Below are 69,118 nucleotides of genomic sequence, written 5' to 3' on the forward strand. Positions count from 1 at the left end.
TGGTGATGAGTGCCGAGCCCACAGGACCCATGTAGATGAGGTCGGTGTAGCTGGCCTGCAAGTACAACGACGCATTTCACGAACGGATCAAAACGCGGCGAGGTCTTCGTTGATTTCCCACGGATGTGCAAGGAAAATGGCGACTTAAGTTGACGTGGACCCGACTCACGGCGTGGCTACATACAGAAAATCATTATTAAACTGTCAAGTTACTTGTAGGTGCCACGTGCGTGGGGATGATTTCAGGATCTTCGTATCCAGGTGTCACACCAGTGCAGTACAAATTCGCTGCCAATCGGTGCAAAATTAAACGCACTCTCGATGTGCACTTAGGCTCAACAAACAGCAACGGGATTACTTTCAATGATTTACGTCAGATAAGCTTGCTGGCGAAACAAATGTAACATGCCAGCGTTTCATCCGTTCGTTATTCACCGAAAGTATGGGAGACACCAAGTCAATGACGGCTTTGTCTCCGCCCAAGGTGACCATGGTGCCCGTCTGCAGGGCGGACAGCCCTCCGGTGATCGGGGCCTCCACCATGTCCACCTCTTTCTCCTTCACCTGAGGAAAAGAGGTCACACATTGGGGGTCTTCAGGGAAGGCAGCAAAGCAGGTTGATATTTAGACGTGATAGAAATATCAGCCGACCAACAAAAAACATTAGTCAAGTCTATTACGTACTCGCTAGTGGTTGCAGCTTCGCAGGAAATCAAGCCGAAATTGCTTTTGGATTTTTAATCAATATATTTTTACAATAATAGCAATGTAGCTATTTCAGGACCAAGGTTATCCATGCCCATCACTTCACATACTGCTGTCGGCCTGTCAGGACCACCTCCGGAGCAAACCTTCCCGTCGCGGTGACAAATACTCAGTTCACTGCAGCTAACCCCAAGTGCTGAACGTCTCGGGGTTGGGGTAACACGGAGCGGCCCTCGCTGGCGGCCTGTCAGGACCACCTCCGGAGCAAACCTTCCCGTCGCGGTGACAAATACTCAGTTCACTGCAGCTAACCCCAAGTGCTGAACGTACCTCGGGGCTGGGGGTAACACTGATCGGCCCCCGCTGGCGGCCTGTTGACCGTCCTCTGCCGGGGCGGCCACCGTTCGGCTTACCTGCTGGTGGTACCTGGATGGTCTGCTGATAGTCTGTGGTCTAGTGGTCGATCCAAACGGCGACCGTGTTGCAGCCCCGCCAGCAGGCCGTCGGCGCCCGAGTACGACGCCTCCACGTGGGCCGGCTTCGGCAGACCTGAGGTCGGCACGCGCAGACGAAACGGGTCCGTCACTACACGCACAAACGGGCCCGGCTCTTCGTAGTACCGCTGCAACAGAACATAACGAGAAGGGTCGCCTACTGGTCCTGACAGTGATCAAGTAGTTTTATTGTATCCCATGTGACGAAACGGCACAACAGTCTTGCACTTGACATTGGTTATCAATGACCTTATTTATCAATGGCCGTTGTCATTGGCCTGGCCCTTGGCAACGCTGGCCGCTTTGCGACCACCGCAGCATAGTCCGCGCGGACGATGCAACGCCGACATTATGGCATTGTGCCCCTGAGCCCGTAACCACCTCCGCTGCGTGCTGTCAGAATATCGAGACGTTTGCGATGTGCCCAATTGTCAACATTCATGATGACATATGGTGGCAACACACTTACATTGCAAATATCTTTCAAGGAGTGGCGCAGCTGTTTGACAAATCGGCTAATCGAATAAGCTGTTATTGGTCTGTCACTTCCACATGTTGTAGGGAGCCAGAGTGCACACACAATGATATCGCCCCGAAGCAGGCATGGTGCTGCGTCCAGAAATGCCGAAGTGAAAAATAACGGATCGGGTGCTTACCAAACACTTCAAGTTCGGTTGCGCTGGTGATGCTGAGATCTTACCACCCTTCTATCGATGTTCACACCGAAGCCGGCATGACACCCTCTCGCTGGCGCTGGCTCATAGTTGCTTTTCCAACCACAAATCACGCGACTCACTCACAATTACACTCACTTACCGACTCATTTTTACGCCCACCCACAAATTACGCGACTCATTTTTGGCCATTTTTAACCCCCACTCCCATGCTTACGAGCTGTTTGCGTTGGGTGAAGGGGCTCTCTTCCGATCGCGCTGTGTTAAAGGCAACATCTCATAAAGGTAACGTGTATTTGACAGCTAAATAAGGAAAAGGTGGGAAAGATAAACACAAAAACTGTTTGCCATGGGAGCAGATCAACGATATGCTGCTTGAAAGCTTTATTTATTCAAGATTTCAACATGATTTGCGGTCGCGCTTGAACTCCACGTTACCCTCCCCCCAAAAATCACGGTCTTCTTATGCTCGGATTACGCTCCCTCAAACCCACCCTTACCCCTCCATACATAACGTAATTCGTGGACGTCCTCCCAGACACCTTCTGCGGCATCTTATGACGATTACATTATGTTTCTTGGCTGTCTTTACTGGTTATGCTCTGTTCGGCTGCGTTGTCTGGCTCTGGCGTCAGCGGTCTCGCCAGCGGCGTGGGTGACATGGTAACAGACCCAATCACTTCGGCATAACGAAGGGCTAGCCAATGGAAACCATCGCCCTTGGAAACCCACACAGTTAAGACTTACTGATGTATTGGAACATCTTCTTCCCATGAGCGTGTCAGGCGGGCCGTGTAGACACGCTGATGTTAAGCGTCTGCGCACAATCTACAGGCGGCATGGCTGAAATACTGCCGGCTTAAGGCTCGGGAAGGCCGGACAATCTTGACTGAGTAGGAGATATTGGATGAGTTTTGATTGATATGAGTTGGATTAACTTTTGACAAATGGCGCTGTCTGGTGAACGTGATGAAAAAGTCCTTTGTCGCACAAAGCGCTCCGAATTGCTTACTCGTTTGGTTATGCTTGATTTTTTTTGTCAAGTAGAATTCACATTTCTTGGCTGGGTATGCCGCAGTATTCAACGCTTCGGTTCCTATTGCCGGTATTAACGTGAAGTTTTGTGTGCCGCCGTGGACAGGGGTCCGCCGTTCTGTGTGCCACCCTGGACAGGGGTCCGCCGTTCTGTGTGCCGCCGTGGACAGGGGTCCGCCATTCTGTGTGCCGCCGTGGACAGCGCTCTTGGTCTCCTGGCAATTAGGTGATGGGCAGGCAGGGGTAACTGTCGGCCCTTTTGAAACGATCTGTTCATCACAGTCTTGTCACAGCATGTCTTCCTTACATGTCAACAGTTCACCGTTCAAGATTAACTGTTGGCTACGCATGGTTTTCCGCGCGGAGAGACATCCATGTGCGCCAGACCAATCATGTCGGCTCTGTTTCGGCTCTGTCACTGCAGCCATTGGTGTGACGTAGAGTCCCTTCTACTCAACGCCCAAGCGCATTATGAAGCAGCTGGGGCGTAACGGTGCCATGCCTCACGGCTGACATCGCAGAGCAAAGCTCCCCGCGTCCCGCTACTCACACGTGATGACGACATCGGACTGTTCCGCCACCTGGCGGGAACAGGTGGCCCGCGGGATACGGTCGTCCAGGTCCGCGCCGCGCCGGGGGTCAATGTCGTACATTGCCGCCACCTTGTAGCCGCTGCGCAGGAGGTTCTTGCAGACGGCATCGCCTGTGTGCAGAGCAGCGGTAAACATCGATAGTAGCGGCTGGGTTGGACGTAATTGTATGCAACAGTTCAGCAGCGGGTTTTCCGCAGCTAGCTACATGCGACCAATGGACATAGAAACGACGCCATACAAACAGTGATATGCTTTGATGTCGGTATTCGTGAAAATCCATTCATAATCAGACCATCACGTAAAGCATATTCACAACCAATGGACAAATCATAATATGGCGGCAATACCCGTGCAGGCGAGCGGTAATTCCACTTCAAGTCGATTACCAAACCATGCTAGCTGGTACCCCTAGGCCATTATTGCTCTACCACACATAATTGGAAAATTCCATGTTACTTCCTCCGAAGCTTTTCCTCGAAATGTGCAAACGACTGATGTTTACCTGAACCTAGTTTCAAGCTTCGTTAACCGCGGAACAACGGTTAAGCCCAGTTTGGAGTAGATTCGCTCCAGTTATTTTCATGAAAATATAATTATATGAGTCGATGAAATCCAGACTACCAAGATTTTCTACACCATTAGAACTAGCTTAACAATGCAGCAAAGGTTCGTTTCATGAACGCAGCATTGCAACAAATAATTTGGACGGCAACAAAAAGGTAGTATCAAAACAACGATGCACATTGCTTCGTTAGCAAGACCCTATCCATAATTACGTCTCAACGGGAGACGAAGCGGATGCAAATTCACCGGTTCGGGCTGAATGCTAATAAAGAAGGTTTGGTGAACTATGCTTTGCAACTCTACAACTTCATGACAGGACCCTATATTTAAACAAAATGGAGGCTATACGATCCGCTGGCCATCCCGATGTCAGGCAAGTACATAGCGCGCAGTGATAACACCTGCTGTCAGGAGTGTAACTTCGCGATGTCAGTTGGCTGTAGGACAGATAAAGATCGTTGGTTATCCACAGATACTCGTAATTCTATCGTTTCTTCGGATTTCCCCAACTGTTTCCTACATAGTTGGGGAGATGGCGGAGTGGGTTGGAGAATAGGACATTAGGTCCACTCCTGCATGCTGTGACGCGTGGGCTAATGCCAGACACAGTGTGCAGCTAGATGTGGGTAGTGTTACGCTGGTGACCGTGCTAATGCAAACCTTTTTGATCTGAGCAGATAGGGTTTTAGTTGACTTCAAAGGTAAAATTATCAGCACTTCATACAAAATTGTTTTGATGTCGTGTATGTAAGGTTTGGCCTGATTTTAAAGCTGACAGCCACATCCAATCTTTTCAGGCATCCAGCTTTGCAGAGAATCCCTTCAGCCTCATGAGCTGAATGAAGGAAACTGAATCACTACGCATGGGGCGATGTAGAAGTCCAAAGACATAGGGTGCGGACAATCCGAGGTGCCATTATTCTCCAAATCTACCGTTGGCTCGATTAGCAAGGAAGATACAGGGAGTATCAAAACTACGTCATTATGAAATCTTGTTTTACTTGCAAATGCAAAGCGTTCAGCTTTATTTGTCAACACGAGCTCATCGTACAAAAAAGAGTTTCCTTTATTAAGTACCTTACTGCTCCACCATTTTCCTCCTTTGTAGTGAAAGCTTTGGCTGTGATCCGGCTGGTAACGCCTTTGCAAGCTCGACCGGTATGATAGGCTCATACAGCACCGTGGAATGTTAGAATCTAACCATCAAGCCATCTCACGAGTGCTCTCGAACGAAGTTGAATTCCTCTCGAAGGTGTTGATCCGCTTTGATGGGCATCGTGTTGACCCTTGTTAATCAGTAACGCGTTGACCCACATTAACCAGCGAAGTGTTGATCCACGCAGATTGGCAGCATGTTAACAATTCGTTAACCCTCTCTAGCATGAGTACCCATTCTATTTCTTAGAAAATACTTTTCACCGGGTTCCGGGAAAGAATTGAAAATTCGCAGGGTTGTTAAGGCTACGTGGGCTGTTAGTCTCGGGCGCACAAAACGAAAAAAGGTCAATCCGGATTGGAATCATTTCTAACAGCATACATTTCCATTGTCATTGGCTATTGTCGTGTATTGTAGGTAGGAATGCTTTGCCTGCAGACGATATGTTGCATGGGAGTGGGCAGCTTAAGAAATTTAGGTATAAATGCTTGAGTCAAAGACTTTGGAACTGGTTCATGTGTCTACGTTTCGTGCATGCACGACCTTGATTTGGTCTCTTGGGATCGCTGAAAATTTAATTGGCATATCAGAACCTATGTAAAGTGATCCAAGACACATCATGAGTGATAGGCAGAGCTCATGATTTTACGATTTATTTGCTGACCTTTTGGTGCCATGATGACGACGAAATAGTGCAAAAGGTTACGGAAAGAAGAATGAAAGCCGGCCAGAAAGCTAACAACGTGGCACACGTTAGCAAAATCATAATATCGGCGACGAAGTTGCATAGGAGTTAACACAGCCTGTGCTTGAACGAAATGTTCTACATAGAGGCCAGATTACAAATAGTCAATCAATATTGCACATGACTGCAAATGCAGTCACATGTAGTTCCGCCCTGCCCGTAACATGAGAAGGCGGAGGACATACTTAAGTTTAAACAGTGCTCAATATGTTTCCTATCGTATGTTGGTACCTAAAGACCGATGAAGTCATCATGTGCACGAGAAATGTCCATGTTTTCAAACTCGCACGAAGGGCAAAAACACCGCAGGTCGAGCGGGACCACTCCGCGTGCACGTGAGGTGCAGTTAGCCGACATCCGGCTGCCTGTCCAACATATACCATTTCTTTCCGGCGATGAGCCAGAGAAGGCTGAGAGACGGTTCAGCATGTCACACCGTTGGAAACCTTGGGGAAAGGGCATTGGGGAATCTGATGACGATCGCATGTCAGGGGTGGCAGGTGTCTCCGAGCACACCGCTGATCAGATAGCCCGAAAAAACTGCCGTCAAAACGGTGACAGACGCAAGTTGTCCTCCAGGCATTGCGCCCAACTCAGAGACACATAAAAACGTGGCAAGCCTTCGGTGATGCGTGGAGGTATTCCTTGATGTGCAAAGATACGTGACTCTTAGCGTCATGAATGGCTCCCGCATTTAATTGCGAACACCGAGCACAGCAAGTATAGCTGCTAAAGGAGTTACTACCTCCACATGTACTATTGATTGGCCCTGTCATTGATAAGCTGGAGCGAAATCTTTGTGATATGTGTCAGTATCTATGTGCAGACATTCTGTTTGTCACCGCTGAGTGCGGATTGGCATCGTGTAAACATGGATCAACAAGCCCCAACCCCACCTGCGAGCGATTGTGTCATTTGCGCCCGCGCTCCGCGCGAGCCGTGCGATTGGCTCCATTTGTGCCTGCGCTCCGCGTGAGCCGTGCGATTGGCTTCATTTGCGCCCGCGCTCCGCGCGAGCCGTGCGCGCGGGTGCGTGTACCGGAGACTTTGGGACGTTCGACTGCCGTTGCCATGAATATTATTGGTAGCAAACCTCAGTGGTATGTCTGGAGGAGGACCGCACACGCTGATATGACCACTATCGCGATTATTGTTCCATTTAACTGCATAGACTGCTCGCAGATGAGGCGCTTTCACTGTGGTAAAAGAACGCCAGAATGGATTGCTGGTATGGTACTTTCGTTCTTCGCAAACCACTTTATGTCCACGAGGACGCCATTTGAAACACATCTGTATCGATAAATGAGATGCTGCGTAGGAGTGGGTGTGCTTGAGTGCGTGCGTGTGTGCTTCGTTGTGAAAGCCTGAGTGGCGGGGGCCCGCAGAACACTGCCGTTTGGAGCACCGCAGAGTTCTCTCAGGTGAGTCTGAGCACCCGAGAGTCCTCTCAGACTGTCGTCGTCACTGCACGTGCCATCGTGTTCCTGCAGTGTGTGGACGGGTAAATCCATATCACTTTAGTTCCTCCGTCTGTGCTGGTTTGCGACGAAGTCTGAATAGGTGGCACGGTCAAAGTCGTATACGTGAAAGGGTGCCGTACAAGTCAATTACCGATACTCAGCGTGCATTTCGGAGTGGGTCAAATAATGTCCTCTCGGCGCGAATGCAACCGTAGTCTGAGTGTAACGCCTGACCTAGTATTTCACATGAACATCAGGCTGAGTGTCTACATCCTGAAGCGTTTGTTTTCCGAACATAGAAGTAATACGCGCTGAGCGTACAGCCGTGCCATTCTACGCCAGCTAAAGCATGAGGCAAACCCCGCCATAAAGGATGTTCCCTACTCAAAAGAATTGTATGCCAGGGCAGCGGGAAGCATAGTTTATCATCTAATATTGGCATGTAGACACATCATAGCTGTGAACTTAATGGTTGATGGACGATAGAGCCGTACAATGGCTATTGACTGGGAGTGCCTCCGGACCCGCCCGCCCTGCTGCGCGTGAGTGCCACGGCGGGCTACCTGTCGAACACTGAGAATGACAGCGGGTCAGGGCTGCCTGCAGAAGATCGCTCACCAAATTGCTTAAATGTGGTTAATAGCAAAGCACACATCCATCGCGAATTTGAGCTAGCAACTCTGTGCGACATGTAAATCGCTGCCAATGTCATCAGAAAGCAGTGTTTCGGGAACGACAGTGCCGTAGGAGTCCGGTTTCCGGGAACACCAACCCGTGGGCAACGACGCACCCCCACCCTCCACTCCCTTCCAGAACCCTTTTGGTATCATATAAAGGAGCGGTTAGAGAGCAGGAACCGCAAGGCCAGCTGCCTGGGGTCGAGGCCGAGCTGCGCCGAAACGCGTGATCAGCTGTATTCAAACTGAACTCATGACAGCACACGAGATGGTCCCAAGATTGTCTGTTTATTTTACAGACATGGCGAGTTCACACGGAGCGTGGCTATTCTCAGTCCAGCGTCAAATAGTGGAGCAGCGTGGCAGAGGCTGAAAGAACACACGAGAATGCAATTTACGCTGCCAACACTCGGGATAAAAGGGGAAAACGGAACATGCCACGCTATTAGTGAATATGTAGGTGGCACAGCATATAATGTATAAAATCATAAAATAGATATATCAAAGATATCAGTCAATTAACGCTCTACCTCGCACCGTTCTGTTTTAAAAACGATATCCAGTTCCCTGTTAACGAGTTCAGCTCCCAGCACGTCAAGGCTGGTGGCAGTCCGTTACAGAGCTGGGGAACCCAACACACAGCCAACCATCTACCAGCCGCGGTGCGAACGCGCGGATACAGTAGCTCTGGGCTATAAAAAATGTGCAGTAGCTCTACGCTTTAGGTGCAGTAGCTCCGTGGGTTAGGTGCAGCGGCTGGTAGCTAGCTCTACGCTAAAGATGCAGTAGCTTTGTGCTACAGGTGCAATAGGTTGCGATGTGTCGATTGCAGTTACATAATTGTTAACCGTGGGATAACAGTAGAATAATTGTGGTTTTAAAGGAATAAAATAGCTTCCAGGTTGGGGTATGAGACCTGTAAATCTTTTCAGCTCGTTAGCAAAACACAGCAGATGTTCATGGCAACAACGTCTTATGAACGGCATCGTCAGCATATGAACGAAGGTGCGCACGCATGTCTACATGACAGGAACTAGTAGCTGTCAGTTGCTAAGTGTATTTGCGAAGAACATTACGCATATACATAAGACGGCACTAGAAGCTTAATGCCTCGTAGAAACCAGAGAAGTGGAGACATAGATGCATTTCTACATATATGCATGACACCTTTACATCTAAAATGTAGTTCAAGATCTGTCATTCCATTCTCCTGGTTATCATACGAGGAATTAGGCTATTAGTGCTATCTTATATATAAACTAGCAACCGCTGAAATATCAAGCACACCTTGCTTTCCTAAACCTATCCGTCCCGCACCCTTGCAGTCAGCGGGTGAACACTGTGTACTTGGGCAGAAGATGCTGTGATGTATCACAGATAAGTACAGGTGCTATGATGCGCGAGGCCGTCCAGCTCTGAAACGCATCTTGCTGCGATGTCTGCACCGAGACGGGACGCAGGGGACGTCATGGCGGAGTGGTGAGAGCCTTCGGCTGCCACGTGGGAACCCAAGCTCAAACCCCGGTGATCGCCTCTGAACGCTTATGTGACCTCCGCCCTGGCACTCCATGAAAAGAGAGCGTGACGAAGAGTGGCGTGCTCTCTTAGAAAAAGAGTCCAAAAGCACTTTTTCAGGGAAGCGATCGATGGTCATGCCAGAGGCGACTGCCAGAGGCAGTGGAACCAACACGGCCAGCAACCATCCGATTGGCAGTGTTACAGGAGTGCTAAACACCAGCAGTGCTCCTGCCCGAGCACTGGCAACGATTTGGCAAGTTTAATGATGCCAGTACTTCGCAAATCCCGGATCGCATGGTTGATGACTTCTAGTCGCTGTTGATCCAACATCCCAACAAAAGTTGACGATCCCTTTCCAACACATACGCAGTTGTTTTCCCCGGCTGATGCTAATTCTTTTATCAAGTGCACGTTACAGTGCAAAGTCAGCAGCACGAACTCATAGGTGGCAAACCCAAAACCACGTATCGGGAAAAAATTCAGCGTCACGCATTTTTTCAACCCTCTACATCGGAGTAAAATTGCAGCAGTAGCTCTAATTCGCTCTTGAGTGCCGCGGGGGAGGGGCGTATCTTGCGATGCGCCGGCGCCGCCCAGACCTTCTGCCGATTGCTTTGTTTGGCACGCACCCGAGACCAAAGACACTCGGCTGAGAAAACAGCTGTGCTGGACGCCACAGCCAAAGGTGTTCGGATCAACACAGCAAGCAGATTTCTAATGGACAGCGACTTGAAGTCCGTTGGAGAGCTACACTTATCCTGACCAAATATCAGCCGATACTGTTTCAAGCGAGAAACGATGCCAACCTCTTGCATCTTTTGCACGGGATGCTTGATGGCTTTTCGCAGTCGGTTTCTGTCCTTTCCTATTGCCATGCAGATTTCCTTCCTCCGCAGTGACGTCTGTGACGTGTGACGTCTCTTGCAGCGGTATCAGGTCACATGCGTCTCTTGTGACCTGACGCAGTGACGTCTCTTGCAGCGGTATCAGGTCACATGCGTTGGCGCCGAATGTGCAGAAGGGCCTGTTGATGTCGATGTAACTCATGACTCGAGGATCGAGGACCCGCCGACCGCTCTCTCCCGCCAAGCGCAGCTCGATGAAACGTTCTCGGGATGCGATGCGATAGAATAGCCCACGCTCGTACTTGTTACTGCTCGTCTCCCAGTCATTGGTAATGCCCAACGCTGACTCTGTGGCTGGGATCCAGCCCGGATGTCCGGAGAACTCCCGCAGGCTGCTGATGGGTCGGTCCACGGTGATGGCGGTCAAATGCGAGATCAGGTTGGCAGTGTAGTTGACGTAGGTGAGGATGCCCAGCAGCCAGCTGGAAATCACGGCGGTGCGGGCGGCCAGAGAGCGGGGAGTGCTCGCCCAGCCCTGCCCCACCGACGTCATGAAGCTGCAGAGCAGGCACCAGCCCCAGGTCATGTCCTTCATCATGCCGCGACTCTACACCCGTCCTTGGTTGAAGCACAGCGAGACGTGGAGCACCACGGACACCACCAGCAGCGAGACCAGCAGCACCCACCAGACGTCAGCGTGCAGCAGCTTCAGCAGAGAGTCGAGCATGTTCGGTCCAATCTGCGGGAAACCTCGGGAGCCCCGGCGCGCGTGGTACGTGTACTCGTCGTGATCCACCGGCGCGGCGTCTAGGTGGTCGAACACGATCGCGCGATCCCTTCTGATTCTGATCCACGTTAAGGCTACATCAGCACGACGATAGGCTAGTTCGCCGCCATCCCCAGCCACGTGCCATTTGTGTCCCTGCTGTCGTAGCCACCAGTCAGAAGAGTCGCCATCTTGTAGCGGAGATGTAGACTGTGCGCCATGATCTGCCACAGGTCGTAGAGGTAGCCGTCGCACTTGTACGAGCCATCGGGATGCGGGTAAACGCCGATGTACGGCGGGCCGTGGATGGCCGTGACGCGGAGCTCCTCATCCACCACCTGACCACTGAGGGGCGTCACGGACCAGCTGGCGCCCACAGAGACCAGGCCGCCGAAGTGCTCCATGTCCGTGTGACGGCGGCAGGCCTTCGGTTCGCCGGCAGAGGACCGCCGCACACACAGCCTCTTTGGAAGACGACGGCACACTGGCGCCGTCTTCAGGATCGTCCTGCTGCCGTGTGCGGACGCGTGTGGGCGAGGAACGAAAGAAGCACGTCGGACAGGGCCGATGCGTCTAATCGATGGGCGGCACGATCCTCGACACCTGATGGACGCATCAAAGGACACGCCAGGCATTCAGGGCTAGGCCAGGTCTGGACTTCAATGCACCCAGTCAGGATTTGTCGCTATCGTGGGGAAAGACCGCTTGACAGTGCATGGAATGCACCGGTACGAGCCTGTCAGTGAATGCATGTGACATCACGAAACGGAAACGCTGTCCTGCTGGTAAAATCAAACTGGCTGCAACACGGGTAAAGACCACAGCGCGGTAGCCGTTTGGCGTTACTAACACAAGGGCAGCTATTGTTTTGCAAACGAAAAGAGAGAGAGAGAGAGAGAGAGAGAGAGAGAGAGAGAGAGAGAGGGAGAGAGAGAGAGAGAGAGAGAGAGAGAGAGAGAGAGAGAGAGAGAGAGAGAGAGGAGAGAGAGAGAGAGAGAGAGAGAGAGAGAGAGAGAGAGAGAGAGAGAGAGAGAGATCATGATGCATCACTGGTCTGCCGTCCACCTCCTTCACTTGTAGATACACTCTCTGTCCTGTCAGCTATGAAGGAGGTCCACAACTTGTGGCGTCCTTGGCGTGACTTCCCCTTCCACAGCGGAGCACATTGCACAGCAGACGTTCTGTGCATTAGTGGTTAAAGGCATTAAAATAAAGACCGTCCGTAGATAAGCGGATGAGAGTTGCGAAACACTGAAGGCGAGGACCGAATGTTCTGCCCAAATATCAGTGCACTGATGCACCTTCCGCGTGATTTGGTCGGCAAATGACCTCAGCACGCCTGAGAGTCTACCGAAGCCCAGAAGCTGCTTTGGCCCTGAGGTGATTATTTTTGAAGGGCACGAGTCAGTGCACATGTCAGCTGTTTACATGACCAGTCGGTGAGTTAATACCCATGTCTGTCAGCACTCGCGACTCGGAGATCCGGCCAAAGCTCTCGACAGTAAGTTTCAACGAAGCGAAGGAGCCTCTGTGTATAGCACGCCTGACCAGTCGCCTAGGTGTCTGTGGTCCCTCGCCATTCAGTCGCCCAGGTGTCTACCGCCGCTTACCGCTCAGTCGATAAATCGCGCTGGTGGCTGCCAGGTCGCAGGTGTTGCAACAACACTGGCGACCGGCCGTAGAGCTCTCCAACTGTATCAGCTCTCCGGCCGTAGAGCGATGGAATTATGGGACCTACGATGCACATTTTGCGATAAGAAATTCGTGTTACTCATAGTTAAAAACGATGTTCCGAAATTCCCGGCGTCCAGTAGTACCCGTTGTCGACACATCCCAATCTCTGCGGAGGAGTTTATTAAGTTCTCAAAACAGAGGAGATAGTCAAGGCGGAGGAGTTCATCAAGTTCTCAAGCAGTGATGATGGCGAAAAACATTAAGATAGAGACCGTCCGTGGATAAGCGGATGAGAGTTTGCAAAACCCTGAAGCAATAGAAAGCTCTCCGGTGGTGGAGCGATGGAATTCAGGGACCCACAAACATTGTGCATTTTACGGTTAGAAATTGGTACTACTCATAGCTAACAAGTTACGCTAAATTTCAGGCATCCAGTATTACCTCTTGCCTGATGCATCCTAATCTCTGCGAAGCGGCTCAATTCATTAACGCAGAAAAGGTGGTAAATGCAAGTCAGGCTACTACCGCACCCTTCATTGTGTCGACTGATTTAACCAATGTTTTATCACGTTATTTGTCATGGGTGGGCGTCATCTCATAAGCTGGCCCCTGAAGAATGTTATCAGATTATCTACAAGCAATAACGCTTACAAACATAATTAGTTTGGAATCTTTCCTTTATTAAGTTTTCGCTCATCCCTTCACTCGCCCCTTGTTCACATCAATGAAACGACCTTAGCTGGCTCACAGAGCACCAGCCTCGCACGTAATGCCGATCGTCTTCCAGTCGTTTCATTCGCCAGTGCCCAACTCCGTGACAGGCGTCAAGTATGACCGTCCGGACGCTTCCCGCAGACTATGACGGGTTTGACGACGGGACAACAAGAAAACGCCCGATCTCCCTGTGGTGAAGCACACGATTCGCCACGCTTTGACCATCAGCGAACAGAAATCCATAAAATCCCCTGAATATGCCGTTCTCAAAACAACTTAACGACGATGGTGCTTTGTGCATCGCTTAAGTCTACAGAGACGGGGCGTAAAAGTGGAAGCGTTCTAGTTTTCTGTTGTTCGTGTTTGGAGGGCGGGACGTGGGGAGAGCTTATTTTTAGAATAAAAATGTTTTGTTTGCTTGGATGAATGTCATTACAAATTTGTTGTGTATATCTACTCCTTTAAACGTATAGCGGTTTCCGAATCACTATCCTTTTGGGTTTTACTGTGGAAAGTTGCAGGCACATCTCATTTTTCTTCTTCTTTTTTGCCGATTTTTCCCCTTACGCTCCAATAATCCTGCAAAGATGAAGCTTTATTATAAGCTCATGAGGGCAAGTATGACACAGGGATACTTACATTGTAATGTCATTTCTGTTCATAGCATTACGGCATCAAATTTAGGGTGCATATTTGGGGGGGGGGCATATTAGGGTGCAATGCATATTGATTGCCACTAAAAATGTGTCGGAAGATGTAGCATACAGTAGCCATTTTCACGATGAAATGGTGTATTGAAAAGCTGTAAAATGTTTTTTTTTTCAAAGTCTTATTATTTACTATACACTCTCACAAGTAAAATGTGGTTTTCATGCGATTCCATTAGCATGCATTAGGTAGACCACACGTATCCAACCAAGCACAAGTCTGTTTTATCAAATGAAACCCTTTACAGGCATTTCTTCAGCCCATGCATTTAGTTCACCAAATTCTACGAAAATACTAGGCCTGGCAATCAGCGATATGCATCGGGCGAGGGTGTTGGATGCCGGTTGCCCCAATCTTGTGGAAGGGACTAAGCGGCCGACCAAAATCCGTTGAACCCCATGCCCCGAGCTTATAGCACCGATCGACACCAAACCTCCACCATTCGATGCCGCTTGGTCGATAACCCTGTCCAGAGTATGGTAAACTTGAGTCACGTCAAATGCCGCCAAAAATACTCCAAACTGGAAAAATTAAGTCGCAGACAACCCCATGCTCCAAGCCTATGGCACCCATCAACATCGAAAGCCTTCACCAATCGATGCAGCATAGTCGGTATCCTATCCTTGGCAGAATATGGCGACTGGTTTAGGTCAAAAGTCACTGAAAACGCTCAAAATCACCCAAATTGGCTGCAGACAACCAATGCGCCGAGCCCATGGGACCAATCAGCATAACACCTCCACCAATCGGAGCGCAATAGTCAATATCCTATGCTTTTTAGAACAGTGCTGTTGTTTACATCGATGGCGTGTGAAGCAAGGCGGGGTTTAAGGATCATTGTGCTCAAGGATCATTCATCTTGAATCATGTTAAGTTCAGCAAGAACTGTTAGCTCAGTAAGAACTGTAAGCAGCATCTGTGTGTGCTGAAGTAAGTTCTACATAGTAATGAACAAGGCCGTGTCGTCATTATCGCTATTGGAACTTTACGACGCACTCTGCTGCTGAGGCTATATAGCGTCGCCTGCCTCTCAAGCGGGCAAGAGGGGCGGGCACCGTGGGGAATTGAATCCTGAACCCCTTGTTTCCCAGACGTGCGGTGGATACTGCAGATGCGTTAACCACACCACTGTCGGCACCCTGAGGCCAGGGACGCTACGATGATACAGGAGTTTGTTTTGTCAGGTCTGTGTAAGAGATGCCACCAAATGTTTTTAATAAGTTTTGAAAGGTTTCGGCGGATAAGAATCTGGCGCTGTACTGTCCATAAAAGCATGATCTGGCTTGCAGCCAGCTAACCGCAATTTTATTTAATTAAAGGTCTGTACAAATATGTCTTAATCTCTGCGAAGCATCTTAAGCTGATAACCGTTGATTTAAGATGGTTGGCTAGAAAATTAAGGGTGAAAAGCTTTTAAAAGCTTTCAAAAACCTTACACCGTGCCTATTCATGAAAACGGCTAATACTTAATTCCTTTTTTTGTATTATGCATCTTTGTTCTGTCTCGCCCTTTAATGTTGTTATATCCAGGCAAAGTTTCGGACCAGCAGCCTAAATTTAGTTTTATCTTAAACGAGGCCGACAATGCAACCCTTCTCATAGCGGGGCCAAGGTTTTGCGCGGAGGACTGACTGGGCCCGTATTACCGCGCTAGATGTTCTAAAAAGACGCGCGGTGCAGCTTGCCGCGCGGGACCTCACCAGACGGCAACTCCGCCCTGAGGCGTTCTCAGCTGCTGTCCCTGTTGGGCAGCAGCGCCGCCCCATCGGTCCGCAGGCACGCTACGCGCAGCCTTTCCGGAGAACGAGGGCACAAACATCTCAGTTGCTCAGGGTTTATCGAGATCGAAAAGATGTTGGTTGAAATGATAAATTTTCTGTTCCTTCTGGGAAATCGATGATGTGATATCTCAGGCAGACTACGCGTGGGGTTGATTCAATAACCAAAACATACTTCTCATGATGTTTTCGTTGGAGGCCAGGTGATTCAGTCTGTCCGTGTTTAGTAATATGATTTTCATATTCTGAATAAGTACGAAGTAACTGTCTTTGTTACCTCATACTGATTCATACCTTTCATGTTTCACTTAACAGTTGGATGAACTGTTCTGTTACGTAATTCTGCAACGACCAAAGGCCACGTGTGGGAACACAATACCACTGGGTCCAGGAACAATGACAGACGCATCAACCCATTTGTCAGCACGCATTTCTCTGTATAGCGTGATTAGTGGATGATTGGACCTGGAGATAATCGAGCCGGATTCTTAACGAAATAAGGCATTAAGCTATCCAGAAACTCACGCTGATTTCATTCATGCTTGCACTGATGGATGCGCGCACACATTGAGTAAACCACGGTGCCGGCGGCTCACTGCTTTGTCGGTCACAGGATTGCCAACGTCACGACCAAACGATTATAGAGGCGGACATCCTCACCGACATTTCCGACACCGACGACGCCAATGGGCGTCTCGGCGGAGACGGAGGTGAGCTGCCGGCGGGGCGCCACCGTCAGCGCGCGGCGCGCCAGCGTCGGCACCGACAGAGCACGGCACGCGCGCACCAGAGCCATGACTTGGGCGGCGAGAGGGACTGCGGACGACCCGGCCTGCGCAGCGTGCTTGAACTCTGGTAACGCTCTGCTGTCACCGGGTGGGGGCCCTCTGTGCCTGCTTCCCCGCGGTTCGTCCGCCCAGGGCCAAACACGCGCCGAAAGCCAGTGCCCCGACACGTGGGTGCGATAAACACATGCCTGGCTGGGTTGGCCGCCGCACGGACCAAACGCTGTCAATCGATAAAGATATCACCAAAAGGTTCACGCAAGTACATGCGGGCTTGCTCCGTTAAGCGACGGAGCTTCTATGGACGATTCGTGTTTGTATTGTTCTGCGATAATTCAACGCCATTCATGGCATTCCCTGGCCGACCCCTGGCCCCTGGCTCCTGGGATGCCTGCCGAGGACAGGGTGTGTTGTACTGGCTACCAGGGACGAAGGCGGGTCGTGGGAAACAAACTTAGCCCATGTGTTTGTTTTTCGTGCAGCATCATGGGATTATCGCTTGCAACTTTCAAAGATATCGGTGGGCGATAGCCCACACCACTCTCGCCCTCTTTATACGCATTTGCATGCTTGGAGGTGGCTATTACAAATGCCCGAAGAACCCCATTTCGTTTGTGTCAAGAAGCGATCGTAAGCCAATGAAGATAGCATTAAATCGTACCTGAGGTAGTCGTTGCCACAGCACTTGCCGGCTCGCGTCAGCTGGGCATACGTCGAAGCTGATGAGGCATAAGAAAGTGGTGCAAAGTAATGATTAGGAACCATCATTTGAGGCATTCTTCTGCGATGAACGCGCGATCTGCTTACTTAGACAAAGTCAGCGATTGTTCAGCTTTTAAATTCTGCTTTCCAGATATTCACTGCGGTTGGAGTGCTATGCTACGAGCGTTACGCGCTCAAAAAGTGCAAGAAAACAGCACTTCATACCACTGCAAATGTCAAATCTACTTGATTTCACCACTGCTACCAGTCAATGTTACTGCAATGTGTCTGTGTTACATAGTATCATATGTCTATATTCAGACTTTTGAATGGCTTCAAAACACACCCCGAGTAGCCAATGGGAGTGCAGTTTGCCGCGGCGGTGAGCTTCGCTGAAAAAATTACTGCATTTATATGGCCCTATTATCGCACCTGTTGCAATTTATGCGTAACCCAATGCATTTATTTTATCTGGTATTTGTCGAAGCAAGGAGTTCGAATAATGCATTTGATGGCTACTACGGTTCATTTTTCTCGCTGCAACGAACGAACGAACGAACGAATGAATGAATGGATGGCGGCTGCCAGACGCAGGCAACATGCGGCGCGCGCGCGTTCCGTCGCATTGTTTAAAATACTGGTCACCAGCGGCTGGGCGACCAACCGGTGGCGTCTTGATTGCGCGAAAATGTGAAACTGGAACTCTTTAGGTAAATATTACGCATGAACGTGACAGTGCGCAGACTGACGAATAAAATCACGGTGAATACAGGCAATGAATCAATGCAGCCGATGGTGTAGATTTCGCCACGATCCTGGCTAGTTTCGGCAACAGCGTGATGTACTCGGCACCGACAGTTCCGACCTGTCGAAACGCCGACAGTTCCGACCTGTCGAAACTCTGACATTTCCGACCCGTCCGATGGCTATCGGCACAACCGTCCGCCGCACAAACTCGTATTGGTCACATGAATTGACGATTGTACGTCGATCGACGTTTTGAAATTGGATTAGCACCTCTACATGTTCTAGCTGCTAAGCTATGGCAAAAAACATGTAAGCGGCCAAAAACCGGGCAGATCCATCTTGGCCGTGTCTGTGCGCGTGACATAAAACACGTACTACTGCAAATATCACGCCAGGCGATTCCCCGTTCAGTTATTCACCTAAGCGTGTTTATCGCTCCAACCACGTGTTGCCGAGATCTGGCACGGTTTCTAACAGTTGCTAGCCGACTTTGGCATCGGTCCCATTTTCGGTGCGCCCGGACAAAACCGATGGGCTTACAACGACCCTTCCGCCACGTGCCACGCCCGAACCCCGGCCAAGCCGCTATAGGAGCAACCACTCTATATCAAGACAGGTTTTGCCAATCGGGCGTAGCCGGGGAGTGGGTCGAGTTGCCTCGATGATTAATGACACTTTGACTTGACTTTACTTTATTTGGTTTGAGGCGTTTCGGGCCGTTCGCACCATTTCGCGCCTTTGGGAGGGTTCTTTCAAATCAATCTTGAGATGTGATTGAAGAAAGAAATAGCACAATGAAGGTGATAACCCGTCACAGTCCTTGAAGCATATCAGCACGTCTAAGAAAATTGAACAAAAGACAAGAAGATGTTGATGGTCATTACCTAAGATAACTTTTTACGGCAACGCAACGTTTTGGTGACGACAATATGCTTCTTATGCCTTTCGCTGCTGTTGAAACTAGCCACATTTAAACAATACATGCTTAAACAAAGCACATTATCAGTTTTGATGAGCTCATTTCTTATCATTTTTGAACACATTGAAACAAAATATGTTTAAATAAAAGGGGACGATGACACGGTTGGCAGAGGGGACGAGGGTGTTTTAAATAAGTATGTGAAAGATTTGTGTGTCCGATTCGAAGACGTGCTAATACTTTTCTTCTAAACAGTCTGCATGGTTGACTGATGGCCAATTTCTGGTATTGTGTCATGAAATGTCATTTCATTGTCATGTCATTTTGTGAGTCATACGTGTTACAGGGTAGCGCACACCCGGTGTGGTTTTCAGCCCCCGAGCCAATGGTATAAATAAAGCGACAGTGCGGATTCTTTGCGATCATGGGATTGAATTTTTGTTGTACGTGGTTGTTGTCACGGTGCGTTTAGTCAACAAAAAGAAATAGAGCTTTTCGAGGTGACAGCTGCCAGTGGGTACTACAAAATCAGGCGACACGTGGGCTCGCTTAGGACATTATTTAAACTATGGCAAAAAAGCACGATGTCTTGAGACGCTATTGTGAGGTCCAAACGACGTTCCGCCGTCCCAAGTATGCCTGGTGAATTCGTGGCAATATATGTGAGGAGGTAAATGCTGGGTGACTGGCATTTTGTCCTATCTGCGTGACGCAACTTATGTGTAGCGTACTCAATACGTCGGAGGGCTAGAGGCATAATGAAAACATCTGCTTCAGGCATTGACCTGGGAACAACCGGCCGGTCGCCGCGCCAATGGCAGTAGACTGTCTAGACTTGTATAGGTCAATGGCTTCAGGTGCCAAAATTGATGTGCGCAGTGTTCCTTGTGTGATCCGCAAGAACATATTTTGCATAACAATAAGGGCCTTGCGGTTTGGGACTTCGCTGTTTTCAGCGCTCGATAGTGCGGTTTCGAACTAGCTGGACGGGCATTGACAAGTTTTCAATGCAACGTAACGTGTCAGGTGAGGACGAAAAAGAAGTATAATATGCATCGTTCACGTGGTGCACAGGAGGACTCGGGGACCTTTTTCATTTGAATCGGACTCCTTTCGTAAAAATTCTAATAAATAAGTAACCTTGAGGGCCATCATCAGCTGACGTACGACGCAGGCGATCCGGAGAGCTGCGCCAGGTTCACTTGCCACCTTGTCAGTTTCTGCAGGCGATGGATACGGCCGGCAATTTGAGGTATGTTCAGCTTCAGACGTATTGAATTTCAGTACATTTTTGATTGGTGTGACGAGTGCCTGTTTTGCAAAATTCAAAAGCGGATGTTCACAAAATAGGAGCTGCGATCCAGCTAGCATGTGCTCTAGATAACACCCATGCACCTGAAAAAACAAGGGATGGACAGTGATAGTCGGCCATCACATTATTCAACATGCTAGTTGCATTAAAGCTGCTTTCATAAAGGTCATTGTCTTTTGCAGTATGTGCAATGCTTATGTCTTTCATAAGCACTGCTTACTGTGATTGAATATAATGGAAAACCCGTGGAAATATAATATAAGAAGAGGGTTTGCAAAATGACAACATGGAAGGGAAATCCCACTCCTGGCAAGCCTACTATGCCGTCTCATACCTGTATTCTTAACCTGGATTTAACAGTGACCAAATGTTGTTGGGTATCTTAATTATGCTGCTTGAATTTGGATGAATTTGAGAAGGAACAACTCAAACCCATTTTCCCATTACTAGATGTCCTGGCAATGGGCCAAGTGCCAGACAGTTGACATGCTTCGAAACTGGCAGGTTCTCATCTCAACTGGTAATGGTCTACATAGTGAATTATTATTATGAATCATGCAAGCTTGTAGCTACAAGCTTCAAAGCTAGTGAAGCTACAAGTTGAAAAACCAGGGATATTGGATTTGATCCCCTGCAGTGCCTGTGTGTTCTGTCAGGGGGAGAGGCATCCATTTCCATATGGCATCAAGTGCTTTGTGCATCATGGTGCCACATTGAAAATAATGACATGACAAACATGAGATGGCACCAGCTAATACCATTCAGTGAGGTGTCACTTATTTGAGTACCTCAGGCTCCTGATGCATCTGGTCATGGATATGGTGCCTGCAGGTGTTTACAAAAGAACTTAACATGAATTCCAGAGCATTCTGAATGCATATGCACTATGTGAGAAATATTTGTGCATATTGGATAGGCTACATGGTATTCAGTAGGTCAAACATTTTGTTTCAATTCAAATGTCTATTCCAGGCTTCATCTTTCTTTGTCTTTTAAATATCTCCATAGAGATTACAAGCACCAGCATTTCTCATTTTAATGAGAAAGCAAGGACTATAATTTTGTTCTCCCTACTGATATGCACTGAAGTCTTGCAAAGCATGGATGGGGAAGAGGAAACATAACTGGTGAAAATGGAGGGTATATTGCACAAATGGACAAACTATTGGAATGGTAAGTAAGTATTTTGCAGACTTGTTACAGCAGAAATCATCTTATGATAATTATGCTGATGCATTACAGTTTTGTTTCCTCATGTATCTTCAATTTGAAAAATGTTATTGATTACTGTCCCACAGCCTACAGTGCATGCTGTCTCAGCTATTAATGGTGAATATACTGTTTTGTTTTGCTGACAGACAAGTCACAAATCCACAATTTAATACTTGCTTAATTTCCTGCATAATCCATCTTGCTCAGGTGCCTCAGACATGAGCTGTGGTGGGCATTTGTTGATAGCTCAAAACTTCTGGGGCACTCATCCAGAAGTGGATCAATATGCATGCAATAACAATGTAGTATTGCTCAGTCTCTTCATCAGCAGTGCATGTACGTGGTTACAGCTACAAGTGCTGATGACTCATGCTTTTCTGCCCTTCTGGTACAGGGTGGCAGCCACGTTGGTTCATCCTGGAAGATGGCATCCTGTCCTACTACCAGTCCAAGGAGGATGTCTCCAAGGGCAGCAAGGGCTCCATCAAGGTGTCCGTGTGCGACATCGGCGTGCACGCCACGGACAGCACGCGGCTCGACCTGACCATCCCGTCCGAGCAGCACTACTACCTGCGCGCCGGCTCGGCGCAGCAGCGCCAGCAGTGGCTGATCGCTCTGGGGTGCGCCAAGCAGGCCGCTGGCAAGGCCCGCACCGGTCGCCAGTCCTCAGGTACGGCTCAGCCGGCGGGCGCCGTGACCGGCGAGCGTAACCAGGGACGCGCTGACTCGCGAGTGCTGGTGATGCAATCGTTTGATGTGGTCGGATGTGCGGCCGTTTGGTGTGCTTAGATGGTGCAATCGTTTGGTATGACGGATGCCGACCTAGCGCGGTGGAAGGAGGCCAGGTGCGTGGTTGGTAGGATGGGAGGGCAGTGCCAAAATTTATCCAAAAATCTGTGAAGGTGAATATGAACTAAGTTTTTTTCGAAATCGCCGATAATTGGTGCAAATCTCGGCTTGGGTACCTGAGGCAATGGGTCGCTCCCTGCCCCCCTCCCACCCGTACACGATGGTTACATCCCGGGAGGAGGCATAGCGAATATATGGCTGACACTGTGCAGCACATATGCTAACAGTAAGGGATGTGAATTGACAAGACGAGGTCTCCCAACCCCCGATCCACGCTTGATGTGCGGCGTGTGTGTGTGTGTGGGGGGGGGGGGGGAAGGAGGGCACGGTAGTCGGCCCGTCCCGCGCTTTAGCCTGCCGCGCCCCACAGGCGACACCGGCACTGATAACGTGCGCACCAAGAAGTCCGAGCTGCGGCTGTACTGTGACCTGCTGATGCAGCAGGCGCACCAGGTGAAGACGGCGGCCTCCGACCCGGACGGACCCCAGCTGCAGGTCAGCACGGTCGGCCCGGGCCTCGGCGCTGTGTGACGGTCGCCCCCTCACGGAAGGCAGGCTCTTGCAGTAGCAGTCACACTCCTGGTGGCATCTGAACATGCCACGAACAGATACCGTTGTCGTGCCTGCAGTGGCGGTCACACTCCTAGTGGCCCCTGAACATGCCACGAACAGGTACCGTTGCCGTGCCTGCAGTAGCGGTTACACTCCTGGTGTCATCTGAACATGTCTCGAACAGATACCGTTGCCGTGCCTGCAGGGGCGGTCACACTCCTGGTGGCATCTGAGCATGCCACGAACAGATACCGTTGCCGTGCATTGAGGAAGCCGGTCAAAAGGGAACCTACTGAAATCCAGCTAGCTCAAAATTTCGGGGCTGGACTGCTGGATAGATGTGATAGATATGACAGAAAACTCGTTGTAAGAGACCTTGCGGCTGGCACGTCGGATGCCACCTCGAAGATCAACAAATACTCTGCACCACAAATTTGCGGCCTGTGACGGGCTTTCGCCCGCCGCACGGAAGACTGGCGTGTGCGGCAGCCAGCTGACGCCGACCCCGGCGCGTTTCAGCAACTGGAGGAGGCCACCTCGCTGCTGGGCCCCACGTGCGACACGTTCATACGCACGCTGGATGAGTGCATGGTGCTGATCGCGCGTGCCACGGCCGGCTCCCCGCCGCCCCACCTTACCGATCTGGGCATGCCCCTGCACGCTGCCCAGCAGAAGCGGGTATGTGCCGACTCCTGCCTTAGCGGCGGGGAGCGCGCTCCTGACGCGTGGTCTCTGGCTCGTAAGGCGGGCAGAGTTGATGGTTCCGATCGTCACCACACGAGCTCTTACATCACACGAGCCAGGCCCAATTTCCGTTGATGTACCTAAATGCGCTTCGAATATGTCTCGAAAGTCATCAAAACATCATTTTTTGGCGGGTCCTGTCATGCTGTAGGGCTGGTGTCGTCAAACCGCGAGGCCGGTCTGAACTTGAGATAGCATTGGATGGAACTCTAATATGCCGCCACCTTTTTCCAGGAGAAGCGGGCCTCCACGTCTTCCAACGACTACTCGCGTTCTAACTCTGTGGGCAGTTAATGGATGCGTCGCAACGGACGCCTTGTGTCTGGTCCGCACTCCCGACTACCGGCAGCACGCGGGGCCACCGAACTCACTTGTCACAGACCGCACTTATTCACCTGCGGGTCAAGTGGTGTGTCTGGACTGACAAGATTCTAGGAAGCGAGCGTTCCACCCCGGCCGAATGGGTGTGGCGCTACACGTGTCGTTCTCGCGGTGAAGTATAAAATGTGCAATGGCGGCCGGGTCACTGGTTCACGTGCTCCGTTGTGTGTGTGAGATCTCAGTTCGCCTGTGTTCCTTGATCACACCGCACGTTTGATTGATAACTGTTCAGTTTACTGTTGGTAACAGAGTCTATTTTATATACATTGGCGCTTGTGATATCGTGCTTGCGCTGCCGTGCTCCAGTGTCCCTGGGCAACATAATCGGCTTCGATCGGACTATGTATGCTAGGCAACGGGTCGAAATAGAGGTATGCAGACGCTTGTCGTTGGGTCAACAGGTACGAATAGATGTAACGCACGAAATACCCGCAAATGCGCCACGACAGTGGACCCAAAAACGTGTGGTAGGCGTGGCTTTGTGACGTCTTTTGTCCGTCAATCCCAAGTTTTACACCACACGCTTTAACAAAAAAGGTATTCTGGGCTGCGACTTCACATATAATCCCGCGCACAGCACTCAGGGAACATTTAGCCGCATCTTAACGCCGTCAAAACACCCAATGCCTGAAGGCACCGCGGGGCCCTGGGATCGGTCACGCCTGGGAAGGCGGTGCGCCGCCGCGCTTAGCGCGGTTCAGGCCCGAAGCATGGCCTTCCTGTCGTCATGTTCTGGCCGCGGTGCCGCAATCTGCCTCGCGAGGCCGGAGGTTAGCACGCGCGCATCAAACTCCCTGTCTGGTCGGAGTCCGTCTCTCCGGCCGTGGGAGGCTGACCGTCTTGCTAAGCTCGCACTGCACGGCAGCTCTGGATAGCCCCGGCTGACATGGGTTTTCACCACGCCGCGACCGCGCTCTGCGGACGCCCGCCGCGGGACCGTTCCTCCGCGCGGCGCTTCGCCCGCCGGGCCCGGCAGCGGCGACAGCACACACGCGCTCGGCTCGACTCGCCTGTTTCACATGCATGTGTACAGTACATTGACAATCTGTGCGTAAAACACGAACAAAGCACGGGCCGTGCAGGCGGGATGCGCCCCACGCCACGCAGCCCACTCCGGGTATGCATCAAGAGGGCGCGTCGCAGCCATGCGCGCCATCCAGCGCGTGGTGCCGCCCCTAAGCCGAGATCGGGGAGAGAAAACGTGCTTCATGAGTAACGTGGACATGTGTGTGAGAACCGAGCCAATGCCCTGTCTCGGGTGCCACTTATCGCAAGGCTCCCGTGGCGCGGCGGCGCCCGACACCCTGAGGCGGGCGCGCCCTGAGAGGAGAGAGTGCGGCGCTGCGAGAGGTCACATGAAAACACGGCCGAGCGGCCCGGAAAACTGAGCGACCTCCACAGCTGCGAAGGCGCGGGCGGTGCGAGGGACGACACGTAGACGCGCAACATACCAGCTATCGCTACACGACTCGAGTATCACAACCTTACGGGGCGGGGCCGACCAAGCACAGGGCAGAGCACCAGCCGTGGTCAGCCCGCTTACGTCACTGTCGGGCAGCGGCCGGCGGCGTCCGGCAGCATGGCGGCGCAGCGCTGTGCGGTCTGACCTAAAACGGCGAGAGAAGGATCCCGACACCGACTAACTCGATGTTCATCGCTTTCAGCCAACAATGGCCTTGGTCACCCACCGCAGGGCTGGGGTCAGGTCGGCGTGACTCTGACTTGATGCCGCTCGCGGCCCCATCCGTGAACACGGAGACAATAGTCACAACATAACCGCGTGACCACACGGACACCATGGTGGCGACTGCGTGGCCGGCGCCAGCACGGCCAACAATCCGCCGAACGCTCCCCGATATCACACCACCGGCGGCAGCCGGGGCCGCGGAAGACCAGCACGCACCGGACCGTCACCTGCCCCCCCGCGCCCCCCCCCCCCCCCTGCCGCCGCCACCGGCGGTGGACGAGCGGTCTCTGCGGCCGGGCTGGGTGACGCGGCGCCACCGGCCCGGCACGGAGCACGGAAACACCGCCAGTCACGCGGGCGCGGTCGTCGGCGGGCCCAGCCGGCGCCGAGCCGGTCACACCGGCGCAGCGCCGGCCCCCGGGCCAGGCGGCCAGGCGCAGACGTCCGCCTCACAGGCTCGTCCAGGCTGGACTCTGCAACGACAGGGGTTACCAATGACGTCACAGGCGGCCGCGACGCTGCCTGACGGGTTCAAGCCTAACGCATCCAACGGAAACGTCCGTGGTCCAATATATGATACATTCGATTACACGGAACACCTGGAGCGAGAGCGGGCGAGCCGTTTGAAACTCCGCAAAATTAAATAAAGCTAAATCATTCAAGTGAATTTTCGTGCCGTCTCCCAGCATGCTCGTGGGTGTGGCGAGACCCGGAGTATGGATTGGACGAACACCCAGCTAACTCTGTACACTAACAACACTAATGCCGAAAAAGACCAGAAAAGGACCTGTGGATAGCAGGGAGTAAAACGCATATCCGCACAACTTCCGACGTCAAAGGCAACCCAGAAGGCCATGCGTTCTGCGCCCTGACCCGCCACCTAGCCCCCTTGACCACGGCCCGCCGACCTGACCTGAGCCGGGCCGATGCTCACACGGAGTACATGTGTCCGACGGCCTTGCCGTGCAGCGGCGGCCGCGTGAACGGCGAGAACCAGGAGGCTGAGAACCTGCCGAACACCGTCTGCAGGCTCTTCCAGCGCGATTGGCGCTCCCAGCGCACCTCCTCCTTCTTCAGCGTCTCGATGCCCTGCCGCGAGGATCGGTAGATGCGATAGAATGCAGCCCACGCTCGCTGGCGGCCGGCGCTGCCACGGCGCTGTCCGGGCAGGCGTTATCACGGACTGGTCACAGCTGCTGCGCTACATTCCTCGGGCTGTTACGCCGGACACGGGGGAGCTATCCCGTAAGTCGTCGACGCGCACCCAGCGGTTTCTGTCGACAGCACTGCGTGTTCCGACTTCCATGACCTACAATGTTTCTCTAAGATACTCCACGTTTCACGCAGCAACCTTTCGTGGAAACAACCAGGCACAGGCTGTCTGTCAGACAGTTCGTACCGTCTCGTCGGTCCAGATGGCCTGTATCTGTGAGCCGAGCATCACTAGCGTGAAGATGCCGAACAGCACGCCCTCGAAGATGAGGAAGAGCAGGAGCACGACGGTGGCGGGTGGCGTGTGAGCGCTGCACGTTCGCCACTCGTGGTGGAAACACGTCACGAACTGGTTGACAGCCAGCACCAGCGCGTGGGTAGAGATGGCTGCGATATACAGCTGCCGGGGCAGGCCAGGTCAGCGGCCGGCGGTCCAGGCGCGGCCACGCGCAATGTTCGCCAGCGCCCCCCAAGCACAGTATTTAGTACAAAACATAGCTCACACAACGTTATAGACTACACAGAGCGTTACATCAAGGCCAACAGAACAAGAACCTCCAGAACATACTGAGAACGGGTAACGCTGACGAGTGCCTAAAACGTCGAAGCATTAAAACACCAACCGTGAAAAGCACGAAGAACTTTTGGTTGTTCTCGCCGATGCAGTTGTTGACCCAGGGGCAGTGGTGGTCCATTTTACGGATGCACCGCTGGCAGATGGAGCAGTGGTGTGCCCGCTCCGGCTTAATGCTCCAGCACTTCGGGCACTGAAACACGCGCGGCGCCACGCTGGCGTCAGCGCGCGCGCGGTGCTGGCACTTGCATGCCGACAGAGCAAACTTGCGGAATACCGACAAAGTACACTGAGTCGTCAATAGTGCACGACATGTTCTGTGAGCCGGCAGTTGCTTTCGCCTCCTTCCGACGAGCTCTGAACACCGCTGGAGACACCATTACCACACCAAGACCACCAGATTTGTGACCGCAGCCGCCGCCGACAAACCGTATACCACGCAGAGGCAGCTAACAGGACTGCTACATCGTCACGGATAAGCAGCACAACGAAGACCAGCAGCGACAGCTATGATCCAGATTATCCCACCTCAATCGGACCACATACCGCCGGATACTACATACCACTTACGCGTACCAGGTAGACGGGTTCGCACGGCAAACGTCCGTCCTTCACAATGCCCACCATCACGCAGACGGCGGGAAGTCTCACCTTGTACACCACGCCACCCTCCTGCATAGTCACGCGCTGCATGGCCTCTCGCGTGGCGTTTCCGCGGGGTACCGCACCCTGCAAACGAATGGGTCAGACTCGAACGACACTCGGATCAAGCGCGGGTCACACAGTGGAACAACACGGGTCAAACTCAGTTCGTGCGAAGGTTGAGCAGCCTTCCGCACACAGACGGCGAGCAATTTCGGCCAGACTGCACTTTCGTGGGTGACGCACTTTGAGGAAAACGAGCGGCGACAAAGGCGAGTTGTGAGCAGACAAAAATCTGGAGGAGATAAGATGAGCAATGCTGATGAAGACATAACGACGGGACACGGACGAGTCCGCCACCACCACCCATGACGGGACACGGACGAGTCCGCCGCCACCCCACACGACGGGACACGGACGAGTCAGCCGCCACCAACACGACGGGATACGGACGAGTCCGCCACCACCACCCACGACGGGACACGGACGAGTCAGCCGCCACCCCACACGACGGGACACAGACGAGTCAGCCGCCACCAACACGACGAGACACGGACGAGTCCGCCACCACCCCGCACAACGAGACACGGACGAGTCCGCCGCCACCCCGCACAACGAGACACGGACGAGTCCGCCGCCACCCCACACGACAGGACACGTACGAGTCCACCACCACACACGGCGGGACACGGACGAGTCCGCCGCCACTCCGCACGGCGGAGTCCTCAGTCGTATCCCGAAGACAGACATCGGCAGCGTTGGACCGGACCGGGCCAGTCCGCTTGTCCGCTGCCGGTGGACACGTACACCCGGCCACCGCCCCGCGCCTGTCGCCGGCCGGCGGTGACGGGGCACCACCGCCGGCCGGCAGCAGCAGCGCCGGTCGTGCCCCGGCTGCCACCCACCGGGTCGGTGAGCATGGTGCGCAGGTGACTGGAGAGAGCCAGCACCGTCAGGCCGTTGTAGAGCAGCAGGTGGAGGGCGCGGCCCACCGAGTCAGGCCACGACAGCAGGATCACGCCCGTCACCACGTACTCGGCGTAGCCGATCAAAAACCACGTGACCAGCACACAGATGATGCCACAGATGTCACTGATGCACCAGCAGCGGCGGTTGCAGCAGCGGTTGTGGCCGATGCCTTGGTCCATGTATGGTGGCAGAGGGGCTGAGTTCATCATTGGAAGTGCATGTCGACCTGATGGCAGATGAAGGCATTGATGGTACAGAATGGCCTATACACAGCTTACAGCTTATTAATTAGGCATTTTCCACACTCAGTTTGATGGCCGTAACGTGGTTGACTGCTGGCAATATGGTCAGCTGGATGGTGTTATCAGGTGGTATCGGTGGCCCTAAAGTGGTGACTTGACGGTTCCTTGGAATGCAAATGTTAATTATACATATCATGGGACATTTTTTAATATATCATCAAATCTAGATGCTCATGAAAAATAAACAGACAGCCCATTTGTTGAACACAATGCATCTGACTGAGTGCTGCTGATGCCATGAGATTGCTAGTGACGTTATTCAAAATGCTGGAGTTCCATGGCCAGAACAGGCATACCATAACAAAAGCAAAAAGCTGTGGAGTAACAAAGTAACACATACATTTGTGTGTACCAATCCTACTGGATATATGGCACCTTGCAGCTTAATAAAACCTACCATCAATTTTCCAACATTTTCATAGGATAACAGCACCTGTGCAGGCCACACAGGAAGCCACTGAAGTTTATGGTGTTCACACAGAGGAGCAAAATGGAAAACTGGGCCTTGTTTGAATATCTCATATACTATGTTTAAATACATAATTGTTTATAAGACATAATCAATCAAAATCAGCTCACAACAGCCAGTAGCTAATGTGAGTACTCCTCTTGACACAGTTTATATCACTAGCTTGCTTGCCTTCATCAGTGGTAACTGAATCACAAGCTCTAATTTTGAGATTTTGAGATCAAGATGACTGCTCTGCCAGTTTGTGATAAGTCCAGCAGTTGTGCATGGCATGAAGCTAAATTACAACCATAATCAAAATCTAAAAATTGTTCAAAGCTGGGGCTGGAGCCAGGTGTAAAATATCACATTTACATCTCAACACTGAAGCACACCATTCCAGATGGCATATAGTTGAAGCTGGTGCTAGCAGTAATGGCTCAAAGCTGACACTGAAAATGAAAGACTTGGAAGAAAATTGCAACCTTGAGAAACTTACACTATGAGATAAATGAAGGCTGGCTTTATCACTGTGCCTAGTCCTGACATTGTGGGCATTAAGTACTCCATGGGTACATTATCCCTGGCCATTTTATGCACTTATATTATCAAAATACCAGGAAAACTGAACCATCACCACCTTAGCACATAGCTCAGCTTTATCACATGAATGTTATAACCGAACTTCATAGCATAGATTGTACAGGTAGGTACATGCCCCCGAGATCACACCTTTCACACAACGCATGCTCGGCATCACTTACGATCAAAAGGCATGCTGGACACGGACCATTGTGGTCACTTCGGGCTTGACCGTCAGGCGTCAGACCTTGGCGCAAAACGTAAAAAAGTATCCTACAGACAAGGGAAAACCGTGAAAAACCTCGACATAAGCCCTTCTACACCTAACCACCCACGTTACACGCCCACCCCACACGCGATGCTTCCCGCATTGACGAGCGAAATAGTTCCGGTTTCTTCAACTTTGTACTTTTTACTTTCCTTGCAAAGAGGAGCATCATGTCTGCTCCTAAGCCGTTCCTGCTATGCAAGCAGAAAATAACGAATCAGAGACCACGTATGGAAGTGGCAGCACAGCATACCAACCTTACTACGCTTCACTAAATGTGTGACAGTCAAGTTAGCATCAGATTCGTATTCACGTTCAAGGGACATCTTCGGAGCTCAGCGCGCCCTTTGTGTTGGCTGGAAAACCCACACACATAAAAAGTTTGACCTGATATCGATGAGCACGGTTCCTAAGGCCACTACGCCCTACTATCTGAGTTACGGGGCCAGGTGGTTATGGGGCCAGGTTTTAAGTCGTGTGGTCCGGTTGCAGGGCACGGTGTCATGTTGCAGTGTACGGGGTCAGGTTGCAGGTCACTCGGTCCAGTCGCAGGTCACGTGATCCGGTCGAAGGTCACGTAGTCCAGTTGCATGTCACGAGGTCCAGGTGCAGGTCGCATGGTCATGTTGCAGGCGACAGGGTCATGCTGCTCATCGCAGTCAGGTTGCAGGTCATGTGGTTGGGTTCCAGGTCACGGGACCATGTTGCACGTGACCGGGTTAGGTTGAAGGCACCGGAGTTCTACGCTTGGGTTTCCAGTCTGGGAGGTTAATTGGATCTCCCTTGTGCTCAAATAAAGGGGTCCTTCAAGAGCGGCGTAGCCAGGAGGTCATGGGAATTTAAGACTTCTGGGAGGTTCGAGCGCCATTTTTCACTACGACACTACTGAATACAATTCCGGAATCTAGTGATAAAGAGAAATATTTCGGTTGGAATTCTCATGACTATCACGGGCAGCGAGCGACGTGTAGAACCTACAGACATTATTTCGTGAGGAGGCTAACGGATAGCCGAGTGAACATGTTAGATGGTGCGCGTGGTTAAACAAATGTTGAGGGCACCAGGGCAAACCAACATCAAAAGCTCATTGATGTGCGGGATACTTTTAATGCACTCATTGGCGTTTGTGGGGTATGTAATCTGTTCTCAGTGCGTACGTACTGCCAGTGGGGTCAGGACTCGCGCTTAAACAATCTCCTCTCGCTGTCTCGAATCATGATAGCCCATCGCGTCGCAAATTATGGCTCTGTGGGCCCCTTTCCGCCAATGAGCGCACTATCAGCATGGTTTGAGCAAACAGAAGAAAATTGTTATCCCTCGAAATAAAGGGGTCATTAGGGCACTCCTTCGGGCTGGCCTCCAGCCAATGCCACTCTCCTGCTTGCGAAAAGTACCTTTATTTTGCATAGGTAGTTTTTCCCGATTTTTCCCCATGCATTTTCAACAACTCATGGCCCGAGTCCTCTCAAACCCGCTTCTGCACGGAAGCGAATGTAGCTTCCCCAGTGATATTTCGGGATGTGTCTTTTGAGCAATCCATAGCTTAATGACTATATGCGTGATCACTTGTGACATCTGGCTTCGTCTCACTTCGCATCGCCGCCCTCCCATGCTCCAAAAGCCGATAGTTCCTCGCACCTCAATCAAAGGGCCCGTAAGGCCCATATAAGCTCGTTATGAATCATTTTAAAATCTCCTCGCGACAATTTCATGGGAAAGGTTTGTAAGGCAGATGCTAAGTGAATGAAAGCACTGTAAATGCAAATTGAATGAATGCAACATGCATTAAATGACACTGAGTTTGGTGCGCGTTCGGTACGTGGTTGGCGAAACGTTATTAGCCGCCTCGTCCTCTTCACCTCGTATGCCACCACATATCCCTCATAATCCTATATAGCGTGTGCATCATATCCCTTGCGTCCTATCAGCCTCACCAGGTAAGGGCCCCCGTTGCCACCTAACCCATCCAAGACCTCTCCAAGCCGATCCAGCAAGCTCCTCACATACCATAGCAATTACATCGTCGCTTCCGCACGTGCATCTTGGGCCCACTCCCACGGCTTCCATTACTCGGCGCATCTGGGGCGCCACCGCTGTGCCACGGAGTGAGCGCCGGGCCTTGGGAACCAGGCCCGCCTCATCTGAGGACGGGAAACGTAGCCGCGCGACGATTCATTACACACGCCCCAACTGTGCATCATCGTATATTATGATATTTCTCTTGTTACACTTTAACTACATATAGTGGCTTAAATCAGCAGGTTTGTTCTACCGTAAAGCAAATGGACGGTGCGTCTTGACACCCACTGGCCGTGCAGAGTACCTGGATGTCGCACCTTGATCACATCCAATACGCCACTACACACATCGGTAGGCTGTTGGCCACGACATGTGCGACATGCACGTTCTAGTCCAAATGCAAGTCGCGCGATCTCACCAATGACACCACATTGCATTTTAATCCATCTCGGCCATATTTCTAAGCTCCCTCTTCACCCCGATCTCCATTTTCATCTTCGCCGTAATCGCACTCGATGGCCTTTGATCGGACGGCCGCTCTACATCAAACTTGCGCCATCTCGCCATCCTACACCGATAAGTCCATCATAATTTACCAATCGCCGCGTTCATCAATAGCACGCCGGCGGTAAAGCTGCACCCACGAACTAGCGATCCCAACAAGGCTTCGAAGTAAGCATGTGAAGCAGAATGTAGACTCACCGCAGGCGACAACGGTAGACGGTGTCCACCAGCACCACAGACACCATCGCCATACGATGGGTACACGCGGGCCCCCATGCCGTCACTGAGAACACCAATCGTCTACCCTTCGCCGTCTAACCGTGACCCTGACCTCTGCCCGCGACTATCGCCGACGACCCAGCTTGCGAACCACAGCCTACGGACAACGACCAATACTGCGCCGTGGTACGCATCGTTCAGCGCAGGATTGATGCAGATCTCAGACTGAAGTATTGTTTTTTTGGAGGGGCAGGCGGATGATAACACTTCAGTAAGGCAGACAGGTGGTTCAGTACGTCTCGGAGCGCCAAGATATCTCCTTCGTGGAAACAAAATACGCCGCTCATGGCTCGCCAAGCCTTCTCAAGCTCCACTGGTCGCAAAATGATCCATTCCGAACATAATGACACCGAGCTCAATAAATTACAGACAACAGAGATAAAGGTCGCGAGCTGACCCCAGACCGTGCTTGACATGCCACAGACTCCGTCCTACGCGGTAAATGTCCGTCCCCCATTTCTAATCTCTACCGCGCCGACGGCATTCAGTGCTCTATACTGCCCTCGCTGTCACTCCGGACAATCACGCTTTCCTCTGGGGACGTGGTCCGGTCGCTGGTCTCGCCGCTGCTGGTGGAGGCCAGCGACTGAAAGAAGAAGTCGTCCTTGGCGAGGGCGGCGTTCTCGGGGCGTGCGCATAGCTCTGCCGCCACGTCGATGTCGTCGTTGATGGCGCGGATCAGCTCGTCTGAAATGACGCCACCCGCCTTCGATGAAAATTCCGCTCGTTCAACCACACAAAAGCCAATTCGCACCACATCCATTTAACGTGTTGCCATAGATGGCGAAATCTTTGAAGGGTGACGGGTAGCAGCTTCAAATCGCAACCTTTGATTCGTTTCCCTCTATGCCGCGGCACATCGACAAGACAACCAGCTTCGATGCTTTCCCTGGAGTCCGCCCAACGCCGCGTATTCAAAATTCGAGATGTCCGACACGACGGGCTGTGCGATTGTTCAGGTAAGAGCCTGCTGTATCATGGAGAAGCACAGCCACGTCTCGACAGCATCCAGCGACGGACAGCCACGTGAGCTCGTGAGCATGACTTCGTGAGTGAGCGCGAACCCGCTAACAGCCACGTGAGCTCGTGAGCATGACTTCGTGAGTGAGCGCGAGCCCGTTAACAGCCACGTGAGCCCGTCGGCATGACTTCAGCGTGTCTCCAGTGGACGCCCTTCCCAGGACCGGGTTGTCCACGCACCGAGCGACTTGAAGTTCTTCTCGGGCCGAATGAACCCCACCATGCACACGCGCAGGGTCGAGCCGTAAAAGTCCCCCGTAAACTTGTGCATGATGTGCGTCTCCTGCGGGGCAAACGTCGGAAGGTCACTCTCCAAACCCGCTGTCACAGGCCGAAGGATCTCGGCACCAGGCTCCGTCACGCTGCCGGTTAGGGCATGCGTGTCACAGGTGCCCACAGCTTCAAAGTCTTCGCTGAGCAACTACTATGCGATAATGCATTATCGAGCTAGAAACAGCACTCTTTGTCTTTATCCGGTTAGCGTCCGCAGAATGTTTTTGTGTTGAGCACACTCACTGCACTGCCGGAGAAGTCCTTTCGGAGTCCTGGCAGCAAACATCGACAATAACCGGGCGCAGAATGATCGTGGCGGTCGAAGCGCCCCTAAACCCAAATCTCATCATCATCAAACATCAACAACACATCCAAATGGCCACCGGCAGTGACTGTGTGCATGCTATAATCACATACTTTCCGTCACCGTTCACATTAAAGACGACCTTAAAACCGCATTGGTAATCAATGAGCTGAACAGCGTCACTATTAACGTGGAAAAACACCACGATAAAGCCGGGCAGGAGCGGCCACCAAACGTGAGCTGACGTCTCCCAATATTTGACTGCAACGAATTTGCAGAGGGTTCCAGTCCGGTCCTTAAGCGTCCTGTCCGGCTAATCGACGGAAGTTTCAAGCAACTGCCACCCACCATGGACTTCTTCTCATTCTTGTAGAAGGGATTCCAGCCGATGCTCATGACCATGTTATGCACGGGCCCATCATCCACGCGGGCGTAGCCGAAGTAGACGCCGGCGCCGACGGACGACGGCAGGCCGTCCACCACGTTCTCTGGGAAGTTGGCTGCACAGCAGTCGCAGACAGTAAGTCACTGCACCATCCAGGCGGTTGGCTGCACCATGGCCGTCAAATGGCAACAGGCTATCTTTCTCAGATGGAGTCTCATTCGCGACGTCACTGTTACATATTTGCAGCATACATTGCTCAAAATTGCTTCTAACATTTCAGCAAGGGTAATGCTTTGGAGGCACTAGTCTTGTCGAGCATCATCTCCTGCAGCTTTTGCTGCTTGCAGAGCTCTGGAGCTGCAACTAATGTGCAAGGGTGCCTAGCTTTATCCACGACATTCAGCTAAACACAGCCTGGCCAGAGCCACTGAGTCTACCATATCAGCACATTTAAAGCTGCTGAGCCAACTATATCAATACAATTGCACCAATGCCTATGCTTTTTTGTCTTTTAGGGGCTTACATCTGCATTTGCAGAGCTAATGGCTCACTATGGCCAGTCATTCACATGCCTACCTGTTGGGATGCCGAGTTGTTTTGAGCCTCTTCCAAAACCTTTCACCACTTTTCCAGCAGCAAAGAAAGGCAGGCCTTTTATAGTCATCTTGGGTGTGGCTAAAATACTGCTGCTAGTTTATAATACTTCAGCTGCACAAAACCACCTGGAACAATCACAGCACATAGTTGACACATCAGTATTCAGATGTGCACCCTTCTTGTATGTATAGAAGCTAACAAACTGAGCCAAACACGGGCAGGGTGCAGTGTAGATGTCAGTAGTCTAGATGCTGGATGCTGTGATCTTAGACCAATTAATACCATCAAATGTTATGACAACAAACCAGCCCAAGGAAATAAGCATCTGCCTATCACAATGGACTGAAAAAGGAGCTACAATGTACATAAATGACTATGACAGCTTCCTGGTATGCCATCATCCTTCCCCATATCTTGTTAATAGAGCAGTTTTTTTTACACAGACAATGCATCCATATGCATTTTCCACTGTTTGTTAATGTGTCTGAAGCAGTGTAACATGACTATATTACAGAGTTATATCACATCCAATACATCTGTTGTGAAAATAAACATACTTGAAAATCATGCTCTTTTTAACTAGCCAACACCATTACTCCTGACTAGTTAGCAAAGGATTTGGGTAAACTAAATGGGCAAAAACCTTTGTAAATAAGAAAGTCAGAAAAGGATGAGCCCTATCATATGCTAAAAACCCCAAACAAAAATTCATAGACTATTTGCTATCTTATTAAACAATATGATCTTTATTCACACAAAATTTTTGGGAAGGGAACTTTGATGATAGCCCTGAAGCTATCACCTCTTTTCATATCAGCAAAAATAGACAGTGCTCCAGTTCTTGAAAGATATATGTCCAAACAATGATCTTGTGCCACCAATGTATGACCTGTGTAATCAGGCTCAGAAAAATTCAACATAACTGTATAACAGTGTATAGAAAACAAACATCATCATCATCAAACATCATTGTGGTTTGCTTGTGGTTTGACATCACCAATGATCACACATTTACACCTTTGTGGAGACTAAACATCACAGAATATCACCATTATCCATCCACGCCTAACAGTCTTATAAGCTAAGCAATGAGCTATATGGTCTGAGCTATAACTTAAGATGCAGCACAAATATCTAATTCAGGGCTGTGGTAATGTGTTGCATAACTGATAAACATGCACAGTAATACAAAAGTTGACAAGTCCAACTTTACAAGAAGGCAAAGCAGGATCTATCTCTATAATGGGAATGCTAATGCATTCTTGTTTGTTTACCACACTCTACTACCCTTCTCGCTCGCAGGCACAGCTGTGGACGCCGAATTCCACGAACATGGTTGATTAACACAGGCGCAGCCAAGGGGAGCCCCCTTAGCCCCGAATTATTCGTTTTTCGCCATACATAGCTCCCGATAGAAGTGATGATGGTCACTAACCAGAATCAATGAATAACCGGACAACTCAGTAAAACAAACTACCTTCTCTGCGAGCCTCCCTCCACGCGCCTGACCTCCCACCGAGCTGCTCGCGCACGAAGAACTTCCCGAACTCTTAGAACACTAACAAACAAATGGAGCTGTTGCGTCATCTTCGTAGTTTCCAGAAATCAAGAACCTTTAGAATTCCTGGCCTGGTCTGCCATCTAGCGGTCGATATAGATAGTGCAGCTTGGAGTTCTTCATGTCATCGTTCTCGGCCGAGGGTAGTGAATCAAGTTGAATTACAACACACACATTGCATTACGGTTTTGAGAGCTGAAGCGTGCCGATGATAACCATCATAATTATGTCGATTACTTGCAGGAGCACAGATGGTCGATGCCTGAAGGCCATGCCCCGGACCATGCATGGGCCGGAGCCGTTGGAGGCAGCCAAGGACTGGCTAAGGTGCTTTAGCATTGCGGGAATGGGAGGCCTTCAGTGACGCTGCTGGGTCTTGCCCTAGGCCTACCCGCAAAACGACTAATGCAAGGATTCCAGACGGCCCACATAGCGCTATATTGGGCGAGGACTGTCGTAGTGACTTTGAACTAATGTAGATTGCAGCCGGATTGCAGTCCGTATTCGTATGAATACACATTTGTTGCTGAGACTTTGGGATGAAGGCCTCCACCCATTACGCACTACATCGCAATCATGGTGCGCATGGACCCTCATGTTGCCTAGAATAGTTGCGTTGTTCACTCCCTCTGATAACGGAATTCTGTGCCCTGCAACAGCCCTGGACGGTTGGGGAGAACCCAGAAGACCCATCCCCAGGAGGCCTACGCTCACTGGACCTACGCTCACAAGACCTATGTGTCAATGTCCACTGTTATAACGTTTTTGTACCATTTTTATCAATGGGGACTCTCTCTCTCTCTCTCTCTCTCTCTCTCTCTCTCTCTCTCTCTCTCTCTCTCTCTCTCTCTCTCTCTCTCTCTCTCTCTCTCTCTCTCTCTCTCTCTCTCTCTCGCGCGCGCGCGCGCGCCTCTGTTCCGTTCCGTTTGTTCCGTTTCCGTTCGAAGCATGTCCCAGCCGTAAGCCCTGGTGATGTCGCTACGTGTACCATACCTCGTCCCCTTGGCCCCCATGAAGAACCAGTATGGATCTCACCAGCTCACCGGTTACCTCTTCAGCGCTGGTCAGTGCTGTTCAGTGGCGGCGGCCGGTGACGAGGCGACCGAAGGACACACGCTGCACGCGCTCCCCCGGTCTGGCGCGGTCGGGACAGCCAGTGGGCGTCACCACAGCCGCCTGCCGCATATAAGGCGGCGAGCAGCGTTCCTACGGCTGCGCGGTGCCCGCAGAGAGACCCACCGTTTCGAACGTGGAAGGTGATACACGGTCTCCGTAGGCAGCGGCGCCACAAAGAACACTGCTCTTATAGCACCTACCGAGAACGGCAGCCAACATTTGACTGTGCGGAAGGGGCCAAAACCTCTTGAGCCACTTATCTAAAAAAAAAAACGTAACGTGCGCTGAGTAACATCCGTTGGAGAAAAGCAAGCAGCAACACGCATTGGGTCCGTGTACGCAATTACGATTTATTTACGAAACCAATAAACATGAGGTTTCAGGCGGAAGTACAATTATGAGTACTCACTGTCGCTCGCGCACTCGCGTGCTCCGCAAAACAAGCTCAACACGAGCTGATAGCTGTTCCGCGTCAAAGTCCCGTTCCAGTGCCGGACACCCACTGTCGCCCCTGAAGCAAACTGCGTCTGTCGGCGCGGCCATCCGTTACAACTGTGTCAAGGGTACGACTCCGGGGCTGCTTACGTAACGCCCTGCGCGTTGCGTAGGCTTATTGGTGGGCTTCCGGTCCCCAAGGCAACCCGCGTGACAGCTGGCACGAGAGAGGCGTGCAAGGCGGGGTCGACGTCATTTGAAAAGGTGGGAAAAGATCAGCGTGCACACAATGAACTTGAAATCAAGCATCAGCTTATGGCGTCGCATAACAAACGGGCGTAAGGTACCTGTCATCCAGTGGTGGCGCCCCTGGTTGTGGGAGGGACTGCCATGCTTCTTGGAATCAACCACCGCGAGAAATGGCTTGATTTTCCAAAAACTGGTTGTTCCCCGCTCAGAAAGAAGAACGCCAGCGACAACTCGCCCCAATGGATTCGGAACTTTGGACATGGCATCTGCGTCCTCGGGTTTACGAAAAATGCGCTCTTGCACAACTCTAACCGAAGCTGGCATTTGCTTTTGCTAACCACCCATACACCCTTTAATCTCATGCAGCGGCTGGAACGCTAAGTCGTGCTCAGTGTGACGCGTTCTGCTCGGCTGACTTGCCAGGACGCGCCGGCAACCGCCTGGCCGCCGCCCGGCCCCGTGCGGCCCGTTGCCTGAGTCGTCGATCGACCGACCGCGCCACGGGTATCAGGGCCCGGCAAAACTCTCCTATTTTCTGACGAACGGTGAGTGAGGTTATGTTGCGTGCGTGCCTATCTAAAATAGCACATTTACCCTCATCGACTCTGTGTGAATGCTCCTCTGCTCGATGGCTGTCTCTCGATTGCACAACACCGTGGCTTTGCACGATAAGACCTCTCAAACGCAGCAGTGCCACCCAGTGCTCCTCGGCGAGGCAGAACAAGCAGAAACCAATCTGCGAAAGGCATAGTTGTACTGAAAAGAAACCAGGACAGGCCACATGATAGCCGTTACCGCGCGTGCACCGTCGGTCTGCTACCGCAGCAGCGGGACAGATTACACCCCTACCCTAAATAGCATGATGTCCGTGAAGTTAGGAAGTTATTCAGCGATTTATTCAGCGACGAGTTCCAACTTCGCTGAAAAAAAGGTTTCGAGGTGAACCATGGCACGACAACATCGAAAATAAACTTAATTTTTCAATACCATGTGAATATCGAAGTCAAAGGCCAGGTCGAAGGACAGGGAGCTCGATACCATCCAAAAATTACCGGCCGATTTGAAAACTGCAGGCATCATAATATTCACAAGCACGAGAGACAGCGTCCGTCAAAAGGTATGACCTTTCAAGGTCGCCCTTCAAGGTCAAACGCGGGCTCAGAGGACGGGGAACTTAATGCCACCCCAAAAGTACCGGCCGGTTTAAAACTTGCAAAAATCAAAATATTCGACACCGAGACAACTAACTCCGTCAAAAAGTAGTCACCTGTCAAGGCCATCCTTTAAGGTCAAATGCAGACTCAAAGGGCGAGGAATTCCATATCACTCAACAATTACCAGCCGAAAATTACTAGTTCCCGTCCTTTGGGCCCGCGTTTGACCTTGAAAGATCTCCTTGAGGGGTCAGGATTTTTCAATGGACGCTAGTCCTTTCTGTTGTAGATATTCTGTTGCTGGCGAGTTAAATCGGCCGCTAATTTGTGGGTGATGTTGAATTCCCGGTCCTTTGAGCCCGCATCTGACCTTGCAGGGTCACCTTAAGAGGTCAGAACACTTTTCGACGGACGCTAGTTCTTTCTGTGGTGAATTTTTGATGTTTGGAAGTTTAAAATTAGCCTGTAATTTTTGGACAATCTCCGTTACGTTCCCTATCCTTTGAGCTCGTGTTTGACCTTGAATGATGAATTTGGAGGTCAAGACGTTTCGACAGACGCTAGTTTTTTGCGCTTCTAAATATTCTAGTTCTGGCAAGTTTAAAACCGGCCAACAATTTTTGGGTGATACCAAGTTCCCCCTCCTTTGAGCCCGCGTTTGACCTTAAAAGGTCACTTTGAGAGGCCAGGGCTTTTTGACGGACGCTATTGCTGTCTGTAGTGAATGCTCTGGTTCTGGCAAGTTTAAAATCGGACGGTAATTTTTGGGTGATATCGAGTTCCGGGCCCTTTGAGCCTGATTTTGACCTTGAGGAATGACATTGAGAGGCCGCTACTTTGTGACACTACAGGTGACACTACTTTGTGATACTAAACAGGCACTAGTTTTTCTGTGTCGAATATTCTGGTGTTTGCAAGTAAAAATCGGCCGCCAAATTTTGGGTGATGTTGAGTTCCCCGTCCTATTGAGCCCGCGTTTGACATTGACGGTCACTTTGAGAGGTCAGGACTGTTTGACGGACGCTAGCTCTTGCGCTTGTGAATAGTTTGATGCTTACAGTTTTCAAATTGGCCGGTAATTTTTTGGTGACATCGTTTCCCCATCCTTTGACCCAGCTGTTGATCTCGAATGTCACATGATATTAAAAGTCATTTTCGATGTTCTCGTGCCATAATTCACCTAGAGTAGATTCTGACTTCGACTCCGTTCAGCAAAACACAAGTTTTGGTTCAGCTGCGATTGCGACTCGGGAAGACGAGGTTCAGAATCCCGATCCATAGGAGCCAATGCGTACGCTGTTCCTCGCATATCTGGTTGTATAAATTCATTGGTGGTTAAGCTGAGTCAACTCCAACTTTGATTCATGACCTTTTCCGGAGAAACCCGATCTATTCGACTCCACAAAACTTCAGACGCTTCCGGAGTCGATTTCGGCTCCACGCGGTGTCAACCACGAGTCTGGGAGAATTGGGGCAGAAGTACGCAGCCTTTCCGGGAGCGGGACGGTGTGGAAAAAATCGTCTTAACGCAAAGGTTTGGCGAATCAAACAACAGGCTAACAAGGAGAGGACGGAGGGAAGGTCTGTGTAAGCTGTGATAAGCGCACATCATCCTCACCAGACCTGTCACTGAGACACAGAACAGCACGCTCTCAATGGCGCACACCACCCGTGCCGAACCAGTTGCCGAAACACAGCGCAGCACGCTGTCAGGAGTGCGGACCATCCTCAGCAGACCTGTCACTGAGGCACAGCACAGCACGCTGTCAGGAGCGCGGACCATCCTCACCAAACTTGTCACTGAGACACAGCACAGCACGCTGTCAGGAGCGCACACCATCCGCCCCGACAGCCGTCGATGATAACGTGACATTGTGTTCTGCAGAGTCCCCGCCAACCACGTGGCATTTCAGACGCGCTGTTCGGGACGGGACCACCGAGCCGACCCGACCCAGTGCAGGAGCAGGCAGCGGCCAGCCTGCTGCCCAAATATATCCAGTGTTCACCACCGCGAGCCATCCGCCTTCTGGGCGGTGGTGGGCCGGCACTTCCCCTCCGGGAGGCAGCTCGGTAGACCGGGCACGCTCGAGTCCTGCCGGCGGCTGCCGTGTGAGCGAGGAGCAGCACGAATGCGGCCGTCCGATGGCCCAGGGCTCGTGCGGGCGACCTCGTCCGCAGCTGGTGGGGGGAATGCGACGCGTGACGCCATCTGCAGCCTTTCGACGCGGCTCCGGGGAGGGGATCGAAAAAGCTCAAATTTCCGCTGGACACGGTGTTTATGCGGGCTTTAGAACGCGCCGACTGTCCTGGTCCTATGGCGCTTATGACGCTGCCCGCGGAACGACTGGCGAGGGTCGTGACGTCATCGCCAGTAGCATGTGAGTCAGCTGCAGTGACATGGCATTCTTCTCCGCCGACGGCTAGCCGCAGCACGGCCTCCAGCAGGTACCTGGAGGTCGCACAAGCACTGCCCTATCAGCTGCAGTGACGCTACCTTCTGTCTGACGGCCAGCCGCAGCACGACCCCCAGCATGCTGCTGGTGTATTGCTCCACATACCGACGCTTCCTCACAAAGGCTCAAGGCCTTTCAAAGGCCCGTGCTTGCTCTATTTGAACCAACTGGACCTCAAACCGCTACCTGACACTTAGTAATATGCAACGGCGCAGGATTTCTGACCAACGCAGTCGCAGCCAAAGCGATAAGACGGCAGCTGTCTGTACAGACTACATTTGCGTTGGTCCCTTCTACGCGGATGCGACGACGCCGTGCGAAGCTGGCACATCCCACGGCTACTGTGAGAATCCAATGAGCGAATTGAGCACCAAGCGTACTGAGAAACAAATGAACGTTCGTCATGCCGAGCTTTCCAAAGGCGGGCGGGAGGAAAAACATCCGACGCGTTCCTTATCATATATATTTATAGCCATGGAGCGCGTGTTTGCGTACAAACGCTAGAATTGACGGACGATACGAGGCCACATCACCACGACCACCCTCGGCACGTGGCGAGCGAGCGCCTCGGCCTCGGCGAACAGCGAACCGGTCCTCACTACCCGCACAAACGCGCTCCTACCGACCGGCGCAAAACAAATCAACTAGAAATCGACGAATCGAAATTATCACATGCGTCATCGAGCGCGCGAGACTGCGCGGCGCCACATCTGAGCACTTTCTGACAAACCAAGGCTTGATAGTTGTTCGATAGGCATTTGCTCAGTACTCGACGGTGGCAGGAATGTTGAGATAAAGTGAGATAAGGGACGCACTCACTGGACCACATGAAGGCGAGGGAAGGCTCAAGATATGGCGAGGCGCGATAAAGGGAATGTCTGAAGATCGACAGACTCAGAGGTCACACCTATAGCTAAGTTAGCTCCGTAACACCCACACACGGCACAACACACACTGGTAGCGCCGGCACTGACAAAAGTCTAATAGGCGGGTACAGCAAACCAATTAGAACACAGGAGACTAGAAGTGTGTTGGCCAGGTGCCACACCCACTCATCACTGCTGCACCATCGATGTGCAGACGGCAAAGTGAACGCCCGCTAGTATGTACATCGCAGACCGACCGCTGATTAGAACCACGTTCAGCGAGCGCCTCCGCCGGCGCCCATATTGCGAGTGCACCAACATCACACGCGGCGATTCTATCCACGAGGGCGAGACCAGGGACAGCCCCCCCCCCCCCCACCTTCCCTTCCCTGCTGGCGACGAGACTGGCCAGCATGACTAGAGGTCGGCGGCGGGCTCTCCCCGCGCCGACCGCCTCAGTCTTGCGCGCGCCGGCCCGCCTCCACGCGTCCCCGTCGAGGGGTAATACTGACCCGACCGCCGCCTGGCGGCAGAGCGGCCCCCGGTCGGCGAGCTCCACCAGCCGGGGACGGGTCGCCGAGGGTGCTCCAAGGTCGACACGCGCTGCGGGGCACCGGCCAAGGCCCGCACCAGGCAGCCGCCGCGGCACCGACTCCCCCGGAGACCAGGCATGCCGGACTGTTTCTGCCAGCCGACGACGAGACGACCATTCGGCTGCTGAATTTGAAGCGGCACCGGACAATGCCTCTAAGCGTGTATCCCGAGACCCCACCGAACATAACGTGCACCCGAAGAAGGCATGCACGCGGAATTCCGGATCCCAATACGGCGCAGGCTGAGTGAAGGCGCGGGTCAGTCCCACGTCATCAAGCCAGTGCAACCAGTCCGGCACAGCGGACCCGTCCACCGGCGCCACCTGACTGACAGGTCACGCAGCCGGCAAGATTCTCGATAGGTGCTTGTTTTGGATCCTCGGCATTTTCAGGTGCTTGACCTAGGCACGGGTTCGCGACCTCTATCCAGCCGCGGTGCGACGCGAACGCCGGCCTACGTCGGAATCAGTCCGGCACTGTCGGCAAGGCCGGCGTCGACGACGGCGGTCCTGTCCGACACTAGCGCCGCGCAACGGACAGCTACTGCAGCCCGTAGCCTGGAAGGGGACGGAGGGGTCTGTCAGAGACACCAACCGGCTGTAAAAAAGACGACGCTGACACGACTTAACACTTAGAAGTGTTCACTGCGTCAATAAGCACGAAAGCGCTGACAAAAACACTAAAGAAAAACGCAGTAACACCAGATTACGATCCGTCCGGTACTGAAAGCCTTGGGGCACGGCTGACGGCCGGACTCTGGTCTCCTGATGACCGAATTAAGTGATGATTTTCTTGTCACATGCCAGATTGAGCCGTTGTTCAACGGTCACGACGACGTTTTTCAGTCACCAATCAACTACGCAGCGCTCGTCGCAGCTGTGGTGGCAGCATCAGCCAGCTGATCGCCAGCCCGTCCTCGCTATCTCAGACGGCATGCAAGCTGCGCTTGGCCAAACGACGGCCACATCTGGCCAGACGTGTGCCAGGCCGTCTGGTAGCCCATATTCCCGAAGACCTGCGGCGCCCATCCTCCTCACCGCCCCGACGGCACGTCCTGCCATCACTCGTGCTGACCACCGCCGACCCGAGCAGCGCGCCCCGGGCCTGGCCTGTGGTGGCCTCCCCTGTCCGCCCCGACGGCATGTCCCGCCATCATTCGCGCCGACCCGAGCAGCGCCGCCACCGGCCTGCCCGTCCTGACGGCATGTCCCGCCATCACCCGCGCCGATCCGAGCAGCGCCCCCGGGCCTGACCTGTGGTGGCCTCCTCCGCCCGCCCTGACGGCATGTCCCACCATCACCCGCGCCGACCCGAGCAGCGCGCCCCCGGGCCTGACCTGTGGTGGCCTCGGCCGCCGGAGCCGGCGCCGGCGCCGCCATGGCGAACGGGTTGTTAGGGTTGGCCGACTGGTGCGGCTGACTCTGGTTGGCCGACGGCGGCGGCGGCATGGCGAACGCCTGCGGCTGGCTGGTGACCGGCTCGCCGGCGCCGGCGGCTGCCTCGCGCTCCGGACTGCCCGCCTCCAGGTCGAACTCCTCGTCGCCGTCTCCCTGGCGGCACCACCGAGCGGCATAGTCACCCCACGCCACAGTCACGACCATCGGCGCCCCGGCGGCCGGAAACAAGAATGCCAGCCGTGACGCGATCAGTGCAGGCGACTACGGCCACCAGAGCGAGCGCCGGTGGCATCTACAACGCAACGTCCGAAAACCATGCACAGGCAGCCGAATCAAAGGAAACCAAAACATGCAAACTGAACGCCAGCCTCGCCCTCTGAACTCATCTACACGCGGAGCCACAACGCGTCCCACACTGCCTCGGGCGGGCGGCTCTTGTCCAGTCCAGCGGAGGCGCCTCCGCCGACCGGCGCCCCGCGCCACCGTGACCTACCTCGCCGCGGACGGGCCCAGCCGAGGTCGGCTGGGAGGTCACCACTGCAGGGTCGTCGGGCTGGCGGCACAGGTGGCGTGCTCAGGGACGCGCCGCACGCTGCGGACCGGCTCATGCGAGCCGCGCGCGGGCCGCGGCGAGGCCAGCCAGCGCTCCGGCGGCGCCGGGCACACACGCCACCGCGTGCGGGGCCAAACGGAAACGGTGCGGCAGGCGGGGCGGGCTCGACTACGCACAAAATCTGTGCACGAAACGCGGATGCACAGGCACGCATGTAAACACGGGGAGGGATGCTTGCCACGTCTAAAATGCCAGGCGGGAGGGGGAGGGGGTCGACGACGACTAAAGCACGGCCGGCCAGGGGAAGCGTGCACCAGAGGACATTATATGAACGTGCAGCGCCAGAGACCCGGCTGGCCAGTTTACCTGTGGAGCCGCACGCTGGCCGTAACGTTAAACGGTGACGTAAGCGCCTCCAGGGATGGGGCACATTCAACTTCAATGATCTACGATCTTCCAACCGTTACCGCCTCTTAAAGCAGCAACCATATGGTTTCGGCCTCACGTGCCTCTGGTTACGCATAGCAGTTTGTAAGCAAGACATGATACCTCGATCGGAAGTTAATCACTTGTGACTGACGGAGACAGGATCTAAATCCAAGAAAACCTAAATCCCGCCATTCGCCAATGACATCGACCTTCATAAGAACACACAACACCGCCCGCCAATAATACCACACGACTGACCAAACGAGTCTATGCGTGGGCTACGACTTAACAAGCTCGGAGGACACGGCAAAGATTTCAGAGCCTTTCACAGCTTCAAACGGAGACCGCCCGATCTCCGAGAACCGCGCCGCCGCTTCCCACACCAAGGTCGCACCCGCGCCGGACAGTGCGCCACAGCGTATCGGGACAAGCGAGGGGGGACAACATGCCACTCACGTTGAGGTTGTGGTAGGCGCCGGACTCGTCGGGCGCGGCCGGCCGACACTTCCCGCAGCAGAAGTTGCAGCAGCAGCAGAAGCAGCAGCAGAGGTAGCAGCCGGTGATGACGCCGCAGAAGATGAAGAGCGCGCGGCACCAGCCGGACGTCACCAGGAAGTAGGTGTTGACGTTCTCCTCGCCGAACTGCTCGGCGATGTACAAGCCGAGGGAGCCGTAGTTGTCGTAGATGTTGCGTTTGATCGAGTCGCTGAGCGTGGCGTGCGCCCGGTTGATGTCTTTGAACTGGAACGCAATGGCGGGTCAAGACTCGGCCTGACTGCTGCATACCGGGTCACCCGAGGATCGATGATCACGTGGGAGCGTGACAAGACAGCAGCGATGGACACTGAGGGTTCAGCTCATCATGAGATATTACCCATCTGTTTATGATCATATGGGATGTTTGGTCGATAGCACTAATTAGTTGACTGCCACCACTAGCTGACCAGGCATGGAAGCCTTGCCTTTCCTACCAACTAGCACTTGCCAGTTCATACACAGTGAAATAGTGAAATAGATACAGTGAACACATGTTAAAATGACAAAAGATGTCACCTTTTCAGCTGCTTCTGGATTGTCTGGATTTTTGTCAGGATGATACTTCAGGGCCAGTCTCCTATATGTCTTCTTGATTTCCTCCTGGGTGGCTGTTTTGGGTAAGCCTAGGAGTTCATACAAGGAGTCCCCCTGTGTTCTGAAAACATGACAGCACCTGCTAGTGGCAAAAATTGCTCTTCATCACAAGTCACAAATCACTAGATGTAATGACATCATGTATATATATATATATATATATATATATATATATATATATATATATACATATTTGTACATATATGTCAAGTAATTTTGCATGCATGTCCTTGAGCACATGCAAAAGTACTCTACTAAGCTAACCCCAATGCCATGGCAGGCTCAAACAATGCCTTTCATGGGCCGAATAAGGACCAAATGTTTGGCCTGATGAAACCAGGGTTGGTATATGATGGCAGAAGCTGTTTCTGCAAGGTGATTTATCTTTCACAAACTGGCTGGTAGGAACCACTGATACCAAAACTGGCAGAAACTGGCATGCTTGAGGAATAATTTTAGCATGACTGCAATCAATATAAAACATCAAATATCATATTACAGACAAACAGCTCTACTGGTATGTGACAAAATGAGGACACATGTAAAAAGCTTAAGAGGTACTCCTGGTATAACATGACTACACCACAAGAGCTATGCAAGAAGAAGAATTGCTGACAAAGGTACATGCCAGCTATTAGGTAACAAAGGTGTATGGTACACACAATGCGTACCTTACCAATTATGAGAGAAATCAACATTTCAAAATCTCAAAGACCATGGAAGTTCACGTCATACATATAATTATATCCACATCATAGTGAATCCATGCATTAGCATATATAGAATATCCACACACTGGGTAGCCTGGCACCAGATAAAGCACCATATCCCTTAATCAATGATCAAAGCATTAAGTTATTAATAATCATGGTTCAGAAGTGAAATGGTCATTCTGGCAGGTACAATTTTTGTGGTATTGTTGTGACATAAATCTCTTGTTTTGAGTTGACTGAGAGGGAATACATTGATAAGGAAGAAAATAGTTTCAACTTCCTGAAATGCCAAACCCACAATAAAACATTTCAGGGTTTGAAGACCAGCATGATTTAAAACATAATTAAAACTTTAAAATATCAACATTGAAACTTTTACAAATGAGAAGCAATTGTCTAGATCATTTTTTAATCCTCAAGCTTAGCCTCTACAAAAATTGTTTAACAGGGGTGATAAACATTGAACATAATCCTGTACCTGTCAATAGCCTTTTTACTTGAGGTATGCAGGCATTAAGATTGGGATAGGCCTTGTTTGACTTAAATGCATATTTCATGGTGACTAGAAGTGAAACTAAATAAAACACTATGCATCAAATTCACTAAATAGCAGTCTTTGCAAATTTGTGTTGCCTGCTTTGGGCCATTCCTTGCATAACTTTACATTTAGGCATGCCATCCTAAGTAGAATAGGAAAGTTACACTTTGAGAACAAATCCCAATCTGCAGCTGCCTAAGCCAAGGATTCCTTTAAGTACCTGCTTACCCAGCACAACACATCTGTTGTTCCCAAATTATCCTCAGCTTACATCAATACATTAATGAAAAAGAAAACATTAGCCACACACAGGCTCAGCAAAGCCAAATCAGTGCCGGACTCCTGGTCAACCAACATGGCTGCATAAAGCCACAATGAGTTGCAATATCTGGGAGCAATGTCTAATCACAAAAAAAACGAGAGGACCTTATCCGGCAAACTAATTGAGGCCCAGCATCATCGCTCGACATCTCCAGGATCCTCGTTAAGCCAGGTAAGATTCGAACGAATACTTACGACAGCTTCCTTTTGTCCATATTGCTAATTATCGGGCACTTAACCCAACAAAGCTAAGGGACAAGGGGGCAACCCCTGAGCCTAAGGACTTAACGAACGGAATTATCAAATTGTAAGATAGATCGTCGCCGGTCATGAGCCCATCCCTCGAACGCTCGGCACAAATGCACAGCCCAAGACTACAGCGCGCCGCAATTGTAGTTTTCGCCAGCTGATCGATGAAATAGTTTGCATATAGACCGGTAGGTGTCCAGTACCCTAATAGCAGAAGCGTTTGGGTGGAGACTCCAGTTCTGTGACGGGAAGAATTGTCACGCCCCAATATTTGGTCAAATTTAGCATAAAGCCTGACTGATGCATTGAAGGAAGCTATTTCAAGCACATCTGAGCTCCCGATAATGGATAAGTTGCACCAGCAATAAGCAGAGCCCAGTGCATCCTGCACAGAACTCCCCATTCTACGAAGGAACGGAGTTATCAGATACTTAACAGGCTGGGCCTCACATCTGTTTAAAACGTTCAAGGGAAGATATAAAAAATTATTACTGCGCTTAAGATCACAAATGGGCACGCCAAAAGCTACGATCCTTTGGCGTCGATCCTGAATAAAGGTTCATGCTGATGCTGCCCCGTCGTCCACAGCACGCACTCTATCCGTGCAGTCGGAATGGCTCGATGGCGAGCCACTAAACGACATGACGTGGGAATTCTGTCTCCGGTTCACACTTGACGCAAAATGATCGCTAAACGCGTGATGACGGGCCCGGATGGAGGACATCGCACGTATTCGTCCGCCCACACCTATGCGTTCCTGAACGCCCCCGAACAACTCGAAGTCTAGTACTGTGAGCTGGTTGGCGCTAGTTCAGGAAACGTTCTTAAGCTTCCTGAATCGGGAGTTCGCCTTTCACGCCCAGCCTGCCAGATTTCGCAGTTTCCGTGCAAACTGTGCCGGTCTCGTCGCACTCAACTAAATTCGAAATATTCGACTACGCTCGCCACTCATCCTCGGCATCCCGGCCAATTAGGCCATAACACATCAGTATGAATCAGGTATATATTTTCATGTCATATCCCATTATTATAATATTCGGTTCACGTCAATGATATACAGCCATAACTGTAGGCATACACAATGCGTTACGATTGGTGAGGCATTCTTTACACGCATATGTATACAGAACACTCACAAACACAGGCATTCCAACACATTGATCAGTACATTTCATTCTTCGAAAAGCGCAAGCGCAATCAGTGGTATCAGTGACAGGCATTCCTGTTCTCGATCTCGACTCTTTGCTTCAAAAAGAGGAGAGAAAACGTGCGTTGCAGCCCACGGCCTCAGCACAAGCCAATGGCAAGCCACTATCTCCTTGAGAACACCTGGATTTTGATTATGCAGTAGCGGCAGGAGCGCACGAAGACGCGAAGAAATCACACTCGGCTGATTTCAGCCATGCTACGGGACTGGCAACACGACATAAATAAATAACTGGGGGATCGGAAGCAACGACATGGCTCGTGGGCGCGCTCGGCGTGCGCCCAAACTTTCGAAGCGTGACGGTGCGGTGCCTGAGGATCAAGGAAATAAGTGAGGGGGCGTACAATCATGGGCTGTGTTAGTGTGGGCCTACACACGCACCACGGCCGCGTGCCGCGGCCGTGGGTTTGTACAAGCGAACTCGACAAAACAATCGACAGAACCAGCCGCGCCGTCGGCGGCGCGCGCGCCCCGCAAGGCAGCTCATCACAGCTCAGCTCGGGAGACCTCCCCTCGCGGCTACCCATGGACCGGCCCATGCATTACTGCGACAGCGCCGCCCGGCCGAGTCCACTCTAAGGACGAGGTAAACTTTCCCGCACAGGGGTATCACAGTAATGCATGTGGCGGTGGCCGGGTGGCGGCCGTGTTCAGTGGCGGCGGCCGGCGCGTCACGCGTCCGACTCTCGCGCGCCGTTCAGCCGCGGCCGCAGATCCGGGTCTGAGCTGACCGACAGCGGCGACAGGGGGGACGACACCGAGCCGGCCGACCTGCTGGGACACGAGCACGGTCAGCGGAGGCCGGCGCAGCACCAGCACGCGACGTAAGACTCCAACGTCGCGTCACAATGCCCAGTGGCTCAGTGCCTTCCTTTTGCAATTCACACGCTCTTGAGCGTGGGATAAAGCAAACGCTTCAAGTGGGCAGACCATAACAAAGAAAGCTAACTATATGCTGCCGACAAATCGACTTTCCTGACCACCTCCCGCTCCCACGTGTCCTCGGCCCCGATGTGTTGGCCCGCCGTGCCCTCACCTTCTATCCAGGTCGATCTTGAGCGGCGTGCCGTTGCTGGCGGCGGCGCGGCCCGCCTGGCCGCCGGGCATGTGCGCCGACAGGAAGCTGTCCAGGTCCTCGTCCGAGTCCGAGCCGGCATCCGAGTCGCTCGGCTCGCTGTCCAGGTCACCCTGCGGCCGAGCGCCGGGGTCACGTCAGGTCACCGGTCACGGGTCACGTGGGCCGCGCGGCACACGCTCAGACAGGCCACCGGTGAACGCTGCCACGTGCATCGAGCGACAATGCCAGCTCCTGAAGACGGTAGATTAGCCAACTCGACGAGACATTGAGTCTACATATTGGGTAATCGCACGTAGCTCTCACACCAAAACGTAAAATAACGACACTCAGAGCCATCTGTGGCCTAAGGCATACCGCCGTCACACTTTCAACCACATTCCCAGCGCCTTCCGTAATTTCCACAATTCCCAACCCAACAGCGACCAGCACGCAAGCACCCCACCGCCATCTCCATCAACCGCTTCCCGGCGGCCGTCCGCACCTGCATGGCGTTCTGCAGGTCGCCGATGCGTTTGAAGGCGAGCTTGAGGTCGCCGCGCGCCTGGGAAGCCTCGGCCTCAGCCGTCTCCAGCTCCTTGGCCAGCGAGCGGGCCTGCAGCACGGCGTCCGACTCCTTCCGCTGCGCCTCCGACAGCTCGTCCTTGCTTTCGCGCAGCTGGCGGAACGCGGGCGGCGTCAGACAGAGGCATGACAGACGGGTCATGACCGGCAACTGTCACCGTGGTGGCCGTGCGAGCGCACGGGAGTCGATGGCGTGAGCAACGGAGACCGCTTGGTGCAGGCCCGGGGTACAAGTATGCGGACGTTCCAAGATGCACTCTCAATCACCACAAACGATGGTCCTTATCACAAAACGCTGACACAAACATGGAACCAGGCCGCCATCACATATTTCACGATAAAACACACCACGGAGGGAAATCACACGCCGTTTGTGTAGCACCACGGCGCCATTCACAACCCACGTCTGAACGATCGGTCACCGTGCCCCACCTGCCACCAAATTGGCTCTCACATCAGGCAGCTGCCGTCACTACGCACCAAGGGTACCGTTTGACCGCCGCTTGAGCGGTGGCCGGACTGCCCCTCGCCTGTCATTTCACCCGTCTCCCAACATCTCCAATCGCCCTCAGCCGTCGCTCCGACAGTCCCCGTCCCACCTACCCAGCTGCAGCCGTCACATGTCGCTCAGGCAGTCTCTCGCCGCCAGCCGCAGCCCTCACCTGTCGCTGCAGCTTGCGCAGGTTGTCGGCGGCCACCTGTTCGCGCTGGCGCGCCTGGTCCGCCTCGCCGCCGGCCTTCTCGATGGCCTCCTTCAGCCGCGCCAGCTGCGTCTCCAGCCGCTGCTTGGTGGTCTGCTCGTACTCGCAGCGGCTCTCCAGCTCGCGCACGCGCAGCTCCAGCCGGCGCTGGTCGTGCGCCGAGGCCGTCTCGCCCTCCAGCGCGTCCAGCCGGCTGGCCTTCTCGGCCAGCTGCTCGCGCAACAGGGCGCGCTCGGCCTCCAGCTCGGTCAGCTGGCTCGCCTGGTCCTGCAGCGTCAGCTGGTCGACGCTCAGCTGCGCCACGGCCGCCTTGTACTTCTTCATCACCTGGTGAAGGCCCATGGCCGGTCAGACGGCGGAGCGGCCGGCCCGACGCATGACGTCACCGAGGTGACGTCACACCTGTACGACGGTCTTCGGCTATCGCGCCGTCAGTAGGCGCGCTCAGCGCTCACCCTGACTCACGCACGAAAGGCGCGATACTCCACTGCAGGGTTCTCATAACGCCCATCACAGGGTATATCTCGATGCACTGCTCTAGTGTAGTGCATACAGACGGCCTGTGACGCAGCATTGCCTGCCACCCTTCAGTCTTTCTACTCGTCCCGAAGGTTCGCCACAAACCGCTATGAAAACCACAGCCCCGCAAAGCCAACACGCGAGCAAACGGCCATCTGCGCCCCTCTCGCCGGTGACACCCAGCCGGCTGCCCACGTGACTCACCTCCTGCAGCTCCTCCTCCTGCTCGTCCACCTGGCCCTGCAGCTGGTGCAGCTCGCGGCTGGCGGTCAGGTAGCGCGTCTCGCTGTCGGTGCGCGCGCGCTGCGCCTCCTCCAGCAGGGTCTGCGTGTCCTGTAGCTCCTGCGCCAGCGACTGGCGCGCCTTCACCGCCGCGCCCTGCGCGAACTCGGCATCCTCCAGCTGGCGGAGACGACGCGTCACACGTGAACAGCGCGGGCAACAGGAACAGAAGCCACACGCCCACGCTCGTGAACTGTCATGAGCAAAACGACCATCAGAAATGTGACCAAACTTGGATGCAGACGAACTTCAAAATCATACCGCAATGAACACCACAGAAGCGGCGGCACGATTTCTTCGCCAACCGTCATAAGCTGGATCAAACGCTGATGAGCTGGTTCTACATTAAGCTTCAGTCCAATTCACGCTCGTGGCAATACTCGAACGAAATGGCCATGCTGTGCACGCCTATTGTCTGCTCCTATAATAAATCCACACGAGTCCCCTTAGAGCACGCACCTGGTTCTTCAGCTGTCGGATCTGCACTTTGCTGGACGCCTCGGAGCGGGCCTTCTCCAGCTGCGCCTGCGTGTCCTTGAGCAGGGCGCGCGTGCGCTTGAGGTCCCGCTTCAGCTTGAGGATGGCCTCCTGGTCGTCCTGACTGATGGTGTGCTCGTTGAGCGCGATGATGCGTCGCTCCAGCTCGTGCTTCTCGCGCACCAGCGCCGTGCGCTCCTCGTGCTCCGTCTCCAGCTGGGACTCGAGCCCTGCCGAGGCCAGGACAGCGGTCGAGCATGCGCACGGGACACCGTCCTGAGGTGCACGGCGGTCGGACGGATCACGCAGCCGAACCGGTCGGCGGCTACGGTTAGCGGATTAACAACGGCTGTTGGCATAGGGCGCGACGACAATGCGAGGAAAAATACCCGTTGACCGTACAGAGCCAGACACATTGAGCGCGCAGGCTCAACGAGTATCCAAAACGGGTAGGCACGGCACAATATTGCAGATGGTGCAGACTTAGCAAGCTATACGACTGTTGGCAAGCTCTAATACCTAACTTAGACGCCGTATTCTGGTGGCGCGAGACGTTGTCCAATTACGGTAGGCATGTTGATGACTAATGGGAATCACAAACACGTTATGAAATACATAATACCACTGAGACAACCACCAATCACTTTCAAGCAATAGACGGCCCACATGCTACCACTCACTCACTTCACTCGCAACTCCAAACCAAAGCCAACCCGCCGTCGGCCGGGGTCGTACCTTTGAGCTTTTTGCTGGCGTTGGCGCGCACCTCCTCGGCCTCCTCGTCCTTCTGGGCGATCTCGCGGCGGTGCTCCTTGCGCACCTGCTCCAGACTCATCTCCAGCCGGAGCTTGGCCTGCTCGAGCAGGCTGACCTGGCCGGCCAGGTCGTCCAGCTCCTCCTCCTGCTCCTGGCACTTGTGCTGCAGGTCGAGCCGCGAGCGGCGCAGCGCCGCCACCTCGTCCTCAGAGCCGGCCGACGAGCCGAGCTCGTCCAGCTCCCGGCGCAGCGACTGCACCTTCTCCTCCTGCATCTCCAGCTCCAGACGCATGGCCTGCCGGAGCGCGCAGCGGACGACGGAGGTCAGCGCGGCGCGGCGACAGGCTCGCTGACTTGCCGTGGCGACGGAGCACGCCACCCACAGAGCGGCAATGGCAAACTGTGACCGAAGTTCACTACACATGTCAACAGAGACAAACACAACGTGACGTACCGACGACAGGGGAGGACAGCTTAAACAACGCTAAATCGGAAGTAATCAAACTTCAAACAGGCGAAGAAATGCGCGCTCCCCTGGCGATACGTCACCAGCCAAACGCGGCGGCACACCCGGCCGTGCCAGCGCCGCCGTCAGTCAGCCATGACGCGCAGAAGCGCCTCCCAAAAGCAGCCGACCGACTCACGCGCACACCCCTACTCGACGCGATACCGGCGCTTCCGCTGCGCCCCGACGCGAACGCTTCCGCTCGGCGCAGCGCCACCACCGGCCCGCCTCGGCTCCGTCCCCCAGCGACGAGCGGCGGCCGCAGACGGTATCGGCTCGGGACGGGGGCGGCTGCCGGCGTGCAGACCGGGCAGGGGAGCGGCGACTGACAAAGCCGTCCCCGCTGATGCTATCTGGCTGCAAGCCACTCAGGCTCGGACACAGGTGCTGGAGGCTGCGACCGCCAGGTGCGCAAACGGCGACACGCGACGAACTCTTATCGGTCACGACTGCCAGGGCGCTGTGGTAGGTGGCATTGTCTCGTTCGACCGGTTCGATCCTATAATCACGTACAGCACAAATAAACCCAACTGGTATATCCTGTCAGGCTCTGCCCAATATTAGCCAATCATATCCGACGGACATAAACAAGCACCTTCCTTGGCCTGCGACGCCGACGTCTACGCGCTGTTCCGCAAGACTCGATCTAAGTCCGCAGTTAGAAGAAGGCTTTATAAACATGTCGTGGTTCACTACAGCAGGCTAGCACTGGCCGCGCTGAACAGCTGAAGCGGCGCTGATGTGGAGATTGAACGCCCCGTCCCCCGTTCAAGCCACGTCAGGCGTCTCATCGCCATACCACAGATTCTCTCCACGCGGCGGACCGGAAAACCAGCCATGCGCGCCGTCTCGGGGAGACGCCGGGCGCCGCCCGCCCTCGTCATGAACCTGCTCTCTCTCCGCTCCGTCACGACGCTGCCTCCACCTCCCGGCCGGCTGCAACCGATCATCCCTACCGCACGACATCCGCCACACACCGACAAGCGCGGCCCGGGCGTCCACCTGCGCGCGCGCCGCACCGTGCTCGGTCCCGCGGGCACGAAGGCTGACAACTTTCGCGCGTCTGGCGACGCCTCGCGTGCTTTGCGAAGGCCGGCGCCCGGCCGGCGGGACTCGGGGCCCGCCGTGGTCGGTGACGGCGAGCCTCGCGGCGAGGGTCCCAGCGGTCCGAGGCTCCAATGGTGTCCAGCGGTGTTCAGCGCCCGACTGGCGACCCCCGGAAGCGGGAGACGGCCGCGGCGACGCCTCACAGGGCGAGGCGGTAGCACGCCGGGCCCGAGGAGTGGGCTGTGTCCCTCGCAGGGGGTTTTCGTGACTCGATTCAGCGGCAAAAGTGCGGACGACTGTCCCAGGAGCTATGGGCGCGGCTCTGGGCGGCGGCGGCATAGAACAATCATTCTTCAAGTCAAATTGCTTTTATGGCGGTCATTTACGCGATCAAGTCGCCAAAAAATTCGCTTCAAGAACCAGCCGCCAGCTTAACCATCAATGCGGCCTTGTATCATAAATACCGCGGAGCAATAATGACTATTTATGACACATTCCGAGACATAAATAACTGGCATGCCACAGGCGACTGACTGCCTAGCATGATAATTCATGGGAATCCGAGGAAAACGTGATGCATTTCTGGCGAGGGAACGCCGCCAGGTTTCCCACAATGGCTTTCTCTCCGTCTCCTGAGCTGGCTCGTCAGTCACGGATAATTCCAGTGTACGCGACTGGCGGTCGGCGGCCGCGGCGCCGGCCACAGCCCACGGCGCGAACATCGCAGTTTGGGGCGTGCCGCCCTGTCTCACGAGGCAGGCAAGGTCAAGTCGGGCCGCCGGGTCCCCGCCCCCGCACCCTGGCGTGATTCACCGCCGTCTTCCCAGGTGGCAGCAGCGCTGCGTAACCCCAGCCGCGCGGCTAATTTTTAACGCGCGCGTGCCGGCTGCGCCGGGTCTGAGAGCGCACGTGGCTCCGACATCGGATCTCCCGTGTTTGGCGCAGCGGCAGCGGCGGTGGCGGCAGCGGTGTAGATCGAGCCAGCGCCAGACGGCGAACAGGCGTGAGCACCGACCGCGCCGGGCCCGGGCCGCGCCGGCCACCACGCCACCGCCGCCGCCGGCCGGGTCCCGTCGGGGCTCACGAGATCAGCAGCGCTCAGGACACAAGCGCCGCGCCCCCTCCCCCCGCCTCCCTCCGCGACCGGCGTTCGCGGGCCGCCGCCGCCGCCAGCCGGCGATAAGCCGCCGTCCCGAGCGGCCTTCTGACGGCTCTCGGCGCGGCGGATCTCACGCTCGTCAGGCGCGAGCGCCTCGCGTGCGTGCGGCGCGTAAGCGGCCAGGCGAGCGCCGCGCCAAACGAGCCACGCGGGGACCTCACCGCGACGCAGCCGCTGAAGCGCACTGACACGGATGCCGCCAAGGTTTTCCTGGCTGGATCAGCGCCAGCCAAAATTTCGGCCTTCTTACTGCCAGGACGGAACGATTAGCGGCGACTGTCCAGACAGGTTACCTTCATTTTAGCATTGCCATTCACATGCGGGTGCAATATCACGATGCCACACGTGACGTTGTTAAGCCCGCCACCTCCCTCATGTGGCCGCCCTTCGCCTCCTCCCACCTGCGGCTCTTCGAGCGACCCGTCCGGTCCGCCCGTCGACGTACCTTGCTCTCGCCCGGCCCCCGCCGCTCTGTCTCCGCGCGCCGCCCTCTCGCTCCCGGAGCGCGGTCGCCGTCCACCGTTATCTGGCAATTACGGCCGCCGCCGGAACGCAGAGCCAACAGCGCGGCGCCGCGATAGACCGGCGCCGGCCCGCAGGACGCCACTGTGCGGCGCCGCGGCGGCCGTCGCCTCCACGCCGACTGCTGAGGCGCCGCAGATGGCGCGCTGATCTGGCGATGGCCGCCGACGGCACCCTTCCGTGTTACCGTAACACTTGCAGTGTCCGCTTATGGGCGCACTGTGGACTAGCGGTCGGCGCACCCTCAAAACGCGACCGCTATCGGTGGCGTCAGCTGACGTGCCCCGGACGAAAAGTGTCCGTCAAAGGTACACTTTGCCGGGCCCGGAGCGTTTTTTCGACGGGTTGCGAGCGTGTGGGCGCTAGATTATACGGGCGCCGTTGCCACCCGGCGGGGTGCCCTCCATTCAGGGCCCGCCCCGCTGACGGGCGAACCGGTCGGTCACCGGGCGGTGTCCAAGGCCGGCGCCGTCGACCCGGGGCCCTCCAGCCTGGCACCGGGGCGCCGCACCCTACGTGAGGCCACCGGGGCCCCTCGTCACGCACTCGGGCAGAGCACCGAGCCCTACAACACGGTCGGCGTGGTCGACCCGGGCCCTCCCGCCCGGCACCGGGACATAGCGCCGCACACCGCATCAGGGTCGACCCTGGCCCCATTGCCCGGCGATGCGGTACCGCAGTACAATCAACACCAATGCGACGCTGAGAGGGGGCTTGCCGCGCCGGACTAAGCAACATACGGCGTACGATAGGGCTCGGCAGGCCGCACCAACGCCAAATAGCGACAGACGCACAGGCGTCGCACGGCACAGAGGCAGTGCGTGTCCGTATGCCGGCGCCGTCCGTCGCCGCGCCAGTGACACCCGCCTCTACGTTGCGACCGCGCGGGCTCAGGACCGGCCCGCCGCCGACTGCCTGGCTCCCATATGGCGACAGCGGCGCTCGGGGCCAAAGTGGAGCCGTGACGCCATCTCGTCCGGCCCGCCGAGCCGGCAGCGGCCCAGCGCGGTCCTCGACTCGGCCATCGGCCGCGCACCATCTGCGTGACAGGACCTGCCCGCCCCCGCCGACGGCCGCGGTCGCGCCGGAGCGCGGCCCGCCACAGGCCCGGCCGCCACGGCGCACCAGGTGCCGCCGCCGCCTCCGCCGCCGTCTCCGAGCCGGGGCCAAACGTGGCGATAGGCGGCCGCACCCTCAAGCGCCCTCGTCTCCGCGGCATAGCTTCCCCGAACCGCCTGACGCCGCGCCCCGATCGGCAGCGAAGCGCGGGGCGCGTCGAGCTGCTCCAGCAGCCGTCTCGTCGCCTGCGCTTCCCCGAACGCGCTTACGCCAGTAGCAGGCCGGGTTCCAGGTGCGTCCGAGCGCCGGAGCTGCCGCGCCGGCGAGGCTCGTTCCCCGAAGCCGGCTGCGGGACAGCGCGGTGATGACGGGCCGGCCTGCCCGCTGCTTCGCTGAAGTCCGGCCCCGGCGCATGCTGATCGCCGACGCCGAGCACAGCCCCGCCCCCTCCCCCCCCCCGCGCTCACCGCTCCCCGGCACTCCCGCCGCAGTGCTCAGCATGGAGCCCGACAGTTGTGGCAGAGGAAGCGGTGAGTCAGCGGAGGCGGCGCCCGCTTTCGGTGACGCATCGCCTGCCGTGTACGAACGGGGCCCGGGCTGCTGAAGCCGGGCGTCCTGCCGCCCGGCGGGCCGGCACACCAGGCGTTACGCGAGACGCAAAGTGCTGAGGTGGCGGACACCGGCCCCCCGCCGCCGGCGCAGTTTCAACCAGTAACCGACCAAGACCCAGTCCTCACTTATCGCGACGACAAAAAACCTGCCACAAAAAACAACACAAGACAGCTAATAGCCGGCCGACGCCGCAGGACCGGCACCAGCACCGCTTTTCCCGCCACGCACGGAGCCGTCCGGCGCGCGGCGGGGCGCCCGCCGCGCGCTGCTGCCCGACCCGCCCCGTGAAATGCGACAGCGGCAGGTCCCGCCGGGCCGCCGCCCACGGTCCGCCGCAGGCAGGCGCCGTACACGACTCAGGGCCGGCTAATGGCGCCGGCGGCGGGCCGGGGGCGGCGGCCGAGGACGCGCCGCCGCGACACAACGCGCTTCCGCGCGGCTCACGGCCGGCGTGGCGCCGCCCGCGGCCGTCACGGCGGCGTGACGTGACGTCGCGGCGAGGTCGGGTTCCCCCGTGCCCGAGGAAAGCATGAGCCGGCGCCTGCAGCTGGATGAGCGCTAAGACCACTGTGACGGGGAGCAGCTCCGGTCCGGCAGACCGCGATAAGCAGCTCAGTGCCATGCTCAAGATTCGCGTGAAGCCCAGTTTCGGAGCCCGTCTCCGCACGGCAACAGCCACCGATGAACCATGTTCATTAAGCCATCCGACGACGGTCCGAGCCAGACAGGAAAGTCGCATCGGACGGGCCGCTCAGTTCAGACAAGTCTGGACCGCGCCCGGAGCCGGCCCGCCACGGTCCGCGCCCCCTCTTCCCATGGCTGTTTACCCATTATCTGGGGCACGGCGCGCGCCCGGCCGGGAGCCGGCAGCGGCGGCAGCGGCGGCCGGCTGAAGGCCGGTGGGACGGCGGGCCTTGGCAGCAGCGGCCGGGCCCGGCAGCGCCGGGTCGACCTTCGCACACGCCCGTCCCGGAGCGCACACCGCCGGCAGCGAGGGCGCATCGGCGCCGCCGCCGCCGGCAGCCAGCGGACACGCCCGGAAGCCCGGGCGGCGCCGCAGCGCCAGGTAGTGACCACCGACCAGGGTCTTTCCCGAGCGGCGGCAGCGGCGGGGCAGGCTCGCTGCGTTACCTGTTTCTGCGAGGCCGGTGGGCTGATGATGCTGGTGAAGGAGGGAGCAGTGGGACTGGCCCGCGGCTGCTTCTCGAACAACAGGATCCGGCTCGACACGTTGGCCATCGTGCCGTTCGGCATGGCGTCCGAAGCTTGGCGACGCGGAAACGCGCTCAGGAGGCGTGCTCACAACACCGCGGCACGATCCGCTGGGGCGACGGAGAGTCCGAGCCTGCTCCGCTCGCGCGTCTCGGCCGCCGGCAAGGTGTCCGCACCGGACTAATACGTCCGCGGTCCACGCCACACGCACACCCCTCCAATTGCCGTCCACGCGCAACGCCTTTCCGGCGAGTATCGCGGAGTTTTCCCGACAGCTCCGTCGTCCCGGTCACGCTCACTGGCTCCCCAGCTGCCGCGTCGAGACGTCGCCCCGCGCCACTGCCGTCAGCGCGTCCCGACCGTGCCCGCTGTGACGCCTCTCGCACCCGGTCGTACCCCTGGCACCGTCGTCGCGGGCGCTCCTCCGACTGAGCGCGCTCAGCTCTGCCGTCCGGCCGGCGTCGCACTGCTGACCGCCTTTTGTTTTTTCCGCGCGGCGGCGCGCACCGTTCGCGGCGGCGGCGGCGGCCTCCACCGCTCCACCGGGCGGCGCAGAGGCGCGCGGCCAATCAACGTCGCCGGCAGCCGCGCTACCGCGCGCCGCCCAGGTGAGCGGCGGCGGCGGCACGCACACGCGCCGCCAGCGACGGCCGGCGCCCGCTCACGGGAGCTCGACGCCGGGCTGGGCACAAACACCACCCGCCCCCGCGCCGGTCAGCACGGCCCGCCACGAGACACTCCAGACTGACGTGGTCATTACTCCAGCCGGTTAGCCATTTCAGGGAGTTCCACGCGGGGCAACGCTTTGCGACGTAGCGCCATGATTCGGCGATTCTCTTCCATGATTTGCAAGGCAGCGTATCATGGCAACATGTCATTTACAAGGCAGCAGTCGGCCTGTCGGCGTCCGTAACTCCATTACAGTGCGGGAACTGCTTGGTCTGTTCGCACCGCGCACGATTGACATATGTATATATGGTATATAACGGTCTTTCACCAGCCCTACGGCTGTGCACAGACGGCCATTCGATCTAGCCAATCAGTGCGTCGCAAATGGCACAAAAACTGGGGCGATCGAAGAACAATCGTAAAAGCTGGTCAATCCAGACAGGGAGGACCGAGAGAAACCGTAGAAATACCAGGTCCTCTGACACAAAGCCAGCTAATGATCTTCAAGCGAAGAGCTAACACAGACAACTCGTTACAAAAACGTGCAGAATTTTGAGATCACACAAGTGCAGGAAGGGCTGATGGTCACGGATAAGTACACAATGTTGGTGTAAAAAAGTTTGATGAGCCATTGTAGGGAAGCCTACTTTTCACAAAAACAGCCATTCAAAACGAACGTGCAATGTACATTCATGCATACCTACTGTACGTCACTATATCAGGTCATGTTCCTGCACAAGTTGGTCGAATAAACCCCGCCGCAAACGGTCGATTTACTTATCGTCATGAGGAAAAACCACAAAGTAAAGGCACTCAGCCTTGCTGAGAACTGCAAGCCGTTTTTAGTTTTTCGGCCTGCACGGCAAAAAGAACTGGCCAAGGAGGACTCCTTCGTGACAGAAGAGCACACCACCAACACGACGGCGCAAAGCGGCTAGATCCCGATCCAGAAGTAGCCAGATCCGGGGCGGCTTCCAGGGCCGCGCGGCAGCCGAGATCCCCCACAGCGGGGCGCGCTCTAACGCCGTTACCTTGGCGGCCCGGCGGCCGCGCGCGTCCCATCGGCGCCCTTGGCCACGCCGGCGCGCCCGCCCTGACGGCCGCGGCGGGCCCGTCGCGAGGCCGGGGTCGGGGGTCGGCGCACGGGGGCCGTGTCAGGCGCGCCATTAGCAGCAGCGCCGCCGCCGCCGCCGCCGCCCGGGGTCGGGTCGGGCCAGCGCCGGTGGCGCCGCTAATTACCGAGCGCCGGTTGCGACAGCGCAGTGGCCGCGTCGCGCCGCGGCAACGCATCCCGGCCCCGCCGCGCGGCCGACTCAGCGCGGCCGACGGAGACGGCGGCCGCGTATCCGTCCGCAGGTTTCCATTCAGGTCGGCGGCGGCGGCGGCGGCCGCTGCCGGGACCGGTGCGACAAACCTACCGCGCTCCCTGCCGAGGCCGAGGTCAGAACAGAGCCGCAAAAACTCGCCCCCGGTCATTGATATTCTTATCAAGAGTACACCGCATGGCCCCATTTACATACTGGAAAACCGGCCATTCTTCGCGGCCGAAAGCCCCCTCGCCTCTGTATGGGATCGCCAGAGCAGTCGCCCGATCATCTCGATGGCCTGCACTGATAAGGCGCGGCAGCACCGCGTCGGCAGCCGCCGCGGACGCGGCGGCCGGCGCCGAGCACGCGCAGCGGCGGCCGCCGGCGCGGCGCGTGACTCCACGACAGTGGCGGCGCGCCGAGCGCCCCGGGGGGCGCGCGGCGCCACGCCCCGGGGGTGCGGCACGCAGCGGCGGCGCCGTGACTGGCGGCCGTGACCGTGACGCCGGCGCGTCACGCGGAGATTCTGCGGCGGGCCGGCCGGCGCCGGTGGCCGGGCAGGGCCCGGTGTTCGGCGCCGCACTGCGGACCCCAGTCAGTGCTTCCCCACCCGACCGACAAAACCAGGCGCAGACAGCAAATGGAAGATGAATGGAAGCGCGGGACCAACGGTCCGCAGCCTTCGTTACCTGCTCGGGAGGTTCTGACCGGTTAAGGCTGCGAACGTGTCGTCCGACAAAGCGAGGCCGGGCCACGACCGACTGAGGCTTTCTGTGCTGCGCGCGGACCGGTGGCCACTCGAGACACCGGTGGCGGCGGCGGCGGTGGCACACTCGCCGCCCTGCGCAGCTGGCGGCGGCGGCGCCGGCCGTGACGGTCCAGTCGTGACCGGCGGCGCTGCCGCGGCTGCCCGCCCGCCCGACCGTGACGCCGCCCGCCGCCGTCTGACCCAGTCTGACACGGCACGGCCGGCCGACACGCCACGGTCGCAGCGGCAGGCGGGGAGCGGCAGCCGGCCCGGCCCGGCCCGGGGAGACGCGGTCGCGGCCCACTCGCCACACAACGTGAACGCCGCATGAGTCACCGCAGCCGCTGCGACCGTCTGCAGAGAATACCTACAGCCAACAGCGAGCACACAACTGCAGCCACGCCTCGCGCCACAAACCATGGACAACGCGACCGGCAGCGGCAACGGAACCAGAGCCGTCAAACCCGGCCCGAACCACGCCGTTACCGCCTCGCCGCGGCCGCTTCTCCGCGCCACGCCGGAGACGGGTGGACCGCCCGACAACCCACGGGCGCCGGGCAACGACCGGCCGACTCGCGGCGGCCCCGCCGACCGGCGTCCGACGGCGTCACTGCTGACCGGCGCGAGCGACGGGACCAGCCGCGCCGGCGACCGGCGACGCTCGCCATCAGTAACGGTAGCGTGTGTGTCGGGAGATAATTGAATTTCATCAGCTGCCGGCCCACGGCGTCAAAGGAGAACCGCTCGCGATACAGATCGCCGATAAGAGAGACGGTTTTTCGAGTCGACGGCTCGAAGTGGCACGGTCGGACAATGGGGCGGCAAGCGTGGAACGCAATTAGGAGACCGGATTGAGCTCCGGAGCGCGACCAAGATGGCGACGAAAAAGAAGCCAGATCGAGGGAGAAAACCATACGCCTGAGACGTTCGAACAGGAAAGATGAGGAGAAAGAGTGGGAAGGAGACAAAGAGAAAGACGGCAAGAGAGAGGGAGGTGGGATAGAAAGGTCAGACGGGGCGCGAAACAACACGAGGTCGTGGAGAGCCGAGGAGAAGCGTCGGACGCGCCGCCCCGGCCGCTGTCCGTGAGGCGTCTCGACGCGACCGACCGCGCAGAACGTACACAACGGCGCGCGGCGTCGACCGTTACTTCGCCGAGACCGCCAGGCTTCAGCGCTCCGTCCAATCACGGGCCCAGAACGACTCGGCATCGACTGACCCCGGCCGCTGCTGGGCTGTGCGCGTCGCCCGCCGGCCCTGCGCCCTCAGCCGAGGTGCGTGTTTCATCTCGCCTGGCCGGCCGTCACTCCCAGCGCGTGGGACCCGGGCTTGTCGTGACGGCGGACCATGCGCCGCCATCGGGCCCGCCGAGCAAATGACGGACACAGCCGGTGAAAGTGGCAGCGCCGCGGCGGCGAGCGCGGCCGTGGCCGTCGGATCCACCCGCGACGCGCGCGCTCGCCGCCGCCGCTCCGTCTGCGGTCGCCGGAAGCCCCGAGCCGCGCGAAGCCCCACGCCCGCCGAGGGAGGCGAGCTGGGGGCCGCACGCAGCAGCTCTTCCGCTTCCCTTATCCACAGGTCAACACCACGCCTATCGACTCCGTATCGGAGCTGCAGACAACGCCGCAACACACACGCGGATGCGACGCGGCGCGGGAGGCCACCGAGCCCACCCGAGCGCCGCCGACGGTAGCCCACAGCCAGGTCCGGCCCGGTCCGGACCTGGACCCGCGGCCGCCCACCACAGGTGATTCGTGACCTCGGCGAAACCGCCGGCCACGCCCGCGTCGATGTCACCCGGCCACGCCCAACACACGGCGTCGTTCAGACACTGGGAGCTGCATGCACGGCACACATATCCTCTCCTCCGTGGCCTCCATCGCTACAGCCGTCACAGATCCGCGCGCTAACGCCGCCCGCCCTGCAAACCCCCTCCAGTGCTCTCTGCCAGCGCGGCGCATCTGCGCACCACACGGGGGCGGCGCAGCCGACAGCGGATAACAACTGCGCGAAGCTTCCGCAAACAGCGGGCCTCTATTAGCGCTGGCTGTCGGCTCCATCGCACAATCCCACAGGCTGTCGTGTTGCCCAAGCGTGCAAGGGCTGCAGCACGCTTCGCATGAGTCGACACGCACCGATCCGGTAACGCCAGAGGGTAAACAAGCGCCAGCCGACCGGGCACGGTTGTAAAACGCCGCCGCACAGCCACGCTGGGCAGAGCGGTTTGCTTTCCTTGCGCTTGTTAAGCGCGACGGTAATTTTTCGGACCGTTCTCTGCGACCAAACGCCAAACGCCTGGGCGTTGCCAACGGAGCAGGAGCCACCTTTCCAACGCCAATTCAGGCGTTCAGTGGCCGTGATCCACCACTAACGGAACACACTTTCTCGGCAGCATTTTCAAGACGGCAGCGGAGCCTGAACCGACCCGCCGCCCAGCCCACCACGCGGCGGGGAACTCCCAAAATTAGACGCATTTGCATCGCATCAGCATAGCGCTTCATATTTCACGTTCGAAGGCACAGGTGGGCGCCACCGCATGCGGCACGGCGCCGGAGCACTGCCATCTAGCGCCCGAAATATAACCTCTGTGTAGTTGCGCAAACGTCAATATCCCGTAAACGCTCACCTGCGGTCGGCCAACAGCTGCCGCTTGAGCGGCTTTAGTCAGGATTACTTTTAACACCCTTTCCCTTTTACGATCGCGTGCGTCTTCAAACGGGATAGGCTGCGACCCCCCCCCCCCCTCCCCAACGTGTGGTCACCACATTGGCACCTCAAGACTGGCGACAAACGCCATGCGCACGTCTGGCGCAGCCGCTGCCGCCAGACAGTTAAAGCCCCGCCGGCGGGCAGGCCACCACCCAGGCGCACGGCAGCCCACGGCGGACGTCGGCGGCGCTGTCCCTGCGCCGCGTCGTGCGGCCAGCGGTGTGTACTCACCGCCACGTCGTTGTCGAGCGAGCAGCGTTCGCGCTGCAGCTGGTCCAGCTCGCGCACGGCCTTCTCCCGCTGCTGCCGCTCCCGGCGCAGCTCGTCCTGGTGGCGCGCGCGGGCGACATTACACACACGCACACACAGGGGGACGGAGCGCGGCCGGGCCACGTCCTGGCGGCGCGCGCGGCGGCGTCACACACACACACACAGGGGGACGGAGCGCGGCCGGGCCACGAGCCACGTCACGGGCCGCGGCAACACACCGCCTGGCACTGACTGCAGGCGAGGAGGCGACGCTCCGGCGTGCGGAGCGCGGCACGATTTCCAAACGGAGACAGCGAAATGATCTCAGCGCGCAGGGCTGAATGCAGCCCTTTCCCACCGCACGCATCAGTCGCCATCATCAACATCAGCCAGTGCATCACTGAACAAAATGCTATTCTCACTAGCTCACACCACAAGATCGCAGGCACCGGTCGCCACTCGATCCAGAGTGCCCAGCTGATCTCTGATCACCTAGCTCACGCTGCTACACCCCGAGGCTGCTGCCGACGCGGACTGCCCGCCGCCAGCCCACAGGTCCGGCGTGCTCACCTGCAGCGCCTGCATGTCGATGTCGAACTTGCGCTGCTTCTTCTCCAGCACGGCGTTGCGGCTGCTCTGCTCCTCCAGGTGGATGCGCAGGTCGTTCAGCTCGCCCGTCAGCCGCGTCACCTTGCGCTTCTGCTGCGTCACGATCTGGCGCTGCTCGTCCACCTCCTCGTACGCCGCCTCCACCTGCGGCGGCGGTGGTTCACGGGGTGAGCTAACCGCTACTGACCTCGCTGTGTGCTCAGGACGAGACCGGAGCCTTCGGACCAACACGAAGAGTCGTCCACGATCCCGTCCCCGCCGCCATGGCCTGGGCGCACACACCGCAGGCGAAGGAACACCAGAGCTCTCGGACGGCGACGGCGGCGCCGCCTGGCGGAACGCCGCGTCTCGCGTGTTCGGGACGGCGCGGCGACGGACGGGGAGGGGACCGGGCGTCCGTACCGAGCAGGGAGCGGGCGTCTCGCCGCCGCCTGCAGCGGACTGGTGCGCGCCACAGACACGAGCGAACGTCGGCGGCGGAGGCGCGCCACCTGTTCCGCCCGGCCCACACAGATGCTCGGATGCTCACAGACGGGCCAGCTCCCTCCCCAAACACCTGGCCGTCACTGCAGCGGCAGTGAGCGCATTCAACGCAAACCACACGTTAACATGAACGAGGAGGCCAGTCGGGGGCTGCGCTTGGCTGCCAAGAGACCAACGTAACCGGATGTTGCTGGATCTAGCCTGCCTCATGCCGCCGGATTGGTGTTGCATATATACGGACGTACTCCGATCGGTGTGGTCCATGGGGAACGTGTTGAATATCATAGAGATAGCGGTGACAGAATGCAGACCGGTCTCCAAATGTCCTATCATGAGCTCCACTGCAATACAGAGGGGGCGGGGGAGGATCCGGGGGACGGGGCAACTCAGCGTTCCCATCTCTTGCTAAATTTCAAACATAAAACAAGAATACGACACCAAAACCACCTACAAGGTCCTAAAAAATGTCATAGACCACCATGTGCCTGGCGTCAAGCTGGGCTCATATGCTTTACACA

At 55.5% G+C, this 69,118-nt stretch overlaps 6 protein-coding genes across 14 annotated transcripts in view; 1 reads left to right on the top strand and 5 right to left on the bottom strand.

Moving 5' to 3' along the window:
- Window positions 1-560: 560 nt before the first annotated feature.
- Window positions 561-16,976, bottom strand: LOC119106887 (3-hydroxyisobutyrate dehydrogenase, mitochondrial). Its single transcript, XM_037230229.1, has 4 exons — window positions 16,767-16,976; window positions 3,459-3,611; window positions 1,119-1,254; window positions 561-564 (listed from the first exon to the last, which is right to left on the bottom strand). The coding sequence occupies exons 1-4, from the start codon at window positions 16,900-16,902 to the stop codon at window positions 561-563; spliced, it is 429 nt and encodes a 142-aa protein (XP_037086124.1). The 5' UTR covers window positions 16,903-16,976.
- Window positions 16,977-20,450: 3,474 nt separating this feature from the next.
- LOC119106888 (pleckstrin homology domain-containing family A member 3) lies at window positions 20,451-24,925 on the top strand. The gene is made up of 6 exons (XM_037230231.1): window positions 20,451-20,511; window positions 21,544-21,744; window positions 22,178-22,453; window positions 23,003-23,127; window positions 23,704-23,862; window positions 24,163-24,925. The coding sequence occupies exons 2-6, from the start codon at window positions 21,705-21,707 to the stop codon at window positions 24,220-24,222; spliced, it is 660 nt and encodes a 219-aa protein (XP_037086126.1). The 5' UTR covers window positions 20,451-20,511; window positions 21,544-21,704; the 3' UTR covers window positions 24,223-24,925.
- A 1,987-nt stretch (window positions 24,926-26,912) lies between these two features.
- Window positions 26,913-31,116, bottom strand: LOC119106885 (palmitoyltransferase ZDHHC3). The gene is made up of 6 exons (XM_037230219.1): window positions 30,908-31,116; window positions 29,330-29,619; window positions 28,434-28,511; window positions 27,832-27,975; window positions 27,396-27,608; window positions 26,913-27,085 (listed from the first exon to the last, which is right to left on the bottom strand). The coding sequence occupies exons 1-6, from the start codon at window positions 30,918-30,920 to the stop codon at window positions 26,927-26,929; spliced, it is 897 nt and encodes a 298-aa protein (XP_037086114.1). The 5' UTR covers window positions 30,921-31,116; the 3' UTR covers window positions 26,913-26,926.
- Window positions 31,117-33,203: 2,087 nt separating this feature from the next.
- Window positions 33,204-39,545, bottom strand: LOC119106886 (riboflavin kinase). 8 transcript variants are annotated; one of them, XM_037230223.1, is made up of 6 exons: window positions 39,458-39,544; window positions 38,968-39,108; window positions 36,354-36,499; window positions 35,741-35,892; window positions 34,996-35,098; window positions 33,204-34,482 (listed from the first exon to the last, which is right to left on the bottom strand). In XM_037230223.1, exons 3-6 carry the CDS (start codon window positions 36,439-36,441, stop codon window positions 34,280-34,282), a joined length of 546 nt encoding a protein of 181 aa, XP_037086118.1. In that variant the 5' UTR covers window positions 36,442-36,499; window positions 38,968-39,108; window positions 39,458-39,544; the 3' UTR covers window positions 33,204-34,279. The 8 variants fall into 8 exon arrangements, with proteins under 8 accessions (XP_037086118.1, XP_037086119.1, XP_037086121.1 ...); XM_037230224.1 differs by having other exon boundaries at window positions 38,983-39,244; window positions 39,458-39,542; XM_037230226.1 differs by having other exon boundaries at window positions 38,976-39,244; window positions 39,458-39,542.
- Window positions 39,546-45,338: 5,793 nt separating this feature from the next.
- Window positions 45,339-50,213, bottom strand: LOC119106883 (dnaJ homolog subfamily C member 5). The gene is made up of 6 exons (XM_037230218.1): window positions 50,076-50,213; window positions 48,231-48,369; window positions 47,634-47,918; window positions 46,689-46,748; window positions 46,135-46,348; window positions 45,339-45,355 (listed from the first exon to the last, which is right to left on the bottom strand). The coding sequence occupies exons 1-6, from the start codon at window positions 50,093-50,095 to the stop codon at window positions 45,339-45,341; spliced, it is 735 nt and encodes a 244-aa protein (XP_037086113.1). The 5' UTR covers window positions 50,096-50,213.
- A 905-nt stretch (window positions 50,214-51,118) lies between these two features.
- The window catches only part of LOC119106881 (unconventional myosin-XVIIIa), a gene marked incomplete at its 5' end in the record, with an annotated part of 45,016 nt that continues 27,016 nt past the window's right edge, over window positions 51,119-69,118 (bottom strand). Inside the window, 9 exon segments of one of the 2 annotated variants that reach the window (XM_037230215.1) lie at window positions 51,119-52,107; window positions 52,373-52,524; window positions 52,896-53,069; window positions 53,638-54,003; window positions 54,400-54,597; window positions 54,937-55,184; window positions 55,690-56,005; window positions 67,491-67,586; window positions 68,079-68,261. In XM_037230215.1, the coding sequence (XP_037086110.1) occupies window positions 52,008-52,107; window positions 52,373-52,524; window positions 52,896-53,069; window positions 53,638-54,003; window positions 54,400-54,597; window positions 54,937-55,184; window positions 55,690-56,005; window positions 67,491-67,586; window positions 68,079-68,261 (1,833 nt within the window). 2 annotated transcript variants of the gene reach the window in all.

This window comes from Pollicipes pollicipes, unplaced genomic scaffold (assembly GCF_011947565.3).
Source record: "Pollicipes pollicipes isolate AB1234 unplaced genomic scaffold, Ppol_2.1 Scaffold_6330;HRSCAF=7507_pilon_pilon_pilon, whole genome shotgun sequence".
NCBI lineage: Eukaryota > Metazoa > Arthropoda > Thecostraca > Pollicipedomorpha > Pollicipedidae > Pollicipes > Pollicipes pollicipes.

Coding starts and splice junctions, on each gene's coding strand:
- LOC119106886 (XM_037230225.1), bottom strand. CDS start 36,441: ATGACTATAAAAGGCCTGCCTTTCTTTGCTGCTGGAAAAGTGGTGAAA. Junction 35,099..35,740: donor AGAATGAGAAGAAGTCCATG/GTGGGTGGCAGT, acceptor TTTGCCCCGCAG/GAGACGCACATCATGCACAA. Junction 34,483..34,995: donor GAAGAACTTCAAGTCGCTCG/GTGCGTGGACAA, acceptor GCGTCATTTCAG/ACGAGCTGATCCGCGCCATC.
- LOC119106887 (XM_037230229.1), bottom strand. CDS start 16,902: ATGGCTCTGGTGCGCGCGTGCCGTGCTCTGTCGGTGCCGACGCTGGCG. Junction 3,612..16,766: donor CGTCGGTGTCGGAAATGTCG/GTGAGGATGTCC, acceptor CTCTGCACACAG/GCGATGCCGTCTGCAAGAAC. Junction 1,255..3,458: donor GTCCGATGTCGTCATCACGT/GTGAGTAGCGGG, acceptor TGCCGACCTCAG/GTCTGCCGAAGCCGGCCCAC.
- LOC119106888 (XM_037230231.1), top strand. CDS start 21,705: ATGGAGGGTATATTGCACAAATGGACAAACTATTGGAATG. Junction 22,454..23,002: donor CACCGGTCGCCAGTCCTCAG/GTACGGCTCAGC, acceptor CGCGCCCCACAG/GCGACACCGGCACTGATAAC. Junction 23,128..23,703: donor CGGACGGACCCCAGCTGCAG/GTCAGCACGGTC, acceptor GGCGCGTTTCAG/CAACTGGAGGAGGCCACCTC.
- LOC119106883 (XM_037230218.1), bottom strand. CDS start 50,095: ATGGACAAAAGGAAGCTGTC. Junction 48,370..50,075: donor ATGGACAAAAGGAAGCTGTC/GTAAGTATTCGT, acceptor TCATGTTTTCAG/AACACAGGGGGACTCCTTGT. Junction 46,349..46,688: donor CTGGGCCCGTCCGCGGCGAG/GTAGGTCACGGT, acceptor TGGTGCCGCCAG/GGAGACGGCGACGAGGAGTT.
- LOC119106885 (XM_037230219.1), bottom strand. Junction 27,976..28,433: donor AGGGTGGCGTGGTGTACAAG/GTGAGACTTCCC, acceptor CGCGTGTTTCAG/TGCCCGAAGTGCTGGAGCAT. Junction 27,086..27,395: donor CCATCTGGACCGACGAGACG/GTACGAACTGTC, acceptor TCCTCGCGGCAG/GGCATCGAGACGCTGAAGAA.